This window comes from Triticum urartu, chromosome 7A (assembly GCF_056163025.1).
Source record: "Triticum urartu cultivar PI428250 chromosome 7A, HENAU_Tu73, whole genome shotgun sequence".
NCBI lineage: Eukaryota > Viridiplantae > Streptophyta > Magnoliopsida > Poales > Poaceae > Triticum > Triticum urartu.
The window spans coordinates 295433354-295505442 of record NC_141879.1 but is presented as its reverse complement, the minus strand read 5'-3'; positions in this window follow the sequence as shown (position 1 = coordinate 295505442).

The window sequence follows — 72089 nt, the reverse complement described above, 5'->3', positions numbered from 1 at the left end:
CGATCCAAGCCATGGCGCCCTTGGCACTGAACATGGCGATCCGATAGGCAACTTCTCGTCAACGACAAGAAGGTGTACAAAGAGGAATCAATCAAGAAAGTATCATGTCTTCTTCTAATCAATCATCAATCTGATTATTATTTTTCCTCTGTGCCTATGCATACAAGCAAATTGCTCTCATCCGCTCGCTACTAGAATGGACGCACAAGGTAGCGGGGATGCTCGTTGCGGCCGACGGTGCCAGCGGTGATGTGCCGCACGGCTTCGTCGCCGGTAGCGGAGGCCCAACACCCCATCCCGGAGCGGCCAGAGGCGTGGTTCCCAGCCTTCATCGAGGAGCCCCTCGAGGAGTGTGGTGGCACCCGTGACTGCTGACCCGCAGTGCGGAGCAACCATGGCAAGCATCCTCGTGATGCGACGGCGTAGCGACCCCTGGGGCGTCCTGTGCGACGGCATCACGCTACTGCGTCTGCCATCTCCGACCCCGCGGTCGTCCAGGTCGCCGCCAGCCACTGACATTTGCCCCGGCACCGACCGACGCATCCACCTTCGTATTTGGTTCGGGCGCGGGCGGCTCCTCCAACCACACAGTCGTCGACGTCAATGTCGTCGCGCTGCGTCGACCACTCATCCGCTTCTTGGACCTCGGTGTCCCGTTGGCGAGTTCGCCATCGAGCAGTTGCTCTGGCCGCGCTGGCACATGGAGCCCAGCGAGCCTCGAGCTCGCGCATGGCGCCTCCAACGGCGTCTCACCTGGCACCCTCCTTCCTGGAGGCTCTTCCAACAAGGATGAGCACGACCGGAGCTCATCTCGCTCTGGTGAAGCGGCTGTCGGCCGTGGGCGTTTCCGCCTGTGTCAGTCACGGGATTCAGGATTGAGACGTGGCTGGATTTGCGTCTGGTCCCTCTTTCCCTTATGCGACAATTGACCATGCTGGTCCTTGCGATGGCTGCCAATCTGGCCCATTTGCATGCGTACCATGCTTAATTGCTAGAAAATTCCAGCATATTAGCAGTTCTAGCAGTGATTTCATTCCTATTTTAGACATATTAAATTCAGTACATCAGTATTGTTCTATTGAGCACCGAATTTTCATCCGGGAAGAATGACATGTTCTATGTGTTTACCACATATCAAGTTCTCTTGAACATGTTTTTGTGATTGATAAAAGCTTCTCTCGCATATCAAACTTGCAAATTTTTGAATATTTCTCCCTCATCTTTTTTTTGGAATCACAAGGTAATGAGTTGGGATCTGTTGCTCATTTGCAGACTATCCCCTCTTACTATGAGGTCTACGCTTTGTCAAACTCAACAAGCGATTACCTTCAACGTGTATTCCTTATATCTATATTGTAGCATACACAAGGTAATGGCCATGGAGCCTATTACTGTGAGATCTAAGTGATCTTCAATGTGTTATGTTTACACAATTGAGGTTGAGATTTTCCAAGTTTACACTTGAGTATCAGATTTTTGCACTCTTATTACATAACCATTATGGTTTTTAATTTACCGCCCGTAAATTAATTATCTCTGGTAATCGGTGGCTAGAGAATTTGAGGCATTCACCCTCAATGGCCACCACTGCCCTTCCTGGGCCAAGGACATCATGATCACTCTTGTGTCTCTTGGGATAATGTGTGAAATCCAAGACCGTAAGATTCATCTCTGGTCAGGATCACATCGCTAACAGAAAAAAGGTTGTCTTATACATTATAAGGCATTAGATTTAGATTTCGGCATCTGGTTATTCTGTATTGGCAATTCCTGGGATCCAATGAACCTCAAGGGTGAAAGTTTGGATATTACTTCAACCTTCAATCCGACATCACATGTTGTGACGGGACCCTATGGGCACGGAGAATGTGATGGTTGAATATGCCTCAACCGACATGTTTGGAGACTATGAATAGTCTATCAATCTACTGAGTGATCAATATCATTTATGTCCATTTACGATGTTGCAACATAAGTATTGTTGTCATCATATATTGTATATCACAATATATTGTATCAACACTTTGATACAAATACATTTGTATGCATTCTATATATCCGACTGTGATTTTCATATTGAGAATCTTCATGTCTATATATAGATTTCTATGGGAGTCAATCCGATGAAAAATGATATGTGCCTTGTGGACATATGCACCACAAACTCTATACGCAGGGAAGTCCAATGTTTCTACTCTCATTGAGAGAAAGGAGATACTTTAAAATCGGTAGACGCGATGAGGTATTTGTTGGATCAACTCGAGTCATATTTACTATCCCTGTGGGTACTAGAGTAATGTCAGGATGCTTTATTGCTTCCCAGGTTTAACTCGTGCCCTACTAAACTATGGAGGTATCTGTCAAAATAGTTTCCATAGCGAAACTTATGATGGCAACTAAGAGAAATAACTTCTGTTTACCATATGCAACGGATATGGCAAGCACATTCTCTGTGTATCTTCTGGATTGTACTACACATACAACTCGACCCGTAGCACATGTTGCATATGAGATAGTTTTCCAGAGTGTCTTGTACATGACAAACTTGGCATACTCGCCTTGGTCATCGAGACATCGGGTTGAAACCGAAACTATCAGCAATTCCAATAGTTGATGATTGTTATGATGCTAAATTCTAACAACATTTGGATTTTATGTGCACTACAAGTGACACAGGGAAGCTAATTTTAAGGCTCGTATACCTTAAAGTCTACGCTGAACCACTCAGACTCCTTGAATGCATCAAGTTGAGGTAAGTGGATCTTCCCATCCATTGACTAGCCTTACTCAGGTATTCCATGGATCTAAAAGACATATCTACATGATGGTCTTAAGTGTGTGCTTTATTCACACGAAACCATCGGCTCATTATCCTGACATCGATTTCAAGAAAATCGAATGGATAACATTGCAGAATTCTCCTTGAGTGCCTTCTCTATGGCCCAGGATTGAAGTTTAGCAATTTGTCCTAATGTCTAGACTCAAAATGGTTTGGTAGAATCCCATCCAAAGAATTGAGCTCATTGCATGATCTTTACTTTAAAATTGCAACTTACCAACTTTACGTTGGAGTCATGCAGTTTTACACGCTCATGACCAAACTGCATACTTCTATTCCCCTCTATCTTTGATATGTGGATATCTATCAAGTATTTCCTATCTGCGGTAATTCGGTTGCATACAGATATCACCACCCAGCATACATCATTGGCCCCTCAACATATAGTTGGGATCTATGTGAGGAATAACTGTATTACCGTCAATACCTCAAGCCCCTCGCATGGGGAGTTATTCAAGGCCAGTATGCTAATTCAATGAGGAACATTTCCATGCATTAGGGGGAGATTTCAAGTACCATAAAGAATGCCAGGAAATTAGTGGAATGTTCAAAACATTTCTGCCTCAAATCCACATACTCAAAGATCTGAACCATGCATTCAGAAGATTTGCAACACATTGCAAATAACCTGCCAGATTCATTTACTGACTATAAAGGTGTCATACAATCCTACAATCCTGAAAAATATGTCGGAAAGAGTGGAGGTACCAACTAAAACCACTCAACTCCCCGTTCAAAGCAACAGGGGGAGAAGTATAACAATAGTACATCAGGATTCAGCTTCTTGCAAGCAAGGATATCAAGGCCTCTGAATCAGTAAATGGAAGTCAACTTTACGTTGACAGACACCTAATGGGTAGTATACACCCTGTGGATGGGAAACCTCCACCAACCCAGGTCATAGTGTACACAATGACTGGGACATCGGAATCCCGACTCAATTGCATTGGGAAATCGTGAGCAGTCACCATGGGTAACGATATTTCCATCAACTATATATTGATATATAGATTCTAGAGAATCATATAACCGGAAGTCTACAATTGTCGACATACATTTCTCAACTAGATTGCCAAAACCTTTCAAATGATTCAGATCCAAAGACCATGGCCATGGCAAAGTGTGAACAGCACTCAGACTGAACTCAAGCAAAGGGTATAATCTAGGTAGAAATGATCTTGCTCAATAACGGGAAGGTATTCATAAGCAATACCTACACCAGTTTTCTTATGGAAACAGAATTGAGAACAACGAGGTGGTGAAACAAAGAGCAATTATTGTAGCACAAGGGTTCACGCAGATACCCAACTATTGTCCAGAGGTGGAATCTCTTTCCGATAACTTTTATCGTTGGCAGTACAAAATCATCTATCTTTGCAGTTGATAGATGTAGTGATTACATATCCATGTGGATCACTAGATTCAAACATATATGATTGATTCCCGATGGAATCTCAATTCGGAATCGAAGTACAAATGCAACATACATTGTGTAAAATCAATAAGTCACCATCTGACTTATTATTATTGTCGGTACATTTGGTACAACCGACGTAGTGAGTTCCTTATACACAAGGATTACTCCTATAATGATGATTATCCATGTTTGTGTGTCTGCAATGACGACACATGTAATCATCTAAATGACAGAGTATAAAATGAAGGATTTGAGTAAACCCAAATACCGCTCGTTACTACAACTTGAGCACCTTCATTCATACATTATGGTATACTATGTTGTCTATATCCAAAATATATTGGAGAAATTCATTGTGGACAAATCTTATCCATCAATAACTCTCATGGTAGTTCATTCTCTAGACGTAGAGAATGATCTATTTAGACCGAGAGATGATGGAAATGAGATATTGGGACTCAACGTTCCATAAGCCATTGGATCCACCAAACACAATTGGTTGGTACTTAAGAATATCTTTCGATATCTCTAAGGCATCAAAACGTGTTGTCCTGGTCTTTCAATTTCACATAAATGTGAATACCAATATCATTAGATACATCGATCAGATTCCCACTATGTCAGATTGTAGACAAGCTTAGTGTTCCTACTAGGTGTGGTAGCCCTCTCATGAAGAGTCTTCGAAACAGACCTCATGGCTACATCCACCAACCATTATCTCAACGATAATGTTTCTTGTGTTGCCCGGATGCAAACAGGTTACATAATAAGCAATATCGTTATATTGCATATCTTGCAAGTCAAACCATAAACCGATTGTTCACGAAGTCTCTACCAACTTCTACATTCCAGATATATGTTCTTGGAATTGGTGTGTGACGGCTTTAAAATTTGCAAGAATCATGGGGAGTATCTTCCTGAATTGTTCATGTTCAATGCATCATATTATACTCTTTTTCCCTTCATGAGTTTACTATACAGGTTCTCATAAAGGTTTTTAATGAGGTAATATCAACATGAGATCATATGTCATACTTTCAGTTTTCCCCATCGGGGTTTTTAGGAAAGTATATACGACATATTTATTGTCCTTTTAATTCTATGGGTTTTCCTCATATTGAGTTAAAACAGACAATAACCATTATATGTTGCGGCATTTTCTCCTTATTTTTTCCAATGGGTTTGAAGGAGTTTTGGCAACATATCAAACACTATACTCCTCATATTTTTCCCACAGGGTTTTTGGAGGAGACATTAACAAGATGATGGATATATGCAAGGACAAGCAGTTATTAGGGGGAGTGTTAGGATTTAATCAATTTACATGATTAAAGATTAATCCCTGCTATTAGTCCCCCATGTGCGGTTGCTATTATGGCAAACGACGCGGTGGTTCCTCACATCTCTCCTGAACAGACGCGTCTCTAAGTCGTGTCTTTTGGCCTTGTATAAATATGTGTTCCTCATCAATAAAGAACACTTGAATCACTTGTGTCTCTCTCGATTACACTTCAACACAGACGACCCAAATCTTCGATGGGTGTGTAGCCCGGCTGCGACCCCGATCCAAGCCATGGCGCCCTTGGCGCTGAACATGGCAATCCGATAGGCAACTTCCCGTCAACGGCAAGAAGGCATACGAAGAGGAATCAATCAAGAAAGTATCTTGTCTTCTTCTAATCAATCATCGATCTGATTATTATTTTTCCTCTGTGCCTATGCATACAAGAAAATTGCTCTCATCCGCTCGCTACTGGAATGGACGCACAAGGTAGCGGGGACGCTGGTTGCGGCCGACGGTGCCAGCGGTGATGTGCCGCACGGCTTCGTCGCCGGTAGCGGAGGCCCAACACTCCATCCCGGAGCGGCCAGAGGCGTGGTTCCCAGCATTCATCGAGGAGCCCCTCGAGGAGTGTGGTGGCACCCGTGACTGCTGACCCGCAGTGCGGAGCAACCATGGCAAGCATCCTCGTGATGCGGCAGCGTAGCGACCCCTAGGGCGTCCTGTGCGATAGCATCACGCTACTGCGTCTGCCATCTCCGACCCCGCGATCGTCCAGGTCGCCGCCAGCCACTGGCATTCGCCCCGGCGCCGACCGACGCATTCACCTTCGTATTTGGTTCGGGCGCGGGCGGCTCCTCCAACCACACAGTCGTCGACATCAATGTCGTCGCACCGCGTCGACCACTCATCCGCTTCTTGGACCTCGGTGTCCCGTTGGTGAGTTCGCCGTCGAGCAGTTGCTCCGGCCGCGCTGACACATGGAGCCCAGCGAGCTCGAGCTCGCGCATGGCGCCTCCAACGGCGTCTCACCTGGCACCCTCCTTCCTGGAGGCTCTTCCAATGAGGATGAGCGCCGCCGGAGCTCATCTCGCTGTGGTGAAGCGGCTATCGGCTGTGGGCGTTTCCGCCTATGTCAGTCACGGGATTCAGGATTGAGACGTGGCTGGATTTGCGTCTGGTCACTCTTTCCCTTATGCGACAATTGACCATGCAGGTCCTTGCGATGGCTACCAATCCGGCCCATTTGCATGCGTACCATGCTTAATTGCTAGAAAATTCCAGCATATTAGCAGTTCTAGCAGTGATTTCATTCCTATTTTAGACATATTAAATTCAGTACATCAGTATTGTTCTATTGAGCACCGAATTTTCATTCGGGAAGAATGACATGTTCTATGTGTTTACCACATATCAAGTTCTCTTGAACATGTTTTTGCGATTGATAAAAGCTTCTCTCGCATATCAAACTTGCAAATTTTTGAATATTTCTCCCTCAACTTTTTTTTGGAATCACAAGGTAATGAGTTGGGATCTGCTGCTCATTTGCAGACTATCCCGTCTTACTGTGAGGTCTATGCTTTGTCAAACTCAACAAGCGATTACCTTCAACGTGTATTCCTTATATCTATATTGTAGCATACACAAGGTAATGGCCATGGAGCCTATTACTGTGAGATCTAAGTGATCTTCAATGTGTTATGTTTACACAATTGAGGTTGAGATTTTTCAAGTTTACACTTGAGTATCAGATTTTTGCACTCTTATTACATAACCATGATGGTTTTTAATTTACCGCCCATAAATTAATTATTTCTGGTAATCGGTGGCTAGAGAATTTGAGGCATTCACCCTCAATGGCCACCACTTCCCTTCCTGGGCCAAGGACATCATGATCACTCTTGTGTATCTTGGGATAATGTGTGAAATCCAAGACCGTAAGATTCATCTCTGGTCAGGATCACATCGCTAACATAAAAATGTTGTCTTATACATTATAAGGCATTAGATTCAGATTTCGGCATCTGGTTATTCTGTATTGGCAATTCCTGGGATCCAATGAACCTCAAGGGTGAAAGTTTGAATCTTACTTCAACCTTCAATCCGACATCACATGTTGTGACGGGACCCTATGGGCACGGAGAATGTGATGGTTGAATATGCCTCAACCGACATGTTTGGAGACTATGAATAGTCTATCAATCTCATGAGTGATCAATATCATTTATGTCCATTTATGATGTTGCAACATAAGTATTGTTGTCATCATATATTGTATATCACAATATATTGTATCAACACTTTGATACAAATACATTTGTATGCATTCTATATATCCGACTGTGATTTTCATATTGAGAATATTCATGTCTATATATAGATTTCTATGGGAGTCAATCCAATGAAAAATGATATGTGCCTTGTGGACATATCCACCACAAACTCTATACGCAGGGAAGTCCAATGTTTCCACTCTCATTGAGAGAAAGGAGATATTTTAAAATCGGTAGACGCGATGAGGTATTTGTTGGCTCAACTCGAGTCATATTTACTATCCCTGTGGGTACTCAAGTAATGTTAGGATGCTTTATTGCTTCCCAGGTTTAACTCGTGCCCTACTAAACTATGGTTTAACTCGTGCCCTACTAAACTATGGAGGTATCTGTCAAAATAGTTTCCATAGCGAAACTTATGATGACAACTAAGAGAAATAACTTCTCTTTACCATATGCAATGGATATGGCAAGCACATTCTCTGTGTATCATCTGGATTGTACTACACATACAACTCGACCTGTAGCACATGTTGCATATGAGATAGTTTTCCAGAGTGTCTTGTACATGACAAACTTGGAATACTCGCCTTGGTCATCGAGACATTGGGTTGAAACCGAAACTATCAGCAATTCCAATAGTTGATGATTGTTATGATGCTAAATTCTAACAACATTTGGATTTTATGTGCACTACAAGTGACACAGGGATGCTAATTTTAAGGCTCGTATACCTTAAAGTCTACGCTGAACCACTCAGACTCCTTGAATGCATCAAGTTGAGGTAAGTGGCTCTTCCCATCCATTGACTAGCCTTACTCAGGTATTCCATGGATCTAAAAGACATATCTACATGATGGTCTTAAGTGTGTGCTTTATTCACACGAAACCATTGGCTCATTATCCTGACATTGATTTCAAGCAAATCAAATGGATAACATTGCATGATTCTCCTTGAGTGCCTTCTCTATGGCCCTTGGATTGAAGTTTAGCAATTTGTCCTAATGTCTAGACTCCAAATGGTTTGGTAGAATCCTATCCAAAGAGTTAAGCTCATTACATTATCTTTACTTTGGAATTGCAATTTACCAACTTTACGTTGGAGTCATGTAGTTTTACACGCTCATGACAGAACTGCATAATATTATTCCCCTCTATCTTTGATATGTGGATATCTATCAAGTATTTTCTATTTGTGATAATTCGGTTGCATACCGATATCACCACCCGACATACATCATTGGCCCCTCAACATATAGTTGGGATCTATGTGAGGAATAACGGTATTTCGGTCAATACCTCAAGCCCCTCACATGGGGAGGTATTCAAGGCCAGTATGCTGATTCAATGAGGAATATTTCCAGGCATTAGGGGGAGATTTCAAGTACCATAAAGAATGCCAGGAAATTAGTCGAATGTTCAACACATTTCTGCCTCAAATCCACGGACTCAAAGATCTGAACCATGCGTTCAGAAGATTTGCATCATATTGCAAATAACCTGCCAGATTCATTTACTGACTATAAAGGTGTCATACGAACCTACAATCCTGCAAAAGTACGCCTGAAAGAGTGGAGGTACCAACAAAAACCACTCCACTCCCTATTCAAAGCAACATGGGGAGATGTATGGCAGAAGTACATCAGGATTCAGCTTCTCGCAACCATGGATATCAAGGCCTGTGAATCGGTAAATGTAAGTCAACTTCACATTGACATACACCTAATGGGTAGTACACAACCAGTGGATGGGAAACCTCGACCAACCTAGGTCATAGTGCACACAATGACCGGGACATTGGAATACCTGAATCAATCGCATTGGGAAATCGCGAGCAGTCACCATGGGTAACGATATTTCCATCAACTATATATTGATATATGATTCTAGGGAATCATATAACTGGAAGTCTACAATTGTCGACATACATTTCTCAACTAGATTGCAAAAACCTTTCAAATGATTCAGATCCAAAGACCATGGCCATGGCAAAGTGTGAACAACACTCGGATTGAACTGAAGCAAAGGGTATAATCTAGGTAGAAATGATCTTGCTCAATAATGGGAAGGTATTCATAAGCAATACCTACACGAGTTTTCTTCTGAAAACAGAATTGAGAACAACGAGGTGGTGAAACAAATAGCAAGTATTGTAGCATAAGGGTTCACACAGATACCCAACTATTCTCCAGAGGTGGAATCTCTTTCTGATAACTTATACCATTGGCAGTATAAATCATCTATCTCTGCAGTTGATAGATGTAGTGATCACATATCCATGTGGATCACTAGATTCAGACATATATGATTGATTTCCGATGGAATCTCAATTCTGAATCGAAATACAAAATGCAACATACATTGTGTAAAATCGGTAAGCCACCATACAACTTATTGTTGTTGGTACACATGGTATAACCGACGTAGTGAGATCCTTATACACAAGGATTACTCCTACAATGATGACTATCCATGTGTTGTGTGTCTGCAATGACGACACATGTAATCATCTAAGTGACGGACTTTAAAAATGAAGGATTTGGGTAAACCAAAATACCGCTCGTTACTACAACTTGAGCACCTTCATTCATACATTATGGTGTACTATGTTGTCTATATCCAAAATATATTGGAGAAATTCATTGTGGACATATCTTATGTATCCATAACTCTCATGGTAGTTCATTCTCTAGACGTACAGAAAGATCTATTAGACCAAGAGATGATGGAAATGAGATATTGGGACTCAACGTTCCATAATGCCATTGGATCCACCAAACACAATTGGTTGGTACTCAAGAATATCTTTCGATATCTCCAAGGCATGAAACATCTTGTCCTGGTTTTTCTGTTTCGGAGAAATCTGAACACCAATATCATTGGATACATCGACCAGATCCCCACTATATGTCAGATCGTAGACAAGTTTAGTGTTCCTACTAGGTGTGGTAGCCCTCTCATGAAGAGTCTTCAAATCATACCTCATGGCTACATTCACCAACCATTATCTCAACGATAATGTTTCTTGTGTTGCCTGGATGCAAACATGTTACATAATAAGCAATATCACTATATTGCATATCTTGTAAGTCAAATCATGTGAATGATTTGTTCAGCGCATCTCTACCAACTTCTATTTTTTGTTATATGACAGCTTCGAATTTTGCAAGAATCAGCGGGAGTATCTTCCTGAATTGTTCCTGTTCAATGCATCATATTATACTATTTTTTCCTTCATGAGTTTACTTTACAGGTTCTCATGAAGGTTTTTAATGAGGTAATATCAACATGAGATCATATGTCATACTTTCTGTTTTCCCCACCAGGGTTTTTAGGAAAGTATATACGATATATTTGTTGTCCTCTAAACTCTATGGGTTTTCTCATATTGAGTTAAAAGAGACAATAAACATTATATGTTACATCATTTTCTCCTTATTTTTCCCACTGGGTTTGAAGGAGTTTTAGAAACATATGGAACACCTATCTCCACATATTTTTCCCACAGGGTTTTTGGAGGAGCTTCTCAAGATGATGATACTTACACTAACAAGCATGGATTAGGGGGAGTGTTAGGATTTAATTAATCCTATCAATCCCTACTTTTCCTAAAGGAGGCGGTTGCCTCGTGTCCCTTCGGAGACAGCCCTTCGGGGGCTATATATATGTGTAACCCATCATCAATGAGAACAAGGATTCACTTTTACATCTCTTTCTCTTGTCTTTCATTTTACTCTCTAACACCATGAACACATTCTGTAACATAGAAGTTGGTAGAGACCTGGTGAACAAATCAGTCGAATGATTTGACTTGCAAGATATGCAATATAATGAACGTAATTATGGCATGTAGAAGTTGGTAGAGACTTGGTAAACAAATCGGTCACATGATTTGACTTGCAAGATATGCAATATAGTGATATTGCTTATTACGTAACTTGTTTGCATCGGGGCAACACAAGCAACATTATCTTTGAGATAATAGTTGGTGGATGTAGCCACGAGGTCTATTTCGAAGACTCATGAGATGGCCATCACACATAGCAGGAACACAAACGTTGTCTATGATCTGACATAGTAGGGATCTGATCGATGTATCCAATGATGTTGGTGTCTCTCTGAAACTAAAAGATTAGGACAAAATGTTTGATGAGATATCAGAAGATATTCTTGAGCCCCAACCAATTATGTGCGGTGGGTCCAATGGCACTAGGATATGGAACTCTATGTCCTAATATCACATTTCCATCAACTCATGGTTTTAATGGATCTTTCTCTATGTCTAGAGAACGAAGCCATGCGAGTAATGGATGCATAAGATTTGTCCACAATCAATTTCTCCAATATAATCAGGATATAGACAACATGTGTACCATAATGTATGAGTGAAGGTGCTCGAGGTTTTACCCAAATCCTTCGTCTCAAATTCCGTCATTTTGATGATCACACACTTAACATCTATGGATAATCATCTGTGTAGGAGTAATTCTTGTGAATAAGGAACTCACTACGTAGGTCGTACCAAAATATACCGACAACAATAAGCCATATAATGACTTACTGATTTTACACAATGTATGTTGCATTTTGCATTTCGATTTAGAAGTGAGATTCCGACGGGAATCATCTATGTATGAATCTAGTGATCCACATGAATATGTAATCACTACATCTATCAACTGCATAGATAGATGATTTTGTACTGCCAATGATATAAGTTATCGGAAAGAATTCCACCTCTGGAGAATAGTTGGGTATCTGCGTGAACCCTTGTGCTACAATACTTTCTCTATGTTTCACCACCTCGTTGTTCTCAATTCTGTTTCCAGAAGAAAACCGGTGTAGTTATTGCTTATTAATACCTTCCCTTTATTGAGCAAGATCATTTCTACCTAGATCGTACCCTTTGCTTGAGTTCAGTCTGAGTGTTGTTCACACTTTGTCATGGCCATGGTCTTTGGATCTGAATCACTTGAAAGGTTTTTTCAATCTAGTTGAGAAATGTATGTCGACAATTGTAGACTTCCGCTTATATGTTTCTTTAGAATCTATCAATATATAGTTGATGGAAATATCGTTACCCATGGTGGCTGCTTGCGATTTCCCAATGCGATTGAGTTGGGTATTCCAGTGTCCCAGTCATTGTGTGCATTATTTTAAGTGCATCTAGTGCCCCTTAGTGATTTTGGTGTATTGAAGACTCACAGGTTAAGGGACTAATGCGTTTGTGAGTGTACACAGGTCTATAAGTTTATGAGGAGTTTGATATTTACAGAGAAAGTCGACCCCTACAAATGAGTTCTTCGACTGAAGACTTTGGATTTCTGAAGACTTTCTGAAGACTTTGAAAGTGAAGAAATTGGTGTGACCTTGAAGACTTGGTATTCATTTGAGGAACATGAAGCGTGAAGACTTTTATTTTCGTAGTTTCATGTTTCTCTTTCTTGAGTCATAGGAAACACCATACTGTTAAAGGGGGTCGAAGAAATACTAAGGAAAAATTTCCATGTGATGCTCAACTCAAAATCCTACACCTATCAATCCCTTCGATTGAAGCCATTGGAAATCTCATACAGTTCAGTCATATTCTTCAGTGACAGAGACAAAGTTCTTCTGGTCTCTGAGGAATTTGTTCTGACTGAGGAGTAAGGAATTCGCCAGTGCAGATTGCCTACATAGTGAGGAACATGATAGCCCTGAGGAATTTGATACACAAAATTCCGACTGTTGCTGTGCTATGCGCCAGCTGTCCCAAAATATCAACCCACCTAACGGTCATATCATTGAAGGGCATTTATGTCTTATCATGTCGAGCTGCTCCCTAGGCTATAAATAGCCGCCCCCTACAACCACTAGCTGGTTGGCTGCTCCGAGAGAAACTGACACTTGTCATTTGAGAGCATCCCATCCTCCGAGGACTATAACGACCCGACCCAAAATCGGTCAAGTCTCTGTGTAGCTGTACCATCCCAAGATCATGCTGGCACACACAGTGCATTGATGAAAAGATTAAAAGTTCAATCACACCTGAATTTATTACACGATTCTCATATCGAGTCTTTATTACATCATAATAAATTCGGCCGAAGGCCAACTCATGAGAAATAAACTAAATAAAGTTGCGGAAGCGTAGACGAATAGCGAGTCCATCCGACTCCATAGGGCAATCGCCAAGCGTAGATCGTAGCCTCACTCCTTGTCGGAAAACTCCTCTGCAACATAAGACGCTGCAGCCGTGTAGGTCAGCATTTTGAATATGCCGGCAAGTCATAGAGAAACAACAAATAATAATACTAATACTATATGTAATTTGGTTGTGGGGCTCTAAGTTTTATATTTTTGCAAAAGGCCAGTTTTTCCCTACAACAAAGGTCTTGCTTGCAATTACTACAAAATGTTGGTAGTTATTGAGATGGTTCTGCCAACCAATATCTCATTCCCAATTATTAATTAACCCCTCAAATTAATTTATTTGTTCGGTGTTGAGATTTCCGAAATACTCCAAATCCAGAGGCTCAAATGTCCGTAACCGGGGACACGGCTAATCGATTAGGTTGTTACTCTGTAGAGTCTTGTGCACTTTACCCGCAAGATTCGTTTCCTTCTTCATGTCCACGCACTGCATGGTGTTTGAAGACGGGACAAACGAAACAGGGTCTTCTGTAGAGTTTCTCTAGGCACTGCCGGTGCCCATCCATGTCCTACCGTTCTTCTACATCTGCTGGCACCGTCCGTCCAGAGTCACGCCTAAGGTCAACCCAGCCAGAGCCCTGTCACATCCCTAGTTCTGGTATGACCTAGGCTAGCTAGTCATGTGTGCATCCCGTTTAAATTTCATTTAAATTTGAAATGGGGATTTGTAAAACCCTCAGAAATCATTTTTGGAAATGACCCAGATAAAAATTGCTCCAAAGGGGTCCAAGAAAATGTTCATGTCTCTCTCTGAAAATATTGGGCAGAGGTAAAATTCAAACCAATATTTTTAGGAGCTCATAAATATTTATTTTGGCCATTTGGAATTAATCCAGTAATTATTTGCGTTGGATAAATATTTATATATATATATAATATTGTCCAATAATTCTGAATTTTGGTGAGGGGCTTTGGAATAATCCCTTAGGCCCTGCAAAAATTGTTAGAATTAAATAAAATGATTTGGTATCTTTATTAAATCAAACAAAGGTTAGAAAATAGAAAAGAAAATAGGAAATAAGAAAACTTTTACCTGACTTACCTGGCACCCCACCCCGGCCCAGCAATGGCCCGGCCCAACTGGCCGTTGCCAGTCGTCTCCCTCGCCAGGAGGCAGCGGCAAAAGGGAGCACGGCGAGCGTGCATGCCCGCCAGGCAGCTGCTTGCTTCCTCCTCTCCCTCCTCGGCGTTGTCCACCCCCGAGAGCTCCATCGAGCCCCCTGGCCTCTCTCACTTCCCCAGTTCTCTCCTCTCTTCCCCCTCACCCTCTCTCTCGCGGCCGAAATCGTCGTCGCCGCCGTCCACAGCCACCGTGGCCTCGGCCACTGCCGCACCTCCCCGACACGCTTCCCAGCTCCGCCGTGACCCCTTCTCCCTCCTCACCGAGCAAAGCAACCGGGCGAGCTCCGCTTCATCCTCGGCGCCGTCGTCTTCATCTCCGGCCGCCGGAGATCGTCCTCACCGCCCCGCCGACTCCAGCCTTCCCCGAGCTCCCCGACGACGCCCGCCGGTCCCCTGTGAGCCCCGCCGTTGTTCCCCCTACTCCCCTGCCCTTCTGCGCCCTCTAGCCCCTCTGCCGCTCGCCACCGAACTCCGGCCGCTGCCGCGAGCCTCGCTCCGGCGAGCTCCGCCGCCCCCGCAACCTCCCGTCGCCTCCGCCGGATGCGCATGAGCGCCAGGAACCCACAGAACCCCTCCGTGCGGCGTTTGGTCGCCGGAGGGCGAAACCCGAGCCGTTCTGCCGTCATTGACCTCGTCGGCGGCTGAACTCCGGCCGTATCGACGTGGCAGCGTCATTAGCGGCTAATGGCGCCGCTAATTAACCCTTTCAGTGACACCGACAGCTGGGCCCCGCGCCTAATTAACTTCGGTTTATTTTTGTTTAAATTAGCTTATAATCCAGCGGGACCCACGCATCAGGGTTGACTTGCTGATGTGTCCGTTGACCTGACCCCACCTGTCGGTGACCCAGACAGCACCGTGTGACTGACCAGTGGACCCCACTGGTCAGGTTTGACTTGGTCAGCGCTGTTGACTTGCTGACGCAAGCATGACGCTGTGCTGACGCAATATATCATTTTCTGGTATTAAAATTAATCAGGAAATTCCAGAAAATGTTCAAAACTTCTAAAAATCATAGAAAATAATCTATAACTCAGAATGAAATAATTTATATATGAAAAATTATCAGAAAAATTCAATCCATCCATCTGTACCATTTTCATGCATGACAAACCATCTATACATGCTGTATATATGAAAACACACTTATGGCATATTTAAGAGCTTATGTTAAAGGTGCATTTGAATCTTTAGTTCAACTGGACTTTAACCAAATGAATGCTAGTTGCATTAGCTCAAACAACATCACATACTCATGCCATGTTCATGCATCATAATGTTGCATATGCTTGTGTTTGATTTCCGACACCGTTCCTTCTCGATAGGTCCTGCTCCAGAAAGTGTTCGAGAGTACCTATCAGTGGAGCAGTGCCCCCTTGTTGATCTACCAGGCAAGCAAACCCCCTTGTTCATTCCGATACAATCCTACTCTCTCGCTCCTGCTCTCATTATTGCATTAGGACAACAACGATTCAACTGCTACTTTATGCTGCGGTAGTTGAACCCATTCCTCTGCATGACCTGTCATTGCCACAGTAAATAGTTGAAACCCACTAGCATGTGTAGGATCTGATTGAGCCATGTTGTGTTCTTTCCATGCCATGCCTGCTATTGCTTAGAGTTGTGTCAGGTCTGATTCATCGAGAATGAATTGGAGTGGTACGATATGTTCTGGTGCTGAGAGTTAAGCGTGTGAACATGATTTGGTAAAGGTAGAGGTGAGAGGCCATGTAGGAGTACATGGTGGGTTGTCTCACTGGAACCGTCCTTAAGAACTGAGTTCTGTGTAAGTTGTCCAATGACTAATTACTACCACACATTGGGCTCCGGGCGCTCCAAGCTCTCTCGATTTATTAGCCAACTTGATCTCTGTCCAGGAGTTGCAAATAGTTTCTGGTGTTTGTAGGTAGTGTTAGTAGTCTACCAAGTGGCACCCGGCCAGGTGGGCTTGGGACAGACTAGGCACAAGTGGCACGGTGTACCAAGCGTAGATCCATCCGGCGAGGTGGGCTTGGGAACCCTACACACATCGTTTGGGGCCGTGAGCGACACCCCGGCCGGATCTCCTTGCGGATGGAACCTGAATAGGCGATAAACCTGGACTAGAGTCTTGTGTGGTTAGTCAGGTCGTGGCCGACACCCTCGCCAGGCTTTCGCTTGAAGGTTGCCGAGATACATGACGTGTACATGGTGATAAGTAGTGAGAGCGTGTGTGAAGAAGTACACCCCTGCAGGGTTATCATGATCTATTCGAATAGCCGTGTCCTCGGTTATGGACTTCTTGGATGCTTACGTGGTACATAGACAACTTGAAGTGGATACTCTAAAATGCTCAAGACAAGTGTGAGTGCTATGGATGGCCTTCTCGTAGGAAGACGGGAATGAATCCATAGTAGTGTATTGACGTGGTGATTAGTGGACTCGTGTGCGCCACCTCAAAAGAGTTACCAGCAGTCGTAGTACAGGATAGCCACTGAGTCAAAGCTGGCTTGCTGCAACTAAACTCCACATTACCTTCTTGATACAAGTGCATGTATGATAGGATCTGATGTAAGTCTTGCTGAGTACCTTTGTACTCATGTTGCTTTATTTATGTTTTGCAGCAGAGGCTTTGGTCTTACTAGTTTATGTGGACTTCGACAAGTAGCTTGTACCTCAGCTACGGTCTTGATCGGATGTTGTAGATAGTCAGGCTCTTCAGCCTTTTTCATTTGTAGTTGTCTGTACTCAGACATGTAATGCTTCTGCTTGTTGCTTGTATGCTCTGAATGATGGGTCATGAGACCCCTGTTTGTATTTAATGCTATGTGGCTCTTTTGGGCCTTTATCTATATGAGTTTGCGTTATGTTGTGATGCCATGTTGTACAGCACATACTTGCATGTTATGCGTACGTGTAACGTGTATTGCTATGTGTGGGATCCGACAATCTAGTTGTTTATCCTTGACAGCCTATCATATGGGGAAATGTAGTCTAGTGCTTTCTGAGCGATAGTAGTCCGCTACAGCCCGGTTCACCGGAGTCCTGCTAGCCCAGCACTACTGTTCAGGACACTTGACTAGCCGGCATGTGTTTCACTTCGTTCCTGTGTCTGTCCCTTCGGGGAAATGTCATGCAGTGACATCCGGAGTCCTGCCTAGCCTGCTACAGCCCGGGTTATCGGAGTCCTGTTAGCCCAGTGCTACAGCCCGGATTCACACGCTGCTGACCGACATGCTCGAAGTTGATTCATGTATGCTTGTCCCCATGGGTTAGTGCCGCTTAGGGTTCACGACTAGCCATGTCGGCCCGGGTTCTCTGTCATATGGATGCTAGCGATACTATCATATACGTGAGCCAAAAGGCACAAACGGTCCTGGGCCATGGTAAGGCGACACCCGTGGGAATACCGTGCGTGAGGCCGCAAAGTGATATGAGGTGTTACAGGCTAGATCAGTGTGACTTAGAATCGGGGTCCCGACAGCTTTGGTATCAGAGCCTGACTGCTTGTAGGATTTCCAAGCCAACCTGGTCGAAGTTGAGTCTAGAAATTCTTTAGTTATGTAAGGGAATTGATTGTGGAAGGGAACGTAAGGCTCTTTTTACTCCTTATATCTCATGCCCTTCTGATCTGAGTCATCCTATCTTTCCTACGGGGTTAAGGAACTAGGCTTTCTTTTTTGTCTATCAGGATCACGTGTTACTACTCCATAGTCTCTTAGGATTGGTTGATCAGAGTCATATCCCAGTTCGAGTACCTCCGGTGTAGCCTGTTTAGTAATATCTCAGAACCTTGAGTGATGATGTTGAGTATGGTGCTACCCCGTCTTTCGCAGAATGTCTCATTCTGAGCATTTTACTGCCGTTATGCTGCCGGAATTGTCCTAGGAGTTTGAGAGATACTAAATTCTTGTGCTACCCTCTGCAACCTATAGTTGATGCTGAATCCATCCTTGTCTTCCTTGGTTTCGTTCTTCAGGATGTTGCCGGTTAACCGAAGTTCTATTGCTCGTAGCCGGAACCATGGAGATGGCAGGGATGAGGATCCTCCTGATCAGTCCTCATTGGCAGAGTTCATGATAGAGATGGAGAGGAACAAGCGTGAGTCTAACCACTTGTTGGCACGTATCGAGGAGAACACCGCACATCGGTGCAAAGAGTCAGCGACCATCCAGGATTTCATTGATCTGAAACCACCCACCTTCCATCATTCCATTGAGCCACTCGATGCAGATGACTGGCTCCATAGTATCACACACAAGCTGCGTTCTGCGAACGTAGCTGAAAGTGACAAGGTCACTTATGCTGCATATCACCTGGAAGGTCCTGCTAGTCTCTGGTGGCAGAACTATGAGGCTATGCTTCCAGCTGGTCAAATTCCTACCTGGAGATATTTCACTGAGGCTTTTCACGAGCATCACATTCCTGAAGCCCTCATCGATCGCAAGAGAGAAGAGTTCTGTAGTTTCACCCAGGGTAAGATGGCTGTTGATGCTTACAGTAGAGAGTTTGAGAACCTCGCCCGCTATGCTACAGAAGAAGTGTCCACAGATGCCAAGAATCAGGCTAGGTTCCGGAAGGGTCTCAACCCCAAGTTGCGTCGTGATCTCCACTTGCATCGTTGCAATACATTCCACGCTCTTGTGAACAAGGACATTAATGCAGAGACAGCTCAACTCACCTACGAGGAATCTCGTAAGCACAACCGTGATTTGGGTTCTTCCTCCGGTTCTAGTTCTCAGAAGCGCCGGATTTGGGTTCCGAACTCCGCTCTTCCACCCGGTTATACACCAAGGCCTTCTTGTGTGGCACCTCACCCAGTTCAACCATATGCTACACCCATGCCTATTGGTAGACCACTTGTCAATGCGGGTCCTTGTCCTACCTCCAAGATTTGTTACAAGTGCGGAGAGCCAGGCCACATTGCTCGTATTTGCACTCAGACCCGTGTTGCTCCACCCCAGCTCGAGAAGTCTGTTGACCGTGGTAGTAAGCCTTCACACCAGATGATCAGTGCCAAGTCAGCTCCCACTGAACTTGGACGTGTGCATCACGTCTCAGTTAAAGACGCTCATGATGATCCAGATGTTGTTCTTGGTATACTCCTTGTCAACTATCACCCAGCTTCGGTTCTATTCGATACCGGGGCATCTCACTCCTTCATTTCCGAAAGTTATGCCCGTTTGCACGACATGTCATTTTGTGATATGCCCTCCCCACTACTCATTCAAACTCCTGGATCCAAGTGGCAAACTTCTAGGATAAGTTATGGAAATGAAATACATGTTGACAGCCTTGTATTTCTAGCTTCCTTGATATCCCTCAAGTCTTCAGATATTAACATCATCTTGGGTATGGACTGGATGAAAGCTCATTATGCCAAGATTGACTGTTACACCAGGTCTGTTCAGCTCACACACCCCTCTGGCAAGATAGTCACTGTCTCCACCAAAATTGCAAGGTGTCAACTATATTCTCTAAATGCCAGCCCTCTTCCTGACCTTGAAGATATCCCGGTAGTCCGCGACTTTCCGGATGTCTTTCCAGAGGAACTGCCAGGTATTCCACCTGACAGAGATGTAGAGTTTGTTATAGATCTTATCCCCGGAACCGCCCCAATTTCTAGGAGACCTTACAAGATGGCACCCTTAGAACTAGCTGAGCTTAAGAAACAACTCGATGAATCCTTGCAAAAGGGTTTCATCCGTCCTAGTTCTTCTCCCTGGGCTTGCCCCATCCTCTTCGTCAAGAAGAAGGATGGTACGGACCGAATGGTTGTAGATTATCGTCCCGTTAATTTGGTCACGATAAAGAACAAGTATCCGCTCCCTAGGATCAACGATCTGTATGATCAGCTCGCTGGATCCTCAGTCTTCTCCAAGATGGATTTGAGGTTAGGCTACCACCAAATCAAGATCAGAAATGGGGATATTCCTAAGACGGCTTTTGTCACTCGTTATGGTCAGTACAAGTACACCGTCATGTCCTTTGGTCTAACCAATGCTCCAGCTACGTTCTCCCGCTTGATGAACTCGATCTTCATGGAATACTTAGATAAGTTCTCGTGGTTTATCTCGATGATATCCTTAGTTACTCGAAGAACGAGGAAGAGCATGCCGAACATCTTAGACTTGTGTTAGAAAAACTCAGAGAGCACCGCCTTTATGCCAAGTTCTCCAAGTGCGAATTTTGGTTGCCAGAAGTGACCTATCTCAGCCACGTAATCTCTGGTAAGGGCATTGCTGTCAATCCCGAAAGAGTTCAGGCCATTCTTGATTGGACTCCGCCTGAAACAGTTAAGCAAGTTAGGAGTTTCCTTGGTCTAGCCAGTTATTGTCGCTGATTCGTTGAGAAATTCTCCAAAGTGGCCAAACCTCTCACGGAACTTCTCAAGAAAGGTAAAAAGTTTGAGTGGTCCCCACAGTGTGAGCACAGTTTTCAGGAACTGAAAAGACGCCTTACTTCTGCTCCCATACTTGTGCCACCGGACTTCACTAAGGACTTTGTTATCTATTGTGATGCCTCACGACAGGGACTAGGTTGCATTCTTATGCAAGATCGCCATGTGATTGCCTATGCATCTCGACAGTTGCATCCACATGAGGAGAATTATCCTACACATGATCTAGAGCTTGCAGCCGTAGTCTATGCACATAAGACATGGCGACATTACCTTCTTGGTAAACGTTGCGAGATTTACACCGATCACCAGAGTCTCAAGTATATCTTCACCCAACCAGATTTGAACCTTAGGCAAAGACGTTGGTTGGAGTTGATCTCAGATTACGACTTAGGGATTACCTACACCCCGGGCAAGGGAAATGTCATGGCTGATGCGCTAAGTCGTAAGTCCTATTGCAACAATCTCATGTTGCAGCAGGGCCAACCACTTCTCCATGAGGAATTATGTAAGCTTAACCTCCACCTTGCTCCTCACGGATTCCTTTCTACCTTGGTGGCGAAACCTACTCTTCTGGATCAAATCATCTCTGCTCAGCAGCAGGATACGGGAATTTCCCGGATCAAGAGAAACATTAACAAAGGAGTTGGTGGTAGTTTCTCTATAGATGATCGTGGTGTTGTTTTCTTTGAGAGTCGCTTGGTGGTTCCCAAGAATCAACATCTTCGACAATTAATCCTTAAGGAGGCGCATGAATCTCCTCTCACGATTCATCCCGGTAGTACTAAGATGTATCAGGACCTACGCCAGAGGTTCTGGTGGACTAGGATGAAGAGAGAAATTGCTCAGTTCATTGCTAACTGTGACGTTTGTCGCCGCGTTAAGGCAGAGCATCAAAGACCTGCTGGCACTCTTCAACCTTTAGCTATTCCTGAGTGGAAATGGGATAAAGTTGGTATGGACTTCATCACCGGCTTTCCCAGGACCAAGAGAGGGAATAATGCTATCTTCGTAGTCATTGATCGTCTTTCCAAAGTGACTCACTTCCTACCCGTTCGAGAGAGTATCACTGCTAGTCAGCTCGCTGACTTATATATTTCTCAAATAGTATCACTTCATGGCGTTCCACTAGAGATCAATTCAGACCATGGTAGTCTTTTCACTTCTCATTTCTGGGAGAATTTCCAAACTACCATGGGCACCCATCTTTCCTTCAGTACCGCTTTCCACCCTCAATCAAGTGGTCAGGTGGAAAGGGTCAACCAGATTCTTGAAGACATGCTTAGAGCTTGTGTTATCTCATTCGGTTTGGATTGGGAGAAGTGTCTTCCCTTCGCCGAGTTTGCTTATAACAATAGCTACCAATCCAGCCTCAAGAAAGCTCCTTTTGGGATTCTGTATGGACGAAGATGTCGAACACCTTTGAACTGGTTAGAAACCGGTGAAAGACAATTCTTTGGACCGGATATGATCTAGGAGGCAGAAGAGCAAGTTCGCGTCATTCGTGAGAATTTGAAAATAGCCCAATCTCGTCAAAAGAGCCAGTATGACCGTCGTCATAAGGAAGTGGCTTATGAAGTTGGCGACAAGGTTTATCTTCGGGTTACTCCCTTGAAGTGTACCCATCGTTTCGGTATCAAAGGCAAGTTGGCTCCTCGTTACATTGGTCCTTTTCGCATTCTTGCTAAACGAGGAGAGGTTGCCTACCAGTTGGAACTACCCCCACATCTTTCTCGAGTACATGATGTCTTCCACGTCTCTCAACTCAGGCATTGCTTCTCGGATCCCATCCGCGGAGTGGACGACGAAACGCTTGATCTCCAAGATAACCTCACTTATCGAGAGTACCCTGTTTGCATCCTTGATCAAGCAGAGCGTGTCACCCGACGTCATAACATCAAGTTTCTCAAGGTTCAGTGGTCTCATCATTCCGAGAGAGAAGCTACTTGGGAGCGTGAAGATCGTCTTCGACTTGAGTACCCCGCTTTCTTCCCGCCGACTCCTGAATCTCGGGACGAGATTCTTCCGAGTGGGGGCGAGTTGTCACATCCCTAGTTCTGGTATGACCTAGGCTAGCTAGTCACGTGTGCATCACGTTTAAATTTCATTTAAATTTGAAATGGGGATTTGTAAAACCCTCAGAAATCATTTTTGGAAATGACCCAGATAAAAATTGCTCCAAAAGGGTCCAAGAAAATGTTCATGTCTCTCTCTGAAAATATTGGGCAGAGGTAAAATTCAAGCCAATATTTTTGGAGCTCATAAATATTTATTTTGGCCATTTGGAATTAATCCAGTAATTATTTGCGTTGGATAAATATTTTTATATATATAAAATATTGTCCAATAATTCTGAATTTTGGTGAGGGGCTTTGGAATAATCCCTTAGGCCCTGCAAAAATTGTCAGAATTAAATAAAATGATTTGGTATCTTTATTAAATCAAAACAAAGGTCAGAAAATAGAAAAGAAAACAGGAAATAAGAAAACTTTTACCTGACTTACCTGGCGCCCCACCCCGGCCCAGCAATGGCCCGGCCCAACTGGCCGTTGCCAGTCGTCTCCCTCGCCAGGAGGCAGCGGCGAAAGTGATCACGGCGAGCATGCATGCCCGCCAGGCAGCTGCTTGCTGCCTCATCTCCCTCCTCGGTGTTGTCCACCCCCGAGAGCTCCACCGAGCCCCCTGGCCTCTCTCACTTCCCTAGTTCTCTCCTCTCTTCCCCCTCGCCCTCTCTCTCGCGGCCGAAATCGCCGTCGCCGCCGTCCACACCACCGTGGCCTCGGCCACTGCCGCACCTCCCCGACACGCTTCCCAGCTCCGCCGCGACCCCTTCTCCCTCCTCACCGAGCAAAGCAACCGGGCGAGCTCCGCTTCATCCTCGGCGCCGTCGTCTTCATCTCCGGCCGCCGGAGATCGTCCTCACCGCCCCGCCGACTCCAGCCTTCCCCGAGCTCCCCGACGAGCCCGCCGGTCCCCTGTGAGCCCCGCCGTCGTTCCCCCTACTCCCCTGCCCTTCCGCGCCCTCTAGCCCCTCTGCCGCATGCCACCGAACTCCGGCCGCCGCCGCGAGCCTCGCTCCGGCGAGCTCCGCCGCCCCCGCAACCTCCCGTCGCCTCCGCCGGATGCGCATGAGCGCCAGGAACCCACAGAGCCCCTCCGTGCGGCGTTTGGTCGCCGGAGGGTGAAACCCGAGCCGTTCTGCCGTCATTGACCTCGCCGGCGGCTGAATTCCGGCCGTATCGACGTGGCAGCGTCATTAGCGGCTAATGGCGCCGCTAATTAACCCTTTCAGTGACACCGACAGCTGGGCCCCGCACCTAATTAACTTCGGTTTATTTTTGTTTAAATTAGCTTATAATCCAGCAGGACCCACGCGTCATGGTTGACTTGTTGATGTGTCCGTTGACCTGACCCCACCTATAAGCTTCCGGTCAAGGGGTATCCATCCGTCTCTTCGTGGCTGGGTGAAGCTTTCCGCAAGATGACATGGCACTTCTCCATGCATCCCGGCCATCCGCTTGTTCCTCCAGGGTGCCCGTCAACCGTCCTCCACCCAGTAGTGAATTTGAAGTCCATCTTGAGCTTGAAGTCATGGGGTTGTCATCATCTTGACTCTCACATCTCCCTTATGAATCTCTCAACCAACCCCGTCTACAAGCATAGCAAAATAAACTACATCGTCACGGGCAATAGTAACAAGGGGAATTGGGTTCGTCCTACCTCAGGATACTACTCAAGACATAACTTAAAATTCTCCTACTGCATGCATGATGGGCAGGAATAATTCTAATGCAACAAAATCATAGGTATTGTAAAACATGATCAAATGACTTGCCTGGCTGACGGTCTTCAAAGGCTAGTGACTCAAGATAGCAAGCTTCGCACTCCGGAAATTCTATCGAGTCAAACAATAGCACAAATAAATATTCCACTAAATATCATAACAGCAAGCTAAAGGAAATTACACAAGCACTCAAACCAAAACCCAAGAAAACTCGAAGAACTCCAAAAAAACAACTAGCAAGAAAAAAAAATTAAACATGGCCGAGTCTATTTTCTACAGAAACTATAGGAAATTTGTAAACTAACAAAAAAAGAATCAACTAAAAATATTAAACAACCTAAAAGATATAGACTTTTCAAGATTGGAACTATTCTGTTAAAAACAGAAACGAAAAAAATAAAACTAAAACAACTAGGGCGCTAACGGGCCGAAACAGTGAGCATATTGAAACTAAAAAAGCACGCATGCGTTGAATAGGCTAATACACGTACGGGTTAATAATAAAAAAACCGATCGGGCCGGTCTAACTAAACCAGGAACTAAATCAGAATAAAACCAAACTAAAACCAATCTAATCAAAAAAAACTAACCCTTCACTAATTCTAATCTACGCCGTAGACTGCAGATCGAACGATGGAGGGGAGTTCCGGCGGCTTACAACGAACTCGACGGCGACGACGGACGATGGCGGCTCGGGCCGTGACGATGCAGGGGCTCCGGTGGTCCGGGGCGACGGCGGAGATGTCGGGGCGAGGCAGAGGAGTGTTGTGGAGGCGGTGGTGATCTCAGCGGTGACCGAGGGTGACGGTAGCGAGCGGCACGAGCTCGACAGAGCTCCTGGTGAGCTCCAACTCCAGCGACGGGCGGTGATGCTCAAGGCGGCGGCTCCGACGATCCCTGGGCGAAGAGAGTATGTCAAAGAGGTGCGGGAGGAGGTGGCGGTTCGGGTGAAGATGCTGGGAGGGCAGGGGGGGTACTCACGATGTTGGGAGTGGCGGCGAACCAAGGCGGCAGCGGCGAGATGCGTTCGGCGAGGACGCGAGCTACGGGTGGTTTTGAGCTTCGGGTTTTAGGGGGATCGAGAGAGGAGGCCGAGGGGTTTATATAGGGCAAAGTCTCGGAGGAGGGGGCGACGCGGGATCGCGATCCCGAGAAGATCGCGGTGTCGGGCGCGCTCTACGCGTGCTCCGGTGTGGCGTGTCGTGTGCGAGGGGAAAGAGACGGTTGGGGTCGGCGCGTCAGTGAGAGAGAGAGGGAAGAGGGATCGGACAATCGGTCGGGAGAGGATTCGAGTGCGGGCGCTATGCTGGGCTGGCGGCTTGGCGCTGGCTGGGCCGTAGGCCTGGCCAGCTCGGGGGGGCTTTTCCTTTTTTTTGAATAACCACATAGAGAGAAAACTAAATATAGAGAAAACTATAGTATTTTTATATATGACATATGTATACCGAAATTCTCAGGGGAAATAATCCTACAACGTGGACACACAAACTAAAAAAAACATTTCCTGGAAATCCCAAATAAAATTCAAATTCAAATTCAAACCTTTTGGCCATATTTTTCTTCTGTCATTTTTGGAGTGTCATGTTAGCTCCTCTCATACTTTTGATCAAGTATTTGTCAGGGATATTTGAAGTAAATTTTCAAATGCCAAGTTGAATCCAATTCAAACAAAACTCAAATGCCTCTGAAAATTCCAAATGCCACACAATTTCAAACAATATGCATAGATGCTTAACTAATAATTGTAAAACATTCCAAATTGAAAATTTGGGATGTTACAAACCTACCCACCTTAAGATGAATCTCTCCCTCGAGATTCGGGTTGGCTAGCAAATAGGTGCGGGTGGTCTCGGCGGAGATCTTCTTCTCGCTCCCAGGTGGCTTCCTCCTCGGAGTGGTGGCTCCACAGAACCTTGCAAAACTTGATGATCTTGCTGCGGGTAACTCTGTTCGTAGTCTCGAGAATTCTGACGGGTTTCTCCTCATAAGTCAGATCACTGTCAAGCTGTATGGCCTCTAGGGGCACTGTGTCTCTCAAAGGAATATCGGCCATCTCGGCATGGCATTTCTTCAGCTGGGATACGTGAAAGACATCGTGAACTCCTGACAATCCTTCTGGCAATTCCAGCTTATATGCCACTTCTCCTCTGCGTTCGAGGATTTTGTAGGGGCCAATGAACCTGGGTGCTAATTTTACTTTAACACCAAACCTCTTAATTCCTCGAAGTGGGGACACACGGAGATATGCTCGGTCTCCAACTTCATACGTTATCTCCTTGCGTTTACTGTCAGCATAACTCTTCTATCTCGACTGGGCTATCTTAAGTCAGTCTTGAATCAGCTTGACCTTCTCTTCAGAATCTCTGATAAGGTTGGGACCAAAAAGTTTTCGGTCTCCAACACCATCCCACAGCAATGGTGTTCTGCACCTCCTTCCGTATAGAGCTTCAAAAGGGGCATCTTCAGACTGGTCTGATAGCTGTTGTTGTACGAGAACTCTGCGTATGGCAAATTGTCATCCCAGCTAGACCCGTAGTCTAGCGCACAGGCTCTCAACATGTCCTCCAGAATCTGGTTGACTCTCTTGGTCTGTCCATCTGTCTACAGATGAAAAGCTATACTGAACTCCAGCCTCGTACCCAAAGTTTCATGCAACTGATTCCAAAACTTTGAGGTAAATTATGTTCCTCTATCTGACACGATACTCCTCGAAACTCCATGCAGACATACGATCCTGGTCATGTATATCTTGGCTAACTTAGCGCTGGTATATGTAGTCTTCACGGGAATGAAATGAGCTACCTTGGTCAAGCGATCAACTACTACCCAGATAGAATCATAACCTGAACGGGTCCTGGGTAATCCTATGATAAATTCCATTCGAAGTTTTTCCCATTTCCACTCGGGAATCGGCAGTGGTTGAAGTAACCCTGCCGGCTTCTAATGTTCCGCCTTTACTCGCTGACAAACATCGCATACTACTACGTACTCGGCAATATCCTTCTTGATACCTGTCCACCAGAAACTTTCTTTCAAATCCAGATACATCTTGGTGTTGCCTGGGTGAATTGAGTATGGTGAATCATGGGCTTCCTGAAGAATTAACTTCCTGACCTCTGGTTCATTGGGCACATAGATACTATCCTCAAACCATAAAGTTACGTGTTCATCCTCACGAAAACCTTTAGCCTTTCCGTTACTCATCTTTTTCCTTTATCTTTGCAATTTCTATGTCCGTCTTCTGTGCTTCACGGATTCTTTCGGTCAGAGTGGACTGTATATCCAAGGTGGCGACAAATCCTCTTGGTACTATCTCCAGTCAGAGATCTCTGAGATCTTCGGCTAATTCCTGAGGTAATCCTCCAACTATGAGGGTGTTCACATAGCTTTTACGGCTCAAGGCATCTGCTACAACATTTGCCTTCCCTGGGTGATAATGCAATCTCATGTCATAGTCCTTGATCAATTCAAGCCATCTCCTCTGTCTGAGGTTCAACTCCTTCTGCGTGAAAATGTACTTCAAGCTCTTATGATCCGTGTAAACATCACAACTATTTCCGATAAGGAAATGTCTCCATGTCTTGAGCGCGTGCGATACGACTGCTAACTCCAAATCGTGTGTGGCATAATTCATCTCGTGAGGTCGTAGCTGTCTGGAGGTATAAGCTACAACTTTTCCTTCCTGCATGAGCACTCCTCCGAGTCCTTGACGAGAAGCATCACAATATACCTGGTAATCCTTGTGTATGTCCAACAAAATGAGCACTGGGGCTGTAACCAGACGTTTCTTCAGCTCCTAAAAACTGGCTTCACAATCCTCGGTCCAAACATACTTACTTTCCTTCTTCAACAGCTCCGTCATGGGCTTAGCAATCTCGGAGAAATTATCAATAAATCTCTGATAATATCCTGCAAGTCCGAGAAAACTGCGGATCTCCTTGACTGAGGTGGGGGATTGCCAGTTGGTGACCGATTCAACCTTGGTGGGGTCAACTGCTATTCCTTCTCCTGAAATAACATGTCCGAGGAATCCGACTTCCTTTAACCAAAATTCACATTTGTTGAATTTGGCATATAACTAATGTTCTCGGAGTTTCTCCAGAACTAGACGCAGATGTTCCTTGTGCTCTTCCTCGCTCTTGGAGAAAACCAATATTTCATCGATGAACACCACGACAAGCTTGTCCAGATATTCCATAAATACCTTGTTCATCATGCTCATGAAATATGCAGGGGCATTAGTCAATCCGAATGACATGATGGTATACTCATATAAACCATACTTGTTTGTGAAAGCTGTTTTGGGTATATCATGTTCACGAATCTTCAGCTGATGATACCCTGATCGAAGATCGATCTTGGAAAATACTTCGGCTCCGACTAGCTGATCAAATAAATCATTAATCATCGGCAGAGGGTACTTATTCTTGATGGTCATGTCGTTCAATGAATGATAATCTACAACCATTCTCAGGGTTCCATCCTTCTTCTCTACCAAAAGAACTGGGGCTCCCCAAGGTGACAAACTTGGGAGAATATATCCTTTCTCCAATAATTCCTTGATCTGCTGCTTGATCTCTTCCAAATCATTCGGGGGCATCCGATAAGGTCTCTTGGATATTGGGGCTGTGCCAGGTAATAACTCGATCAAAAATTCTATTTCTCTGTCCGGTGGCATTCCTGGTAATTCCTCCGGAAATACATCCGAAAAATCTTGTACTACAGGCACTTCCTCCTGAACCACTCCCGTGAGGTAATTCACCTGCTTCTTCATCGGTGTGCGTCTGTATACATACTTGATCCTCTTCTGCTTCGGGGTGGTGAGCAAAATCGTCTTGCGGGCACAGTCGATGTTCCCTTCAAACTTCGTCAACCAGTCCATGCCTAGGATCACGTCCAATCCCTGGGATTCTAATACTATGAGGTCTACGAGAAAATCATGATTTCCGATGCTGAGGGTTGAATGAGAGCCTAAGCCTGCCATCATCTCTCCTCCTGGGGAAGTGACCTAGAGTGGGGTTCTAAGGGTCCTAGTGGGCAACCCATACTTTTCCACAACTACCCTTGATATGAATGAGTGCGCTGCACCGGAATCAAAGAGTACCAATACTGGACGTGAATTTAATAAAAACTTACCAACCATAGTGTCTGGCTGATCATAGACATCCTGCACGTCAATGTGATTCACCTGAGCACGAGGAAAAGGGTTGGGCTTCTTTGCTGAGCTTCCATTGCCGTTGCGGTTTCCATTCCTCTGCTTGGCCTCCAGACAATCGGTGGCATAGTGTCCTGTCTTCTGGCACTTGAAACAGGTGATATGACTCAGATCCTTCTGAGCCGGAGCAGGACGGTGCTGGTTTCCATTGCCTCCATTGCCTGACTTGGAGTTATTGTCGTGGTTGCGATTGTTCCCATTCCCTCCATGGTCATGTCTCCATGATTATGTCCTCCATGGGTGTGATGGGTATGTCCTCCCGAGTATGGGGCATAGCGGGGCTTCTGCTGAGCTCCGGAGTTGTACTTTCCCTAGCCATATTTCCGCTTGCGGCTTTCAATCTGCTGCTGCTTGCCTTCAAGTATAGTGGCCTTGTCTACCAGCTCCTGGTAGTTGTTGAAGGTAGCCACCATTAGCTGCATTCCCAGCTCATCATTGAGTCCCTCAAGAAACTTCTCCTATTTTGCGGCATCTGTGGCCACATCATCTGGGGCATAGCGAGATAATTTGCTGAACTCATCCACATACTGCCCCACAGTACGGTTCCCCTGGCGTAAGTTGCGGAACTCATGCTTCTTCAGACTCATGGCTCCAGCTGAGACATGAGCGGTGCGGAAAGCCTGCTGGAACTGATCCCATGTCATGGTGGCGACCGGATAAGTGGCGGTGTAGTTCTCCCACCAAGAGGCTGCAGGTCCATTCAGTTGATGTGTGGCAAAACACACCTTCTCAGCATCTATGCATCCAGCAGTTGCTAGATCCCTTCCGATCTTGCGGAGCCAATCATCATCTACAATCGGCTCGGTGCTACTTGAGAACACCAGCGGATTCAGCCTTAGGAACCGGGTCAGGTTAACGACAGGGGGTGGTGGCGGTGGATCGTTGTTGTTGTTGCCTTGGTTTTGGATGAGAATTTGCATTAAGGCATTCTGCTGTTGAATCAGCTGGGTGAGCTCCGGCGGGAAAGTGAAACCGGGGTCACGTCTCGGAGGCATCCGGTGTTATGGAGTGGATGAGAAATTATAATAGAACAAGGGTCTAATGAGAAAATAGCACTACCCAAATGAATGCACAAACATAATCACACCAATCATCTATTCATTCATCTCAAACAGGGTTCAATATCGGATTACAAAATCTCACGACTAATCGAAAATAACGGCCTAACTAATCAACGAAAAATAAAATAACATGGCGGTCGACTAAATGTCTTCATCAATTATCCTTGCGTCCTCTGGTGCGTCGTCCTCTGGTGCGGCGCCTCCTCTTGCGGTTTCCTTCGGTGGAGCTCTCTTCATAATCCTCGTCATTGCTCACGAGGGGTCCATCATCTCCACTCAGAAAAAGGTCTTCTCCCAGATCCATCTTCTCCTCCAGTGTGGCAATATATTTCTCCCGGTCCTCGAGTCTATCCATAAAATCCTTGACTTCTTCTTCATGCTCATAGTGGGCTTCACGTGCTGCATCTTCCAATTCCATTTCATGAAGATGCAACTTTTGGACCGTCTTCAAGCTCCTGCGCATCTGAATCTCTAGAGCCCTGATGTGAGCCTCCAAGTCTTGGGCATATGAGCGAACGGAGTCGTCATCAATAGTGCGGATGAGCTCTCCATCTACAGTCCTGCAAGAAATCATGGTGTGGTCTGATCCAACGAGCTCGACCCTGTATTCCTCCTGGATGCGTCCAAGTGCAGTATGAACTGCCATGTCTCTCCCGAGGATCCAAGTGGGAGCAGTGAACCTAAAGTCAACGGGCGCCGAGATACTTCCGAAAGTCCTCCCTGGTATGTGTACCTTAATCCTATAGCGAGGGTCTTCTAGAAATGCCATGATAGGGGTCCCAGTGATAGACGACAGAGCAATCTTCAATTCCTTGATGATCTGGACTAGCCTCCTGCCGAAAAGCATTGTCTCATCTGGCTGGCAAAACTCCGGGAGCTGAACTGGGATGAACTTGACGGCCATCTAGAATGTTGAAATCGGAGGGAAGTCAGAAATGAACAGGGGAGAATTACGGAATGATAAGGACATAAAATAAAATAGTTTCTTCCTATGGCTTTCCGATCCTAGGGGTTATGTCCTACGGTCAGCGTGTGCTCTGAACACCATCTCTGTAATGACCCGACCCAAAATCGGTCAAGTCTCTCTGTAGCTGTACCATCCCAATATCATGCTGGCACACACAGTACATTGATGAAAAGATTCAAAGTTCAATCACACCTGAGTTTATTACATGATTCTCATATCGAGTCTTTATTACATCATAATAAATTCGGCCGAAGGCCAACTCATGAGAAATAAACTAAATAAAGTTGCGGAAGCGTAGACGAATAGCAAGTCCATCCGACTCCATAGGGCAATCGCCAAGCATAGATCGTAGCCTCACTCCTGGTCGGAAAACTCCTCTGCAACATAAGACGTTGCAACCATGTAGGTCAGCATTTTGAATATTCCGGCAAGTCATAGAGAAACAACAAATAATAATACTAACACTATATGCAATTTGGCTGTGGGGCTCTAAGTTTTATATTTTTGTGAAAAAGCCAGTTTTTCCCTACAACAAAGGTCTTGCTTGCAATTACTACAAAATGTTGGTAGTTATTGAGATGGTTCCGCCAAGCAATGTCTCATTCCCAATTATTAATTAACCCCTCAAATTAATTTATTTGTTCGGTGTTGAGATTTCCGAAATACTCCAAATCCAGAGGCTCAAATGTCCGTAACCGAGGACACGGCTAATCGATTAGGTTGTTACTCTGCAGAGTCTTGTGCACTTTAACCGCAAGATTTGTTTCCTCCTTTATGTCCTCGCACTGCATGGTGTTTGAAGACGGGACAAACGAAACAGGGTCTTTCATAGAGTTTCTCTGGGCACTTCCGGTGCCCATCCATGTCCTACCGTTCTTCTACATCTGCTGGCACCGTCCGTCCAGAGTCACGCCTAAAGTCAACCCAGCCAGAGCCCATAATGGCTTGCGGCTGCATAGGTAAGCTTCCGGTTAAGGGGTATCCATCTGTCTCTTCGTGGCTGGGTGAAGCTTTCCGCAAGATGTCATGGCGCTTCTCCATGCATCCCGGCCATTCGCTGGTTCCTCCAGGGTGCCCGTCAACCGTCCTCCACCCAGTAGTGAATTTGAAGTCCATCTTGAGCTTGAAGTCATGGCGTTGTCATCATCTTGACTCTCACATCTCCCTTATGAATCTCTCAACCAACCCCGTCTACAAGCATAGCAAAATAAACTACATCGTCCCGGGCAATAGTAACAAGGGGAATTGGGTTCATCCTACCTCATGATACTACTCAAGACATAACTTAAAATTCTCGTACTGCATGCATGGTGGGGAGGAATAATTCTAATGCTACAAAATCATAGGTATTGTAAAACATGATCAAATGACTTGCCTGGCTGACGGTCTTCAAACGCTAGTGACTCTAGATAGCAAGCTTCGCTCTCTGGAAATTCTATCGAGTCAAACAATAGCACAAATAAATATTCCACTAAATATCATAACAGCAAGCTAAAGGTAATTACACAAGCACTCAAACCAAAACCCAAGAAAACTCGAAGAACTCCAAACCAACAACTAGCAAGAAAAAAATTTAAAATGGCCGAATCTATTTTCTACAGAAACTATAGGAAATTTGTAAACTAACAAAAAAAGAATCAACTAAAAATATTAAACAACCTAAAAGATATAGACTTTTCAAGATTGGAACTATTCTGTTAAAAACATAAATGAAAAAAATAAAACTAAAACAACTAGGGTACTAACGGGCCGAAACAGTGAGCGTTCTAAAACTAAAAAAGTGTGCATGCGTTGAATAGGCTAATACGCGTACGGGTTAATAATAAAAAAACGATCGGGCCAGTCTAACTAAACCAGGAACTAAACTGGAATAAAACCAAACTAAAACTGATCTAATAAAAAAAAACTAACCCTTCACTACTTCTAATCTACACCGTAGACTGCAGATCGAACGGTGGAGGGGAGTTCCGGCGGCTTACAGCAAACTCGACGGCGACGAGGGACGATTGCGGCTCAGGCAGCGACGACGCAGCGACTCTGGTGGTCCGGGGCGACGGCGGAGACGTCGGGGCGAGGCGGAGGAGTGTTGCGGAGGCGGTGGTGATCTCAGCGGCGACCGAGGGTGATGGTAGCGAGCGGCACGAGCTCGATAGAGCTCCTGGTGAGCTCCAACTCCAGCGACGGGCGGTGATGCTCAAGGTGGCGGCTCTGGCGAACCCTGGTCGAAGAGAGAATGTCAAAGAGGTGCGGGAGGAGGTGGCGGTTCGGGTGAAGATGCTGGGAGGGCAAGGGAGGTACTCACGACGTCGGGAGTAGCGGTGAACCGAGGCGGCGGTGACGAGATGTGTTCGACGAGGGCACGAGCTACGGGTGATTTTGAGCTTAGGGTTTTAGGGGGATCGAGAGAGGAGGCCGAGGGGTTTATATAGGGCGAAGTCTTGGAGGAGGGGGCGACGCGGGATCGCGATCCCGAGAAGATCGCGGTGTCGGGCGCGCTCTACGCGTGCTCCGGTGTGGCGTGTCGTGTGCGAGGGGAAAGAGACGGGTGGGGTCGGCGCGTCAGTGAGAGAGAGAGGGAAGAGGGATCGGGCGACCGGTCGGGAGAGGATTCGGGTGCGGGCGCTATGCCGGGCTGGCGGCTCAGCGCTGGCTGGGCTGCGGCCTCGTTGGCTGGGCCATCGTCCTGGCCAGCTCGGGGGGGGGCTTTTCCTTTTTATTAATAACCACAGAGAGAGAAAACTAAATATAGAGAAAACTATAGTATTTTTATATATGACATATATATACCAAAATTCTCAGGGGAAATAATCCTACAACATGGACATTTTTCCAGATGCAAAACACAAACTAAAAAAACATTTCCTGGAAATCCCAAATAAAATTCAAATTTGAATTCAAACCTTTTGGCCATATTTTTCTTCCGACATTTTTGGAGTGTCATGTTAGCTCCTCTCATACTTTTGATCAAGTATTTGTCAAGGATATTTGAAGTAAATTTTCAAATGCCAAGTTGAACCCAATTCAAACAAAACTCAAATGCCTCTAAAAATTCCAAATGCCACACAATTTCAAATAATATGCATAGATGCTTAACTAATAATTGTAAAACATTCCAAATTGAAAATTTGGGATGTTACAAGGACTTTGAGTGAAAATCATCAAGTGAGGAAAACCCAAACCCAAACACCTACAAACCCCAAGTGATTGAGCATCATTGAAGAGATTGATCCTGCGTGGATCTGACGCTTGTTACCTTTGAAGACTGTGCATCTTCCAGACGGTTAGGCGTCATGGTCTAGAGAATCCAAGAGGAATTGTGGATCGCCGAGTGACCGAGTCTGTGAAGGTTCGGAAGTCACCTGAAGACTTACCACGAGTGATTGGGTGAGGTCTGTGTGACTTAGCTCAAGGGGAATATGGTGAGGACTGAGTGTTCTGAACTGCGTGTTCAGGACTGGGTGTCCGGGACTGGGTGTCCTCAGGTTTAAATATCTAGCCGCCCTAACCAGATGTACAACTGTCACAACAGTTGGAACTGGTCTACCAAATCATTGTCTTCACCAAGCTACCTGGTTCCATTTCCTCAACCCTTCATTTTCCTCATTTATGTGTTGAGTGCTTGTTCATATCTGTTTGAAGACTTTGACTGAAGACTTTCTCACTTTCTCAGTTCAATTTCTTCAGTCTTTTTGTCTTCATCCCGTGTCATCCCATGTTTACGCTTTCCGTACTCTGTGCTTGTCTTCATTTCATCATGATGACCATGCTTGTGTTCCGTTATGTGTACTTCTGAGTACTTATTCCGCTGCAACTAGTTCTCCGCTAAGGAATTTCCTCACCCTGAAATTCCTCAGTGAAGAATTCATAAAAATCGCCTATTCACCCCCTCTACTTTATATAACGCACTTTCAATTGGTATCAGAGCCAGGTTCTCCCTTGTTCTGTGTGATTTTTGTTTAACCACCTAGAGCTCTAGTTATGTCGACCGTAGGTATGATCAAGGTTTTTGTTGGGTGTCCTACCTTCGATGGGACGGACTACCCCTACTGGAAGAATAAGATGCACATGCATCTTGAGGCAATTGATAACGATCTCTGGTACGTTGTGGAGAATGGTGTTCCCTCTGTCACTCCCACCATCAATGCTGCTGATGTGAAGAGATTCAAGCAACTCGATTCTCAAGCGAAGAATATCATATGTGTCCATCTGAGCAAAGGACAGTATGGCAGAGTAAGTGCTTTGGAGACAACCAAGCTTATCTAGGACAGGCTCTCTAAGGTCAATGAGGGAGTCTCAACACAGCATGACTCTCGAGTTGACGTTCTTCGAAATCTCTTCAACCACTTCGAAAGACTCGACAATGAAAATGTTCAGCAAACCTCCGATCGCCTCACTGACATCTCAAATGAGCTTCAAGCACTTGGTGCCGCCGATATCACCGACCATGAGATGGTGAAGAAATTGCTGAGATCATTTGATTCCTCATTCGATACCTTGGCATTGATGATACAAGAACATGGAGACTATAAGTCACTTGATCCCGCTGATATCCTCAAGAGACTAAACACTCATGAATTTCAGCTTGTTGACAAGAGAGATCTCTATGGACCAAGCTATGGTAGATCACGGGCTCTGAAGGCCAAGGCGGTATCCGAATCTGATGGTGAAGATTCTGACAGCAACCTTGGTGACCCTGAAGAACTGAGCCAGGAGCTAGCAATGCTCGTGAGGAAGTTCCAAAAGTTCTCAAAACGTGGCCGTTTTGGTAAATCCTCAAGAGCTGATGACTTGAGATCAGATTCCTCATCCCATGATTACAAGAAGAGACTCTGCCATAAGTGCAAAAAACCTGGACACTACATTCAAGATTGTCCTCAGTGGGAAAAGGAATCAAAGAAGAAGAAGAAGTACAAGGATTACAGTTCTGATGATTCAAAGAAGAAGAAGAAATCTTCAAAGTCTTCATCATCAAGACCCTCAAAGTCCTCATCTCACAAGAAGAGAAGCTCCAAGAAGGCTCGAGCATTCATCGGCAAGGAAATGGACTCTGAGGCTGAATCCGAAGAAAATGAGGAAGAGGAGGAATCTGAGGAGTCAGACTATGGTGTGGCGAGCCTAGCCCTCGCAACTGCTTGCGTCAGCAAGTCTATCTTCAACTCTGAAGAAATGGACCTCCCCAACACTACTGATGACGACGGCGAGGACTACACTCCCACCTATTGCTTCATGGCAAAAGGCTCAAAGGTACTCAAATATCCCTCCTCTGAATCTAGTGAGGATGAATCTGATGAAAACCTCAAGCCCAACTACTCTAAACTTGCTAAGATTGCTGTGAAACTACAAAAGGCTCTTGAAAGGGTTCAAAATATGCTAGATAAAAGCGATGATATGTTGGGTGAGGAAATGGATCGCACTAAAATCTTGACTGAAAATCTTCAAAGACTCCAATCCAAGTTTGACAATCTTCAAGGTCATCATAACACTCTCCTATCTGATCATGAGAAGCTTTCTTATGAATTTCTTCAAAGAAAGCAAGACCTTGAGCAGTTAAGAGTGAGTTATAAAGATCTTCAGAAGGAGCATGATTCATTACTCGCTCAACAGATCAGCGCTACTCAGGATGAATTTGTTCCTCCATGTTTGAAGTGCATTGAACGTGAAACTGCTAATTCTTCACCTGAATGCTCAAATACTTCCATTGCTGCAAATTCTTCAACTGCCTCTGCTATCACTAATTCCTCATCTGAGGACATTGCTAGTATCACTGATGATGCAGGGATGAAGGAATTGTATATGACATGCATGTACAAAAGCCTCAAAGGGCATCAGGCTCTTTGTGACGTGCTTAAAAAGTAGATCCTCAACAGGAACCCTAGGAAAGAGGGTATTGCCTTTGAAAGGAAAATCAATGCTGATGGGACCTACTGGAAACCTGAGCAGTATCCCAAAACCTCATGGGTTGCTGCAAAGGGACCTTCAGTGGATCCATCTACCTTATCTGGTTTTACGTGTGAATCTTCATATTCTTCTGATGAGTCATTTGACTCCAATTATAAACTATTCAAAAATCAGAATGGTGAAGTATTTGCTAGATATGTTGGCACTAACTGCAGGAACGGTCCTCCTATGAAGAAAATCTGGGTTCCCAAAAGATGCCTTGAAAATCTTCAGGTGAATGTCATCATGACGTCACCTGTGAAGAATAGGAACCCCAGATCAAATTCTTCATATGGACCAAATTCTTCATATGGATCCAAGTCCTCATACGGACCAAACTCCTCACGTGGATCAAATTCCTCAAAAGGATCAAAGTCCTCATATGAACATCATCGTGCTACCCGTCTGTTTCGCAGGGAAGATGTAAGGATTATGGATATGTGCATTATTCTTCAAATCATTATGTTCATAAGTCCTCAAAGAATTTCTCTGCTTACTCTTATGCTTACCCTAACTTCTCTTATGTGAAACGAAGTGGATTGGCATCTATGCCACCTTTCTCTTATGGAGCTCGCACAATGATGAACTCTTTGCCACCCCTTCAGATGTGGGTGGTGAAGAAAAAGAACTAACCTCTTATGCAGGGTCAGGTCTCCAGACGAACTTAAACGTCTGATGAATTTGCTGGAGACTTGAATATGCTTGAAAGGACGCAAGCTAATCATGAAGAAATGAACTTTCATTTCTCATGTCCTCATACTATTTTATCTGTGCTATTGTCTGATGAAATTGATGTCATATTCTTCATTGTTGAAGTATATGAGTTCGTAAGTTGCACTAATTCATCTGCAGGATGATCAACCCAAAGCCACTGAGTGGGTCCTAGATAGTGGATGTACAAATCACATGACTGGTGGCACGAGCTTATTGATGGACACTATTTTATCTCCATCACATCTGAAGCACATCACCTATGCTGACAAAGGAAAAAGCAAGGTATTGGGTCTAGGTAAGGTTGCAATCTCAAAGGATCAACACATGGACAAAGTCATGCTTGTTGAGTCCTTAGGGTTCAACCTCATGTCTGTCTTAATGCTTTGTGATCTTGATATGGTGGTTGTCTTTGGCAAGTATCGTTGTGTTGTGATCATGGAAACTGACAATTCCAAAGTCTTCGAAGGCTTTAGGAGAGGAGATTTGTATATTGTTGATTTCTCTATAGGACCACAACCTGCTACATGTCTACTTGCAAAAGCTTCAGAAGGCTGGCTATGGCATCGACGACTTGGTCATGCTGGCATGAGGAATCTGCACACGCTCGCGAAGAAGAAGCATGCCATTGGCATTGAAAATGTCAAATTCCTCAAGGATCACTTATGCGGAGCCTGTGAGCTGGAAAGATGACCAAGGCCAAGCATCCAGCGATGACTATCATGACTACTACTCGACCATTTGAATTGCTTCACATGGATCTCTTTGGCCCTACCCACTATGCCACATTTACTAATGCTGCATCCTTATATGGCTTTGTCATTGTTGATGATTATTCTCGATATACATGGGTCCGTATTATCACTTACAAAACTGAAGTGCAGGAAGTCTCAAATGATTTTCCTCGAGGGCTTCAACCAACTTTGGTGTGAAGATCAAGCACATCAGAAGTGATAATGGAACCGAGTTCAAGAACACTGGACTTGATGACTATCTTGATGAACTTGGTATCACTCATGAGTTATTTCTCCTTATACTCCTCAGCAAAATGGCGTCGTGGAGCGCAAGAACATGACTCTTGTTGTACCGCCTCGGATACAACTTTCCATATTTGTACTCCGACTCTTGCCTTTTCTGGAGTTGTGTTGTGAGTTTCCCTTCGTGGTTGGGTTTTGTCTTCGTTTTGCATTTTGTCCATGTCATGCATTTCATATCATGTCATCATGTGCATCGCATGTGCATACGTGTTCGTCTCATGCATCGAGCATTTTACCCGTTTTCCGTTTTGCAATCTGGCAATCCTATGTCCTCTGGCATCCCCTTTTGCCTCTTTTTGTGTGTGGGTGTTAAACTTTCTCGGAATGGACTGAGATTTTCCAAGCGGCCTTGGTACACCACCGGTAGGCCGCCTGTCAAGTTTTGTGTCATTTGGAGTTCGTTTGATACTCCAACGGTTCGGGGAACCATAGAGGCCTCGTGTGTGTTGCAGCCCAACACCCCTCTAAAGTGGCCCAATAACCCATCCAAACCCCCTCCATCCTCTCGATCATTCGATCACGATCGCGTGGCCGAAAACCGCACCTCATTTGGACTCTCCTAGCTCCCTCTACCTATATATTTGTGTCTCCCTCCGAATTTCGCGGTGCAAACCCTAGCACCACTCTCTCTCCGCGCCGGACGCGTCCGCCGCCGCGCCCCGACCACTCGCGTAGCGCCACGTGGCAGCACCACCGCCCTCGCACCGCCGACCCGCTAGGCCCGCGGCCGCCCCCCAGAGCCCGCGTGCCCCGCCGCCCTTCCTCTGCCCGGCTCGCACCTGCCCGCGGCATCGCCGGCCTCCACCGCCGCCCCTGCCTCGCCGGACCACCGCGGCGCTCGCCGGCGCGCCGTCCCCGCCGCCAACGCCGGTTCCCTCGCCCGCCGTCGCGGACCTCGCCGCCCTCCGTGGCCGGATCCGGCCTCCGCCGCCCCAGATCCGCCTCTCCACCTCGCCGGCACACCTCTCCGGCGAACCTCGGAATCCGCGCCCAGATCCAGATCCACTAGGGTTGACCCTGCTTTTTCTCTAAGTCATTTTCTGCATTATTTTAAAGCACTTTTCATCATGCCGTAACTCTGTCACCGTAGCTCCGTTTCGTGCGTGTGGGCATATCAAATTGTTCATCTGGATGTCCTCTTCATTTTGTTCCATTGCACCATGTTTGTTTGAGTCCATCTTGATGCCCTAATGACTGTTGCAAGAGTGCTATAAAATGTTAGTTCCTGATTCTTATCAATTATTGAGCATTTTTCATTTTTGCCATGATTATTGTGTGCTGCATTTGGGCATGAGATCTACAGGTGTTTTGGGCTATGTCATGCCATCTTTACAGGGGTGTATGCCATGCATTTTTTGTGATCAATGTGGTGACTAGAACAAGCATGCAGAGTATCTCTCGTGATGTTGCTGATTTCAGGGACTTAGAATTTCACTGTCATTTTCCCTGATGTTATTTTTATGCCATGTATTCATGTTGCTACAGTGAGATTCATGCTTCTTTTGAGTATGTTCAATAAGGATGATTTGTGCATATGGTTGTGCTCTATCCATCCATGTCCCTGTTTGCATTTATGGAGTGCCCTAGCATGACTCAATCTTGCTCTACTTTTGCTATAAAATGTTCCTGGCAGATTGCTTACGTGTTAATCAATTTTGCCAAGGTTGTTGTAGTTGATCCATGCATGCTGTGAACTTGTTCTTGCTTTGGTTAGCTTCATGAACATGTCTTCTTGCTATTGCTATGCTTATCTTGTCATGCAATGCCTTGTGTTGAGTGAATCGAGCTTGCAAAGATGCCTTCGTAATTCTGTTGATGTCATGTCCAGTTTTCTGCTAAGTCTGAATCTGTTAACGAAACTTGCTATGTTTACATGGGCGCCATCATATCTTCTGATCCTTTTTGGCTTATGGTCAGTAAGGGACTTTTGTTATATGCTTTGAGTAGATTCATGCCATGACTTTGTTTGCTATGTTCTGTTCCAATAGCATGTTGATATCTTGCTCTAAACATCGCTTCCTGATGTTAATTCCTGAGATGTTAGTATTTTCACTAAGTCTGTGAAGCTGATATCTTTTGCACTTTTGCCATGCTTGTTTGAACATGCTCCTGTGTGATTTAGCCGTAGCTCAGTGTTCATCTTTCGTCAAGCATCTTGAGTAGATCACTGCCATGTGCTTTGTTGCTATGATAGAGTGCAGTAGCTTAGTTTCTTGTTGCATTTTAGATGGCATCGTGCTGTTAATCGCAAAATCGTGCCATTATTGTTTTGCTTGCCATTTGCAAACCGTGCATCCGATTCCGGTGATCTTTATATCGATTTCGACCGAAATCAACTCATCCCTCCAGCGGCGCACTTGGTTTGCCAAGTTGAGGCCTGGTTCAATCTTTTCCTTCTGGAGCACGCATATGCATTGCATAGCACATCCCGCATATCATGTCATGTTTTGCATCATGTTGCTTGTGCATTGCACCATGGTTGATTGTGTTTCCATTGCTTGTGTTCTTGCCTTGGGTAGAGCCGGGAGACGAGTACGTGATTGAGGAACCCGTTGAGTACGCTTACGAGGATCAAGCTTATGTCAACTCGGAAAACTTTGCAGGCAAGATGACCATACCCTCGAAATCACTTCTATCTTTGCTTGCTAGTTGCTCTCTCTTTTGGTATGCCGCGATACCTACCACTTGCTATATCATGCCTCCCATATAGCCATGTCAAGCCTCTAACCACCTTGTCCTAGCAAACCATTGTTTGGCTATGTTACCGCTTTGCTCAGCCCCCCTTATAGCGTTGCTAGTTGCAGGTGGAGATGGAGTTTGTTCCTTGTTGGAACATGTTTATTGTTGGGATATCATTATTATATCTTGTTTACTTTAATGCACCTATATACTTGGTAAAGGGTGGAAGGCTCGGCCCCATGCCTGGTGTTTTGTTCCACTCTTGCCGCCCTAGTTTCCTTCATACCGGTGTTATGTTCCTTGATTTTGTGTTCCTTACGCGGTTGGGTTATAATGGGAACCCCTTGACAGTTCGCCTTGAATAAAACTCCTCCAGCAAGGCCCAACCTTGGTTTTACCATTTGCCACCTAGCCTTTTTCCCTTGGGTTTCACGGACTCAAGGGTCATCTTTATTTTAACCCCCCCGGGCCAGTGCTTCTCTAAGTGTTGGTCCAAACTGGGCGATGTCTGGCGCCCCCTGGGCAACCAGGGTCTATGCCAACCCGACGTCTTGCCCATTCGGTGTGCCCTGAGAATGAGATATGTGCAGCTCCTATCGGGATTTATCGGCACATTCAGGTGGCTTTGCTGGTCTTGTTTTACCATTGTCGAAATGTCTTGTAACCGGGATTCCGAGTCTGATCAGGTCGTCCTGGGAGAAGGAATATCCTTCGTTGACCGTGAGAGCTTGTGATGGGCTAAGTTGGGACACCCCTGCAGGGTTTTGAACTTTCGAAAGCCATGCCCGTGGTTATGGGCAGACGGGAATTTGTTAATATCCGGTTGTAGAGAACTTGAAACTTAACTTAATTAAAATGAATCAACAACGTGTGTAGCCGTTATGGTCTCTTTTCGGCGGAGTTCGGGAAGAGAACACGGTCTTGTGTTATGCTTGAACGTAAGTAGTTTCAGGATCACTTCTTGATCTTATAGCTTCTTGTCCGTGCTTTGCTTCTCTTCTCGCTCTCATTTGCGTAAGTTAGCCACCATATATGCTAGTGCTTGCTGCATCTCCACCTCACTACCTTTTCCTACCCATAAGCTTAAATAGACTTGATCGCGAGGGTGTGAGATTGCTGAGTCCCCGTGACTCACAGATTACTTCCAAAACCAGTTGCAGGTGCCGATGATGCCAGTACAAGGGATGCGACCGAACTCAAGTGGGAGTTCAACGAGGATTCAGGACATTACTATGTTTCCTTTCCAGATGATCAGTAGTGGAGCCCAGTTGGGGCGATCGGGGATCTTATGCATTTGGGGTTGTCTTTATTTTGGTTATGTAGTCGGACCTTGATTGTATTCTGGATGATGTAATGCTATATTTATGTATTGTGTGAAGTGGCGATTGTAAGCCAACTCTTTATCCCTTTCATATTCAGTACATGGGATGTGTAAAGATTACCCCTCTTGCGACATGCCTACTATGCGGTTATGCCTCTAAGTCGTGCTCCGACACGTGGGAGATATAGCCGCATCGTGGGTGTTACACTTGTTGAGATGGCCCACACCATGCTTGATGAGTACAAGATGCCTCCTCGCTTCTGGCCTGAGGCAATTGATACCGCATGCCATATCATCAATAGAGTATATCTTCACAAATTCTTCAAGAAGACTGCCTATGAACTCCTCACTGACAAGAAACCCAATGTGAGTTATTTCAAAGTCTTCGGTGCTAAATGTTGGATTAGAGATCCTCATCACAGTTCTAAATTTGCACCGAAAGCACATGAAGGTTTTATGCTCGGTTATGGTAAGGACTCGCACACCTACAAAGTCTTCAACACCTGTCATCACAAGGTTGTTGAAACTATAGATGTGCGGTTCGATGAGACTAATGGCTCGCAAAGAGAGCACCTACCTCCTATGATAGATGAAATACCTCCTGAGGAATCTATTAAGCTCAAGGCTACAGAGGATGTCATTCCTACTAAAGAATCTGCTGAAGAAGTTATTCCAGAACATGAAGAATGTCATGCTGGTGCACCTGAGGAAAATGGTGCTGAAGAAAATGCTGATCAAATTCCTCAACGTCAACTCGCTCATCCTCGCGTCGCAAATGAAGTGCAAATTGAGAAAATCATCAGCAGCATCAACATTCTAGGTCCTCTCACACGCTCAAGAGCTTCACATTTATCTAACTTTTGTGGGCACTTTGCTTTCGTCTCTATCACAGAGCCCACTAAGGTAGATGAAGCATTTCTGGAGCTTGAGTGGATTCAGGCCATGCAAGAAGAATTACATTAGTTCGAGCTCAACAACGTCTGGGAACTGGTTAAACGTCCAGATCCTCACAAGCACAATATCATTGGCACAAAGTGGATCTACCAGAACAAGCAAGATGAAAATGGCCTTGTGGTGAGGAATAAAGCACGGCTTGTAGCTCAAGGCTACACACAGGTTGAAGGAATTGACTTCGAAGAAACTTTTGGACCTATTGCTAGACTTGAGGCTATTCACATATTACTTGCTTATGCTAACCATCATGATATCACTTTATATCAAATGGATGTGAAAAGTGCATTCCTCAATGGTAATCTTGAGGAAGAAGTATATGTTGCTCAACCCCCAGGTTTTGAAGATCCAAAGCATCCTGACAAAGTCTTCTAACTCAATAAGGCCCTCTATGGCCTCAAGCAGGCCCCTCTGGCGTGGTACGATACTTTGAAGGAGTTCCTCATGAAGAAAGGCTTCAAACCCAGTTCACTCGACCCTACTCTTCTCACTAAATCTTATGATGATGAACTATTTGTGTGCCAAATATATGTTGATGATATTATCTTTGGCTATACTGACCAACATTATAGTGATGAATTTGCCTATATGATGAGTGAAGAATATCAAATGTCTATGGTGGGAGAATTGAAATTCTTCTTAGATCTTCAAATTCGTCAACAACGCAATGGCATATTCATATCTCAGGAGAAATACCTCAAGGATGTACTGAGGAAATTCGGCATGCAAGATTGCAAAAGCGTCAAAATTCCTATGCCCACAAATGGCCATCTGTGCACTGATGAAAATGGTATTGACTTCGATCATAAGGTATACCGCTCCATGATTGGTTCTTTGTTGTACTTATGTGCATCTAGGCCAGATATAATGCTTAGTGTTTGCATGTGTGCCCGATTTCAAGCTGCACCGAAGGAATCACACCATAAGGCTGTGAAACATATTCTTCGATATCTAGCTCACACACCAACACTTGGATTATGGTACCCCAAGGGCTCGACTTTTGATCTCATTGGATATTCTGACTCTGACTATGCTGGTGACCATGTGGATCGCAAGTCAACATCTGGTACATGTCATTTCCTCGGACGATCCTTGGTCTGTTGGTCCTCGAAGAAACAGAATTGCGTATCACTGTCTACTGCTGAAGCTGAGTACATTGCTGCTGATTCTTGCTGTGCTCAATTGCTGTGGATGAAACAAACTCTCAAGGACTACGGTGTCAACATGAAGAATGTGCCTCTCTTCTATGACAATGAGAGTGCCATCAAGATTGCTCACAACCCAGTTCAGCACTCGAAGACAAAGCACATTCAGATTCGTCATCATTTTCTTCGTGCTCATGTGTTGAAGGGCGACATTTCTATTGAGCATGTAAAGACTGAAGAACAGCTAGCCGATATCTTCACAAAGACCTTGGATGAGAAGAGGTTTAGCAAGTTGCGGTGTGAGCTAAATATCTTAGAATCTTCGAATGTTCTTTGAAAAGGACACTCATCCTAACACTTATGCAAAATCGATGACTTAGATGTGCAACACATGAAGAAACGTTTTTCTTCAATCAATGAAGACTAACACTCTAAGTGTGAAGAAATTAACGAAGAATTTGATTCTCAGAACCCTACGACAATTGTACGCGGTGTCTGAAATCATCATTCTTATACGGTGGGTCACGCCACCACCAAAAGTTGAAAATCTTCAATTGAGTTTTTCCTCGGTTCTTTGAAATTCCTCTTTTGTTTTTCAACTTTGCATTGTCTTCACTGTTTCTGACGTTTTTCTTCATTGGCTATATATATATATGAGTTTATGTCCTCTACAACATTCACTTATGGCTAATTCTTCAAGTTGCTTTTTCTGCTAAGTGAATGTGATCGGACCCTACCCCCTCTATGCTAAACTCAACCCATTCTATTCACAAATTCTTCATGTGCGTTCTATTTGAAACTCGTTCAAAATCTTCACTGTCCTTGTCAGCTGAAGAAATTGTGAACGGAACTTTAAAACCTATCTTATCTAAATTTTCGGCTTCGCCGCTCAAACCGTTCCACATCCCACGACAACACTTATCCATTCAGCCACGATCTCACACGATCTCCACTTCTCTGTACGTGGGTGACACATGTCAAGCGAATGAGAAGGGTCAGGGGCACGTTCGTCCAAATTCTTCGGGCGAACGGTTTTTCACCGTGGCTATAAATACCCCCTCCCCTTCATCACTTCTCTTTTACTCCGCTCGACCTCACTCCAGCTCGAGCTTCTCAAACCCTAGCGCCACCGTTACCTCATCGTCGCCGGTGAGGAAGAGCTTCACTGCCTCGACCTCGTCGCCGTCGTACTCGCGTCGGCCGCGGATTTCTTCACTCCGCCGCCGCCGTAGCTGTCTTGCTCTACCGAGTTAGGGCGTGGAAGATCTGCACTGACGAACTTCACATCTCCACTTTCTAGTTCGTCGTGTTCTTCTTACAGGGTAATTAAAAGTTACTTTTGTTGCCCTCTTTGATTCAAATGATTTCTACAAAATCCTCAAAGGTGTTTTCTTCATATATTCACACACTAAAACACCTCACATGTCATCTATTCTTGATTCCTTTCTCTAAGCTATGTTTTTCTTCAAGATTCCTCAAATGTGTGGATTTTCGATCTATACATCTCTGGAACCTAAGACAAAGAACGCTTAGTGAAATTCTTCAAGACTCATCTGGTCAAATTCCTCAAACTTGTCCTTTTTGAAAAACCTCTGAGAACACATATGTAACACCCCGGATGTAACTTTCCCAATTTGTACTCCAACTCTTGCCGTTTCCGGCGTTAAGTTAATTTTATTTCTCGGGTTCGAGTATTTGTCTGTGTGTGTTGTTATCGTTGTCATGCATCTCATATCATGTCATCATGTGCATTGCATTTGCATACGTGTTCATCTCATGCATTCGAGCATTTTCCCCGTTGTCCGTTTTGCATTCCGGCGCTTCGTTCTCCTCCGGTGGTCATTTCTAGCTTTCTTTCGTGTGTGGGGATTAAACATTTCCGGATTGGACCGAGACTTGCCAAGCGGCCTTGGTTTAATACCGGTAGACCGCCTGTCAAGTTTCGTATCATTTAGACTTCGTTTGATACTCCAACGGTTAACAGAGGGACCGAAAAGGCCTCGTGTGTGTTGCAGCCCAACACCCCTCCAATTTGGCCCAAAACCCACCTAAGCCTTCTCCATCATCTAGATCGTTCGATCACGATCGCGTGGTCGAAAACTGCACCTCATTTGGACTCTCCTAGCTCCCTCTACCTCTATTTAAAGGCCTCTCCCCGAAAATCCCGTGTCTCCCCTCGTCCCTAACCCTAAATCCCAGATCCGCCGCCGCCGGACACGTCCGGACGGCGCCGGACACGTCCGACCTGCCCCTGCCGCCGCCACGTGTCACCGTCCTACTCGCCCGCGCCCCGCGCCCACTTCCCCGCCGGCCCACCGGGCCCGCCTCCGGCCCCCGCGGCCCGAAGCCGCGCTCCGCCGCCCGCCGCCCTTCTCCTCCCGAGCCGGCGCCGCGCTCCGCCGCCCCGCCGCCCGGACGGACCGTGCCGCCAGCGCCGTTCATCGCCGCCCCGCCGCCCGAGCTGCTCCCGCCGCCGCCGCCTTGCCGTCCTCTCCCTCCTCCGGCGAGCTCCGGCTTCTCCAAGTCCGGCCGCCGCCTCGGGTGAACAGTGCACGCGCCGCCGCCTCGTTTTGCGTGCCCGGGTCAAACCCTAGATCCGGAGGTAAAAATTCGTCTAAGTCCCCGAAATCCCAGATCCAAGTGCCCCTGTTCATAGCCTCGTAACTTTGCATCCGTAGATCCGTTTTTGGCATATAGCATATCAAAATGTTCATCTCAGAGAGTACATCATTTCATTCCATTGCATCATTTTCATTTGAGTTCATCTTGATGCCCTAAATGCTGTTAGAAGAGGGCTACTTGAGTTAATTGTCAGATCTGCTGCTCCATTTAGCTTTTTGTCATTTTTGCCATGATTATTGTGTGCATGATATGCCCTGATGCTCTACATATGTTTTGTTAAGGGTTTTGTCATCTTTCCAGAGGTGCAACCCATGTATTTTTGTGATGTATGTGGTGACTAGCACAAGCTTGCCAAGTGGTGCACTTGTTAATTCTGTTTTCAGGGACTTAGCATTTCCACGAAGTCCTTGATCTGTTTATCTCATGTTGCCATATGTTCTTGTTGTTTCCTAGTGATCCGTGCCTCTTTTGAGGATGATCAGTAAGGATGTTTTGTTAATATTGTAGTTCTCTATCCATCCATGTCTTTGTTTGCAATTATGGAGCACCCTAGCTTGAGTCAATCAAGCTCTACTTTTGCTACTTTGTGAATCTGGGCAGATTGTCAACTTGTTTGCAATTTTGCCGATGATGTTGTAGTTGATCCGTGCATGCTATGCTTTTGTTCTTGCCATGTCTAGCTTGCATTTTGTGTATTATTGATGGATGTGTGCTTAGTTTGTCATGACTTGCACCGTAGTGAGTGCATCGAGCTCGTAAACATGCCTACTTGAGTTATGTTTCAGCATGTGCCAGTTTTCACTAAGTCTGAAAACTGATTATGTTTTTGCTATGTTCACATGCTTGCAATTGTATTTTCTGATCCCTTTTGGCTCAAGGTCACTAAGGGACTTTTGTTAAGCTCTTTGAGTAGCTCCATGCCATGCTTTACTTTGCCATGTTCAGGTCCTGTAGCATGTAGTTTTGTTGCTCCAAAGAGTGTTGCCTGATCTGAAATTCCAGACAAGTGTTAATTTCACTAAGTCTGAAATCTGTTTGCGATATGCATTTTTGCCATGCTTGTTTGAACCTGTTAATGGATGAATTGGCTGTAGCTCAGTGCTAGACTTTTGTTAAGCATCTTGAATGCATCCCTGCCATGTATTTTGTTGTCTTGTTTGGGTGCTGTAGCATGTTCATCTCTTTGCATTTAGTTGACTACTTGCTGTAAATCGCAGACCGGTGCCATATTTGAATCGCTTGCCATTTCCAAACCGTAACTCCGATTCCGGCGTTCTTTATATCGTTTTCAAGCGATTTCATCTCTTATTTCCAGTGGCACACTTGGATTTCCAAGTTGAGGCCAGGTTCTTTCTTTTCCTGTCACATCTTGCATATGCATCCCGCATCGCATCCCGCATAGCATATCATCTTTGTATCATCTTGTTTGATTCTTGCACGTGGTTGATTGTGTCCTTGTTGCTTGTTTGTCTTGTTTGGGTAGAGCCGGGAGACGAGTTCGCTAACGAGGAGCCCGTTGAGTTTGCTTTCGAGGATCCAGTCAACTCTGACAACTGTGCAGGCAAGATGATCATACCCTCGAAATCATTACTATCTTTGCTATGCTAGATTGCTCGCTCTTTTGCTATGCCAATGCTACGATGCCTACCACTTGCTTTCAAGCCTCCCAAATTGCCATGTCAAACCTCTAACCCACCTTGTCCTAGCAAACCGTTGATTGGCTATGTTACCGCTTTGCTCAACCCCTCTTATAGCGTTGCTAGTTGCAGGTGAAGATTGGAGGTCGTTCCTTGTTGGAACATTTATTTACTTGTTGGGATATCATTATATTGCCTTGTTATCTTAATTCATCTATATACTTAGTAAAGGGTGGAAGGCTCGGCCTCTCGCCTAGTGTTTTGTTCCACTCTTGCCGCCCTAGTTTCCGTCATATCGGTGTTATGTTCCCGGATTTTGCGTTCCTTACGCGGTTGGGTTATAATGGGAACCCCTTGATAGTTCGCCTTGATTAAAGCTTTTCCAGCAATGCCCAACCTTGGTTTTACCATTTGCCACCTAGCCTCTTTTCCCTTGGGTTTCCGGAGCCCGAGGGTCATCTTATTTTAAACCCCCCTGGGCCAGTGCTCCTCTGAGTGTTGGTCCACCTGTCAGCTGCCGGTGGCCACCAGGGGCAACTTTGGGCTGGCCTACCCGTACCTAAGACAATCTGAGTGTGCCCTGAGAAAGAGATATGTGCAGCTCCTATCGGGATTTGTCGGCACATTCGGGCGGTGTTGCTGGTCTTGTTTTAACCTGTCAAAGTGTCTTGAAGAACCGAGATACCGAGTCTGATCGGAACGTCTTGGGAGGAGGTCTATTCCTCCATTGACTGTGAGAGCTTGTCATGGGCTAAGTTGGGACTCCCCTGCAGGGATTTGAACTTTTGAAAGCCGTGCCCGCGGTTATGGGCAGATGGGAATTTGTTAATGTCCGGTTGTAGATAACTTGAACCTTAACTTATTTAAAATGAATCAACTGAGTGTGTTACCATGATGGGCTCTTCTCGGCGGAGTCCGGGAAGTGGACACGGTGTTGTAGTAATGTTTGCGCAGGTTGTTCTCTAGTTTCGCGCTCGCGCTTTGCCTCCTCTTCTCGCTCTCTTTTGCGAATAAGTTAGCCACCATATATGCTAGTCGCTTGCTGCAGCTCCACATATTTACCTTGCCTTACCTATAAGCTTAAATAGTCTTGATCGCGAGGGTGCGAGATTGCTGAGTCCCTATGGCTCACAGATTACTATTACACCAGATGCAGGGCCTGATGATTCCGCTCCAGGAGTCGCGCTTGAGCTCAAGTGGGAGTTCGACGAGGACTCTCAACGTTACTATGTTTCCTTTCCTGATGATCAGTAGTGGTGCCTAGTTGGGGGTGATCGGGACCGTGTCGCATGTTGGGTTATCTTTTATTTTGGCGCCGTAGTTGGGCCATGAGTGTTTGGATGATGTAATGTTATTTATGTACTTGATTGACGCGGTGAGTGTAAGCCAACTATGTTATCTCCCCTTTATGATTTATATTACATGGGATGTTGTGAAGATTGCCTGACTTGCGACATATGCCTTCAATGCGATTATGCCTCTAAGTCGTGCCTCGACACGTGGGAGATATAGTCGCATCGAGGGTGTTACAAGTTGGTAATCAGAGCCTTCCCCGACCTTAGGAGCCCCATTGCTTGATCGTTTTTAGCGGCCGAGTTGTGTCTAGAAAAATGTTTTGAGTCATTTAGGAATTATATATCGGAGAGTTTAGGAATTCTTTTTACTTCCGAGTCTCCTCATCGCTCTGGTAAGGCATCCTGACATAGAGTTTTGACTCTTCTCTTCTCAAATTTCACTAAAAAAAATTTTAGGATCACGCGGGTATCTTGGAGTCGTTCCGATGGTTTTATGATGAGAACATTGTCTTGGTGCCTCCTGTCAGGGGTTTAGTGGAAGTGTCCCAGGGAGTTTAGCTCTGAGGTGTTGTCATCATAATTTTATCGTTGCAGTTGTGAAATACCTGAGTTTAGTACGCCGACATCGAAAATCTCTTTTATGCAGTTCGTTGGTGAGATAACCTCGACGCCACCCAGTACTGGGGTGGGAGTTCGGGAGTATCGCCATAACTTGTATAACGGATGCTTTTCGAAGGTTGAGGTAGATGGTTTCCGAAGTTTTTCTTGGTTATGTGTTGAAGGATGGATACAGCTGGATGTAGGATTTGCTAGTTTGGGTGAGATATTATGCTTCCCCTGTATCCCCAACACCTGATTGCATAACCGGAAAGGTTCGGGGGTTTCATAGGTGGGAATTCTAGTAGCTCTAGTTCTTCTTCCATGGATATTGGTTTGAGATTGGGATTTCTTACTGATTATTTGTTCTTGATCCGTACCTTGTTGATTTATTTCTCTACCTTAATTCCACGTGGCTTCTCAATTTATGGATATGTGACCATTTCAAGAGGAATACATTCGTTCATTTGGTTCGGATGTGAAGACTATATGTTGCAAATTTCATTCCGTTGGTTTCAGCTTCAATATTTGTCTATCAATGTGCTAATGGATGTCAACCTCTTCAGGATGGCTCCTCCAACGCGCACGACTCCGAATCCTGATCCGCCACCACCTCCACCTCCTCTGGAGGCATGGCAAGCTGTGATGGCCGCAACCAATGCAAACACATAGTTGATCATGCAAATTCTCCAAGAGCGCAATTAAGGCAACCAAGGGAACCAAGGCAACAATCAGAATCACTTTGCTACACTCAACCAGTTCCTTGCTAATGGGCCAAAGACTTTCAGCAATTGTGTTGAGGCAACCGATGCTGACGATTGGCTAGTGGATCTGTGAAGCATTTTGAGTGCAGTAACGTCAGGCCTGAGGATTTCGTCAAGTTCGCTTCCTTCCAACTCAAAGATCAAGCTGCAAAATGGTTCCAGCAGTACAAGGATTCCAGAGGTGGACGTGTTATCACTTGGGATGAATTCCGTCAAGATTTCCGAGCTCATCATATCCCTCAGAGCGTGGTTGAAATCAAGCGTGAGGAATTGCGCAACCTAAAGCAAGGCTCTTTGTCTGTCTATGACTACAACAAGTTGTTCCAGAAGCTCGCCCGCTTTGCCAAGCAGGACGTACCTGATGAGAAGAGCATGATATACCAGTTCAGGGGTGGTCTCAGAGAAGAAATTCAGCTCGCTCTTGTTCTCTTTGAGCCCTTGAGATACGATGAGTTCTACAACATGGCACTGAAGCAAGAGGCTGCTCAATTGAGGTGTGGTGCTTCCAAGAAGCGAGTCAGAGATGTTACTCCTTCTTGCTCTACTCAAGTGGCCAAGCAGCAGAAGTATTGGCTTCCTCCTCCTCCGTTCCGTCAGCCGTATCAGCAGAAGATCAAAGGTGGTAGTGGTTCTTCCCACCCACCCAACCCTGGCTTTCAGAACAAGACGTCATCTCAAGCTCCAAGATCGAGTGCTTCGTATCACCGTCCGCTTTCAGAGGTCACGTGCAACAAGTGCCAACAGAAGGGTCACTATGCCAACAAGTGTTTCAACCAGAGGCGTCTTCCTCCTCCTCCTCCTCCTGTCAGATCGGCAAGTACAGCTATGGTCAAGCATAACCCCAAGAACGCCAAGGTCAACTTGATGAATGCAGCCCAGGTAGAGAACTCGTCAGATGTGATCATGGGTAACCTTCCTGTTAATGATATTCTAGCTAAAGTTCTTTTTGACACGGGTGCATCGCATTGTTTCATCTCGAGACCGTTTTCATCTAGGCATGGTTTGGCTTTGCAAATTTTGCCTAGTCCATTAGCAGTTGTCTCTCCCGGTAAGCGCATGCATGCTAACTCCATTGCTCCGGATGTTACTATCACTTTGGGTGACTACAAGTTTCTGGCTTCTCCAACGGTTCTTGGTGACTCAGATATTGATCTTATTCTCGGAATGGATTGGCTTTCTAAGCACAAGGCTCAGCTTGATTGTGCAGCCAGGTAGATTCAATTGACTCATTCATCTGAGGATGTAATTGTCTTTGCCGCTCGTGATGATACTATCCGTCTATTTTCTCTCAATGAGAAGGGTGAACTCGATGCCATCTCGCAAATTCCAGTCGTTTGCGAATATCAAGACGTCTTTCCAGAAGAGCTTCCAGGAATGCCTCCGCACCGGCCAGTTGAATTCGTTATTGATCTTGAGCCCGGCACGGAACCTGTGTGCAAGCGTCCTTACAAGCTCGGACCTGAAGAGTTCAAGGAGCTGAAGAAGCAACTCGATATTCAAGAGAAAATGGGTCTCGTCCGGCCTAGTTCTTCTTCGTGGGGTTGTGGTGTTCTTTTTGTGAAGAAGAAGGATGGAACGGACCGACTTTGTGTTGATTACCGTCCATTGAACAAGAAGACCATCAAGAACAAATACCCACTTCCCAACATCAACGAGCTGTTCGAACAACTCAAAGGTGCCCAAGTATTCTCCAAGCTTGATCTCCGTATGGGTTATCATCAGATTCGAATCCGTGAGCAAGATATTCCCAAGACGGCTTTCAGGACAAGCTATGGTTCATATGAATACACTGTCATGTCTTTTGGCCTCGTTAACGCTCCTCCGACTTTCTCTCGCATGATGAACTTCATCTTCAACGCCTACACCAATGACTTCGTTTTGGTCTATCTCGACGACATTCTGGTTTTCTCGAAGAACAAGGAAGATCATGCCAAGCATTTGCGTTTGGTACTCGATAAGCTGAGGGAACTTCAGTTCTACGCCAAGTTCTCCAAGTGCGAATTTTGGCTCGATGAGGTTCTTTATCTTGGTCATATCATCTCTGCCAAGGGCATTGCGGTGAATCCCGAGAAGGTGTCTGCAATTGTGAATTGGGAACCTCCTCAGAACGTGAAGCAACTCCGTAGCTTCCTCGGTCTCGCAAGCTATTGCCGAAGATTCGTTGAAAACTTTTCTAAGATCGTGAAGCCTCTTTCTAATCTTCTCCAGAAGCACGTCAAGTACGTTTGGTCTCCGGAGTGTGACATTGCTTTCAACACTTTGAAATAGAAATTGATCACTGCTCCAGTTCTGACTCCGCCTGATGAATCCAAGCCGTACGAGGTCTTTTGTGATGCCTCTCTCCAAGGTCTTGGCGTAGTATTGATGCAAGAGAAGAAAGTTGTTGCTTATACCTCTCGCCAGTTGAAGCCCAATGAGAAGAACTACCCCACTCATGATCTCGAGTTGGCGGCAGTTGTGCATGCTCTTTTGACTTGGAGACATCTTCTATTGGGAAGAAAAGTGGACATTTTCACTGATCACAAGAGTCTCAAGTACATCTTCACTCAGCCTAATCTCAACCTGAGGCAAACTCGATGGGTCGAAATGATTCAAGAGTATAATCCGAGTATCGAGTATACTCCAGGCAAGGCCAATGTGATCGCTGACGCATTGAGCAGAAAAGCTTACTGCAACAGTCTGATTCTCAAGCCTTATCAACCCGAGCTTTGTGAAGCTTTCCGCAAACTTAATCTGCAAGTTGTTCCTCAAGGTTTCCTCGCCAACCTTCAAGTCTCTCCTACCTTGGAAGACCAGATTCGCCAAGTCCAGCTTCTTGATGCTATGGTGAAAAAGGTGAAGATTGGGATTGCCAAGAGTCAACCCAAGTACAAGTGCTACCGCCTTGATGACAAGGATACTCTCTTCTTCAAGGATCGTATTGTTGTACCCAAAGGTGACCTCCGTAAAGTGATCATGAACGAGGCTCACAATTCTCTCCTCTCCATTCACCCTGGGAGCACGAAGATGTATCAGGACCTCAAGCAAGCTTATTGGTGGACTCGAATGAAGCGCGAGATTGCTCAATTCATGAATGAGTGTGATGTCTGCAGAAGAGTGAAGGAAGAACACCAAAGGCCAGCTGGTCTCCTCCAACCTCTTGCCATTCCAGAATGGAAGTTTGACCACATTGAAATGGACTTCGTGACTGGATTTCCATAGTCCAAGCGTGGCAATGATGCTATATTCGTTGTCATCGACAAACTCACTAAAGTGGCTCACTTTCTGCCTATCAAAGAGTCGATCACTGCAGCTCAATTGGCGGAACTCTATACCTCTCGTATTGTCTCACTACACGGTATTCCTCAGGTGATCTCTTCAGACCGTGGCAGCATCTTTACCTCAAAGTTTTGGGATTCTTTCCAGAAGGCCATGGGAACTAACATCCGCTTCAGCACAGCTTTCCATCCTCAAACTAGCGGTCAAGTCGAGCGTGTCGACCAGATTCTTGAAGATATGCTCAGGGCTTGTGTGATCTCCTTCAGCATGAAGTGGGAGGATTGTCTTCCTTATGCTGAATTCTCCTACAACAACAATTTTCAAGCAAGTTCGGGCAAGGCCCCATTTGAAATTCTGTATGGCAGGAAGTGCCGTACCCCTCTCAACTGGTCTGAAACCGGTGAACGTCAGCTTTTGGGTAATGACTTAATCACAGAGGCAGAGGAGATGTGCAAAGTCATTCATGATAACCTCAAAGCAGCCCAATCCCGCCAGAAGAGCTACTATGATAGTAAGCACCGTGATTTGGCATTCGAGATCGGAGATCATGTTTACCTCCGCGTCTCTCCTATGAAAGGTACTCATCGCTTCGGTATCAAAGGGAAGCTTGCCCCCAGATACATGGGACCTTTTAAGATTGTCAGCAAGAGAGGTGACCTCTTATCAACTCGAGCTTCCTTTAAACTTTGCAAATGTTCATGACGTGTTCCATGTCTCTCAGCTTCGAAAGTGCTTCAAGACTCCTGACCGCACCATCAACTTCGAGGACATTGAGCTCCAAGAAGATCTCTCCTATCGTGAGCACCCAGTTGCTATTCTTGAAGAGACTGAACGCAAGACTCGCAATAAGTCAATCAAATTTCTCAAAGTCAAGTGGTCACACCATTCCGACCGTGAAGCTACCTGGGAACGCGAGGATCACCTCTGTTCTGAGTACCCGGCGTTCTTTCAGTCCTAGATCTCGAGACGAGATCCTTTCGTAGTGGTGTAGTGTTGTAACACGCCGGATGTAACTTTCCCAATTTGTACTCCAACTCTTGCCGTTTCCGGCGTTAAGTTAATTTTATTTCTCGGGTTCGAGTCTTTGTCTCCGTGTGTTTTTATCGTTGTCATGCATCTCATATCATGTCATCATGTGCATTGCATTTGCATACGTGTTCACCTCATGCATTCGAGCATTTTCCCCGTTGTCCGTTTTGCATTCCGGCGCTTCGTTCTCCTCCGGTGGTCATTTCTAACTTTCTTTCGTGTGTGGGGATTAAACATTTCCGGATTGGACCAAGACTTGCCAAGCAGCCTTGGTTTACTACCGTAGACCGCCTGTCAAGTTTCGTATCATTTGGACTTTGTTTGATACTCCAACGGTTAACCGAGGGACCGAAAAGGCCTCGTGTGTGTTGCAGCCCAACACCCCTCCAATTTGGCCCAAAACCCACCTAAGCCTTCTCCATCATCTAGATCATTCGATCACAATCGCGTGGCCGAAAACCGCACCTCATTTGGACTCTCCTAGCTCCCTCTACCTCTATTTAAAGGCCTCTCCCCGAAAATCCCGGGTCTCGCCTCGTCCCAAACCCTAAATCCCAGATCCGCCGCCGCCGGACACGTCCGGACGGCGCCGGCCACGTCCGACCTGCCCCCGCCGCCGCCACGTGTCGCCGTCCTACTCGCCCGCGCCCACTTCCCCGCCGGCCCGCCAGGCCCGCCTCCGGCCCCCGCGGCCCGAAGCCGCGCTCCGCCGCCCGCCGCCCTTCTCCTCCCGAGTCGGCGCCGCGCTATGCCGCCTCCGCCGCCCGGCCGGACCGCGCCGCCAGCACCGGTCATCGCCGCCCCGCCGCCCGAGCTGCTCTCACCGCCACCGTGCTCCGCCGCCGCGGCTCCGCCGCCTCGCCTCCGCCGCCCTCCTCCGCCGCCTCGCCGTCCTCTCCCTCCTCTGGCGAGCTCCGGCTTCTCCAACTCCGGCCGCCGCATCGGGTGAACAGTGCACGCGCCGCCGCCTCGTTTTGCGTGCCCGGGTCAAACCCTAGATCCGGAGGTAAAAATTCGTCTGTCCCCGAAATCCCAGATCCAAGTGCCCCTGTTCATAGCCTCATAACTTTGCATCCGTAGTTCCGTTTTTGGCATATAGCATATCAAAATGTTCATCTCAGAGAGTACATCATTACATTCCATTGCATGATTTTCATTTGAGTTCATATTGATGCCCGAAATTCTGTTAGAAGAGGGCTACTTGAGTTAATTGTCAGATCTGCTTCTCCATTTAGCTTTTTGTCATTTTTGTCATGATTATTGTGTGCATGATATGCCCTGATGCTCTACATATGTTTTGTTAAGGGTTTTGTCATCTTTCCAGAGGTGCAACCCATGTATTTTTGTGATGTGTGTGGTGACTAGCACAAGCTTGCCAAGTGGTGCACTTCGTAATTCTGTTTTCAGGGACTTAGCATTTCCACTAAGTCCTTGATCTGTTTATCTCATGTTGCCATATGTTCTTGTTATTTCCTAGTGATCCGTGCCTCTTTTGAGGATGATCAGTAAGGATGTTTTGTTAATATTGTAGTGCTCTATCCATCCATGTCTTTGTTTGCAATTATGGAGCACCCTAGCTTAAGTCAATCAAGCTCTACTTTTGCTACTTTGTGAATCTGGGCAGATTGTCAACTTGTTTGCAATTTTGCCGATGATGTTGTAGTTGATCCGTGCATGCTATGCTTTTGTTCTTGCCATGTCTAGCTTGCATTTTGTGCATTATTGATGGATGTATGCTTAGTTTGTCATGACTTGCACCATAGTGAGTGCATCGAGCTCGTAAATATGCCTACTTGAGTTATGTTTCAGCACGTGCCAGTTTTCACTAAGTCTGAAAACTGATTATGTTTTTGCTATGTTCACATGCTTGCAATTGTCTTTGAGTAGCTCCATGCCATGCTTTACTTTGCCATGTTCAGGTCCTGTAGCATGTAGTTTTGTTGCTCCAAAGAGTGCTACCTGATCTGAAATTCCAGACAAGTGTTAATTTCACTAAGTCTGAAATCTGTTTGCGATATGCATTTTTGCCATGCTTGTTTGAACCTGTTAATGGATGAATTGGCCGTAGCTCAGTGCTAGACTTTTGTTAAGCATCTTGAATTCATCCCTGCCATGTATTTTGTTGTCTTGTTTGGGTGCTGTAGCATGTTCATCTGTTTGCATTTAGTTGACTACTTGCTGTAAATCGCAGACCGGTGCCATATTTGAATCGCTTGCCATTTCCAAACCGTAACTCCAATTCCGGTGTTCTTTATATCATTTTCAAGCGATTTCATCTCTTCTTTCCAGTGGCACACTTGGATTTCCAAGTTCAGGCCAGGTTCTTGCTTTTCCTGTCACATCTTGCATATGCATCCCGCATCGCATCCCGCATAGCATATCATCTTTGCATCATCTTGTTTGATTCTTGCACATGGTTGATTGTGTCCTTGTTGCTTGTTTTCTTGTTTGAGTAGAGCCGGGAGACGAGTTCGCTAACGAGGAGCCCGTTGAGTTTTCTTTCGAGGATCCAGTCAACTCTGACAACTGTGCAGGCAAGATGATCATACCCTCGAAATCATTACTATCTTTGCTATGCTAGATTGCTCGCTCTTTTGCTATGCCAATGCTACGATGCCTACCACTTGCTTTCAAGCCTCCCAAATTGCCATGTCAAACCTCTAACCCACCTTGTCCTAGCAAACCGTTGATTGGCTATGTTACCGCTTTGCTCAGCCCCTCTTATAGCGTTGCTAGTTGCAGGTGAAGATTGGAGGCCGTTCCTTGTTGGAACATTTATTTACTTGTTGGGATATCATTATATTGCCTTGTTATCTTAATGCATCTATATACTTGGTAAAGGGTGGAAGGCTCAGCCTCTCGCCTAGTGTTTTGTTCCACTCTTGCCGCCCTAGTTTCCGTCATATCGGTGTTATGTTCCCGGATTTTGCGTTCCTTACGCAGTTGGGTTATAATGGGAACCCCTTGATAGTTCGCCTTGATTAAAGCTTTTCCAGCAATGCCCAACCTTGGTTTTACCATTTGCCACCTAGCCTCTTTTCCCTTGGGTTTCCGGAGCCCGAGGGTCATCTTATTTTAAACCCCCCCGGGCCAGTGCTCCTCTGAGTGTTGGTCCACCTGTCAGCTGCCGGTGGCCACCAGGGGCAACTTTGGGCTGGCCTACCCGTACCTAAGACAATCTGAGTGTGCCCTGAGAAAGAGATATGTGCAGCTCCTATCGGGATTTGTCGGCACATTCGGGCGGTGTTGGTGGTCTTGTTTTAACCTGTCGAAGTGTCTTGAAGAACCGAGATACCGAGTCTGATCAGAACGTCTTGGGAGGAGGTCTATTCCTCCGTTGACCGTGAGAGCTTGTCATGGGCTAAGTTGGGACTCCCCTGCAGGGATTTGAACTTTCAAAAGCCGTGCCCGCGGTTATGGGCAGATGGGAATTTGTTAATGTCCGGTTGTAGATAACTTGAACCTTAACTTATTTAAAATGAATCAACTGAGTGTGTTACCGTGATGGCCTCTTCTCGACGGAGTCCGGGAAGTGGACACAGTGTTGGAGTAATGTTTGCGCAGGTTGTTCTCTAGTTCACGCTCGCGCTTTGCCTCCTCTTCTTGCTCTCTTTTGCGAATAAGTTAGCCACCATATATGCTAGTCGCTTGCTGCAGCTCCACATATTTACCTTGCCTTACCTATAAGCTTAAATAGTCTTGATCGCGAGGGTGCGAGATTGCTGAGTCCCTGTGGCTCACAGATTACTGTTACACCAGATGGAGGGCCTGATGATTCCGCTCCAGGAGTCGCGCTTGAGCTCAAGTGGAAGTTTGACGAGGACTCTCAACGCTACTATGTTTCCTTTCCTGATGATCAGTAGTGGTGCCCAGTTGGGGGTGATCGGGACCGTGTCGCATGTTGGGTTATCTTTTATTTTGGCACCGTAGTCGGGCCATGAGTGTTTGGATGATGTAATGTTATTTATGTACTTGATTGACGTGGCGAGTGTAAGCCAACTATGTTATCTCCCCTTTATGATTTATATTACGTGGGATGTTGTGAAGATTGCCTGACTTGCGACATATGCCTTCAATGCGATTATGCCTCTAAGTCGTGCCTCGACACGTGGGAGATATAGTCGCATCGAGGGTGTTACAACATATGACCTCTCCAAATTCCTCGCAACTATACTCTATTCACAGGTACTCATGTCAGCTGCTCAATCACTAGGTTCTCATCAACTTAACTCATTTGCAGCGTTCCTCGAAGAAAAGTTGCATACATCTTCAGAGAATTCCATTGTTCAAATTCCTCAACTGAAGAAAATGGCAGACGGTAAGAAGCCACAAAAAGGAGGAAAGAGGCCTGAGGTCAATACTGCTTTTGAGATCCCTGATGACATATATAAGGACTATTGCACTCTTGATGAGGCCACTTATGGCATGGAAACCAAGAATGAGCGCAAAGTGCGCATCCAAAGAATAGAGAGGAGATGGCAAGAGAGTGGAGGGAGTACATATATGTTACTCCAAAATACATGAAGAAATTCGCTCTAAATCCTCCATGCCCAAGACCTCCATTGGCACCTGGCCAAGAAGCAGATCCCACCAGCCTCAAGCGCGGTGAGGATTATCCTGATGAATGGGCCAAGTGCCAGGCCAAGTTGGCCAGACAAGCAAGAGAAGCAGTGAGGAAATTCAATGAAGACTCTGATGTTGCTGCTGCCACTGCCGAGGCCTCTGCAAGCAAGCCAAAGAAGGCCATGCCAAAGAAGCCTACTCACAAGCCAAGTGCTTCTCCATCAATGCCCTCATGGCCAAGTTCCTCAGCAATGCCCTCTCAGCCAGACTCTTCAAAGCCCTCACGGTCGACTCCTCATGTTGCTCCTCAGTCCTCAGCTCCTCCGCCAAAGTCCTCAGCTGCTCCGACAAAATCCTCAGCACCTGCGCATCTCGCCACGTGCCAAAGGATGAAGGGCATTTCTATTGCCCCAGGAGCATCTGCTAGTTCCTCAGCACTACTGCATTCTTCAACTGGTCCCACTCTGTTGAAGACCAAGGCAACTGCTGGACGAGGCTCTCGACCAAGTCCTCAGAAGAAGCAAGTTGCCTTCCAAGTGCCGTCGGATGAAGACGAAGCTGATGATGAGGAACTTGCCGAAATCATCAGAGACAGGCAAGTCAGGGCCGCTAGAGCCAAGGGCACAAGTGTGCCTCTGCTTTTGGATCCAAAGTTGATCCTTGAGTACATTGACCTATGGCCCAAGGACCCAAATACTCCTATGCCTGATTTCAAGCTGACTCCTGGGCAAAGTCATATGTTGACTCACTTCATACAAGAAGAGAAATGGAAGTATGAGAAGGCCAGGCAGATCAAGAAGGCGCAATACAAAAAGGAGCGCTTCCTGAAGAAGAACATTCTCTCTATGAAAACTGAAGAACTTGTCACAATTCAATCTGAGATCAAGAAACTCAATGATGAATTTGACACATACCATGCTGATTGGCTGGGAGCCAAGGTTCGTTTTTTGAGACTCGCTGACAACTTCACTTCAAATGTTGCAGTCCCAACACAACCGGAAATTCCTCTGGCTGAAGCATCTGCTCAGCCGACTGAAGAAAATGCCAGCACCACTGATGACAATCAGGCTGCTGAAGAAAATGTGAGTTCCAGGGCTGATGACTGCATTCCAACCGCTGATGAAATTGCCAGGGCATCCACTAGTGGTCCGCCTGAAGAAAGTGAAGACGTTAGGGCAACTGCATCAGTTGTGCCTGAAGAAACTCATCCAAATTCCTCTACTCCTCCTGCGCCTACTCCAACTCCGATCCTTCCATCTGCATCATATGTGAAGAAGACTAAGGCTGCAGAGCGTGCAGCAGTGAAGAAAAGGAAGGCATCAACTACATCAGATTCTTCAGCTCAGAAGAAAATGAAGCCACTGACAAGCTCGTTTGCAAACCCAATTAATGTTGTTCCTATCTCAACCATGCCATCAAAGGACCTTGTTCCTTTTGATGAAGAATATGTGATTCCAAGTGAATCCGATGAAGAGAATCCCTCTGCTGCTTCGTCAGAGTAGATGGATGAAGAAATTGAAGTTGATACAATCCCTTTACCACCAGTTGTCTCCTCGCCTATGCCTCAGTTTACTGCTGAAGAGGCCGGCGTTGAAGAAATGGAAGATGAAGATGTGGACATTGGCTATACCACACCCGTGCTAAGTGATGAATTTTGGGAAAGTCAGCACCCCAACTCTCCACTCTTCACACCATTGCAACAAATTCCTCGGTCCCCAGTAACTACTGTACACATGGGATCTGATGAACCACATGCCACACCGTCTGTCCATGAAGAAATTCTAGCCACCAGTGCTGAAGATCATGTAAATGAAGAATTGAAGTCCCAGGCTACCACTGAAGAAGCACCTGAAATTCCTCAGCATGTGGAACCTGAGATCGAGATCCCGGAGGTTGTGATGCAATTGACTGACACTCCTCACCCTAAGCCAAAGGATCCATTCTCAAAGAAGCAGAAATTCAAGGCTGATGATTTCTTCGGCGAGCACGCGTTCTTCACTGACTACAATCCCTATGATTCTGCTCGTCTTAGAAGGAAGCGCTTCTGGACTGCCAGCCAAGCCAACTTCTATTCTTCACTGCTTTTCAACAAGGACAAAATCTTCTATCATGAGCATATTCCTCATGTGGACATGGAATCATTGCCTTGTTTCACTCCTGTGCTTAGTGTGCTTCATGATGCAGGCCTCCTCAACTTTTGCACTGACATCGTTGATTGGAATGAAGAGCTCATTCTTCAGTTCTATGCTACACTGCATATCACAGGTGACCCTGAAGATATCAACAGCTGGGTCTTGGACTGGATGACCGATAATACTCACTATAAGGCACCGGCCTTTGAATTGCTTCACGCCCTGCCCATCAGTCCACCCTGTAAAGGAACTCGCTGCCTGTACCATGAATCTGAACTCACTGCTCATTACATGCAAGTTATAATGAAGCCTCTGAAGCCCGGTCAAGCCCCAAGGACCAAATTCCTCGTAAAGGATTTACTCTATGTGCCCAGAACCCTCTATCGCATTCTGACGAGGAAAATGAGTCTCATCAAAGGCCATGACTCATCTGATGAGGAAATAGTTGGCATCATGAAGAATCTGCTATTCAACATCATTCATAGCATTCCTATCAACTATCACAATTTCTTCATGAGGACTCTGGCAAATTCTGCACTTTCTCCGTTTGAGCTGAAGCCTTATGCACCTTGGATCATGAGATTCCTTAGGACAAGGTCTTCACTCAACTTCAAGGCTGATTGTCAGAATCACCTTAGCTACTTGCCCCCGATTGAAGTCCTCAAGCAGACTTTTACTTCAACTGATGAAAAAGGCAAGGCTCCTGCTGTCATTGATGAAGGTATTCGTCCATTGGATGGTCAGTTTCGCAAAGCTGCATCTTATTCCACCAATGATGACTCTGCCACTCATGATTCTATTGCCCATGCCTCCAAGCCAAATCCTGAAGCCACTGCTCCTCGTGTGATGACTGACCGTGAGCTTTTGCTTAGTCTTCACCAGAAGGTGGATCGAAACCATAAATGGGTTAAGCGTCAGTTTGGTTCATTTCTTCACAACATGATCACTACACACAATGCAGTGAAGAAAAACCACTACTACCTCCATGCGGTTTTCGGTCGCACCTGGGCTATTCTGTCACATGTCTATAGTGAAGAAGATCTGAAGAAAATGGGTCTCAAGGAAGATTTTGACCGGTCTGCACCTCCACCGAAGACATTCAAGAAGTTCAAGGTCCCTTCCTTGGTGGCCAGCTCTTATTCTTCATCGCGCGACACCGATGAGCATGAAGACTTGGACGACACTGTGGCAGGCCCTACATCAACACACGACCCCAACAACGCTGGCGCTCCTTCATCAACTTGATATTCTTCAGGGGCGTGAGTCCTCATTTTCGATCCTTTTGGTCATTTGATGACAAAGGGGGAGAAATTTGAGTTAGTCTTCAAGCGAGTCTATCTTATATGGGCGTTCTTTTGCTAAGTTACAACTCTCGTTCTTCTGACACTTTATTGGATCGAGTTGTAAACTTAAACCTGATGGTGCTCTGATACTTTTGATGCGTTTTTCTGCATGCTTATTCCTCATATATGTTAATGCACGCATGCTGAATTACTCAGTCACCATATTTCATCATGCATTTCAAATTCTTCATATTATGTCAAATGCGTGTATGAATTACAAGATATAGGGGGAGATCTCCATGATTCTATTCTTCAAAGTGTGTAATGCTTCAAAAGCAAATTCCTCACTATACACTTCTTCAGGGGGAGTTCTTTTATATCTTGCAATCATATTCCTCAATATTAGTATTTACACTTCATATGTTTATCCCCGTTGAAAACTTAACCTATATTGTCATCAATCACCAAAAAGGGGGAGATTGTAAGTGCATCTAGTGCCCCTTAGTGATTTTGGTGTATTGAAGACTTATAGGTTAAGGGACTAATGCGTTTGTGAATGTACACAGGTCTATAAGTCTATGAGGAGTTTGATATTTACAGAGAAAGTCGACCCCTAAAAATGAAGTTCTTCGACTGAAGACTTTGGATTTCTGAAGACTTTCTGAAGACTTTGAAAGTGAAGAAATTGGTGTGACCTTGAAGACTTGGTATTCATTTGAGGAACATGAAGCGTGAAGACTTTTGTTTTCGTCGTTTCATTTTTCTCTTTCTTGAGTCATAGGAAACACCGTACTGTTAAAGGGGGTCGAGGAAATACTAAGGAAAACTTTGCATGTGATGCTCAACTCAAAATCCTACACCTACCAATCCCTTCGATTTAAACCATTGGAAATCTCATATAGTTCAGTCATATTCTTCAGCGACAGAGACAAAGTTCTTCTGGTCTCTGAGGAATTTGTTCTGACTGAGGAGTTAGGAATTCGCTAGTGCGGATTGCCTACACAATGAGGAACATGATAGCCCTGAGGAATTTGATACTCAAAATTCCGACCGTTGCTGTGCTATGCGCCAGCTGTCCCAAAATATCTACCCACCTAACGGTCATATCATTGAAGGGCATTTATGTCTTATCATGTCGGGCTGCTCCCTAGGCTATAAATAGCCGCCTCCTACAACCACTAGCTGGTTGGCTGCTCCGAGAGAAACTGACACTTGTCATTTGAGAGCATCCCATCCTCCGATGACTTTGAGTGAAAATCATCAAGTGAGGAAAACCCAAACCCAAACACCTACAAACCCCAAGTGATTGAGCATCACTGAAGAGATTGATCCTGCGTGGATCCGACACTTGTTACCTTTGAAGACTGTGCATCATCCAGACGGTTAGGCGTCGTGGTCTAGAGCATCCAAGAGGAATTGGGGATCACCGGCTGACCGAGTCTGTGAAGGTTCGGAAGTCACCTGAAGACTTACCACGAGTGATTAGGTGAGGTCTATGTGACCTTAGCTCAAGGGGAATACAGTGAGGACTGAGTTTTCTGAACTGCGTGTTTAGGACTGGGTGTCTGGGACTGTGTGTCCTCAGGTTTAAATACCTAGCCGCCCTAACCAGACGTACAACTGTCACAACAGTTGGAACTGGTCTACCAAATCATTGTCTTCACCAAGCTACGTGGTTCCATTTCCTCAACCCTTCCTTTTCCTCATTCATGTGTTGAGTGCTTGTTCATATCTGTTTGAAGACTTTGACTGAAGACTTTCTCAATTTCCTCAGTTCAATTTCTTCTGTCTGTTTGTCTTCATCCTGTGTCATCCTGTGTTTACGCTTTCCGTACTTTGTGCTTGTCTTCATTTCATCATGATGACCATGCTTGTGTTCTGTTATGTTTACTTCTAAGTACTTATTCCGCTGCAAGTAGTTCTCCGCTAAGGAATTTCCTCACCCTGAAATTCCTCAGTGAAGAATTCATAAAAATCGCCTATTCACCCCCCTCTAGTCGATATAACGCACTTTCAATTATGACCTGAGTTTGTGGAGGTTTTCCATCTACTGGGTGTATACTACCCATTAGGTGTCTGCCAACGTAAAGTTGACAAGCATTTACTGATTCAGAGGCCTTGATATCCTTGCTTGCAAGAAGTTGAATCCTGATGTACTATTGTCGTACTTTTTCCCCTGTTGCTTTGAACGGGGAGTCGAGTGGTTTTAGTTCGTACCTCCACTCTTTCCGACATATTTTTACAAGATTGTAGGATTGCGTTGTTACAAATAGGTTATTTTGTCCAAAGCGCCATACCGACGCCTGTGTCCATAGGGTCGCATCCCTTCCCCTGTATGGACGCCTGTGTCCGATACAGGCGCCTCTTCCTTCGTCGGTGCTCTTTTGAGTCACTTCTCTACTTGTATATATACCCAATTGATCAATGGAAAGAATAGAATGATTCATTCAATCAATCACTTCTCGTTTCCACACTAACACATTATCAATACTTCGCTCTCCGAAGAGCGAGAAGGCCAAGCAACTCGCAACGCTCCGCCCGTGGCCGCACCGCGGCCTCCGCGCCGCCGGCCGCACCTCTCGTTCGGTAGCGCCCGCGCCACGCCTTCGCTGTCCGGTTGTGCCGTCCGTTCGCCCGTCCGCCTCCCGGCCACCCCCGCCCTAGGACATGGCTTCCGAGCCGCGCCCGTCCGCCCGGCCTGGCCCGACCGTAGTCTGGCTGCTCGGCCGCTGCCCTGCACTCGGCCGCGCCGCGCCAGTGGCATCTTTCGGAGCCCCGTCCTCCCAGTTGGCAAACTCGTCGCCGGTATGGGTTCTCACGATGTCTGGCGCCACGAGTGCAGAGGAGAGGTCGGCCCCGACGCTGCTCCTCTCGAGACGGCACCGCGCCCATTCGGCCGGCCACCCGCGGCCGCGCCTTGGCCCCTGCGCCGTCGGCCGTGCCCCTCGCCCGGCCTCAGCGCCGCGGCCCCATCCTCAACCTCAACACCTCCATGGGCGTGCAGATCAACGACGAGGCGTCGTCCTCCGAGTCACTGCCCCCGGACCCAACGCTACCGTGCCTCCCGGCCCCGCTTCGCTGCCGCCTCTGCCAACAGTAAGCCCGCTGCCTCCACCGCCCTTCACTCAGGCGCTTGGGGCCCGGCCGGCCTCAACCTCCCCGACTATGTTGCAGAGGAGGGCGGCCCCTCCTAGAGCTCGCCGACGCCGGGCTCGGGCGGCCACCGTCGTCGGGATCAGGTGGGGAGTGGAGAGGCGGAGAGGCAGGGATGCGGTCAAAGACGACCGCTCCCCCTCCACTCGCTCTCTTATCCATCCGTTGGATTAAGCGCCGACCGTCTTGGGCCTGGGCCAAAAGACCAAGTGGGCAGCATCCCACTTTAGAAAAAAACACAAGCATAGGCTAATTTGCAGAAAAAATTGCATTAGCCCAACTATCTATACTATTTAGTATTTATCAAGTTTTAGCCCTGTATATTTGTAATTTTATAATATAGATCCAACTACTAGTGCTGTAATAAGTACTTGTCATCTTTAGATTCTATATTTATGTATTTAAAGTTGTACCCGATTGTATTGTATATTGATCTTTTAGACAATATGATATATATATATGAATTATATGTTCAACGTGTTTGCACTTTGCAATCCCTACAACATATACACATGGTACAACATATTATTTTGCAATGGAGATCCTTATTAATTCATCTTAATTAAGTCTGAAATGCCTTTAAAAGGCACTAAATCGACTTGATTCGAGCAGAATTATCATGCAAAATAAAATATCAATTCACCATCAATTAAGTCCAAAAAAGCTTGAAAGCACAAAAAATGACTTAATTCGAATTGAATTGATGTGCAAAAAGAAAATTGTGAAGTTACCATCTCAAATTTATATATGGATCACAAGGTAATGTAGCATCTACTGCGCAATATGCAGATTATCCACAATTACTATAAGGTCTACATTTTGTCAAAATTGACATTATGACTACCTTCATAGTGCTCTTCCATATATTTTAATCATATAATAACATAAGGTACTAAGACCAAGACATCCACTGACTATAGTCAGATTATGTTTCTTAGTACTGCGAGATATACCTCATAATAGATGTAATTATCTCCAAAGTGTTATCATAGATGATTTGAGATCTACATTCAAGTCTTCACTTGAACTCACAACTTTGCAAAATTTTATTACAACATGTAAGCCAAGATGACCATAATTCGATGAGCGAACTCTCGACGGTCACAACTAAATCTACATGGCATATGTATGTTGAGGTCAACAATGTGTCTCATGGAATTATAGCGGCACGTCAACCACCCCATGGTGCATGCCCCGCTAGCAAATCAAAATTATGAGTCAACATGTGGCAAGTTATCAATAAGGTATGAACATCATGAGGCAATCATCTTGCCTAAATCAAATCATGACTGAACACATCTCCGACTCCAAGGTTTAAATCCGTAGGAGAATACCATCATGAGGTTCATAAAATTTGCTTCAACTTGCAATTTGCAAAAACAACCCACATTATGGTGAAAATAGAAGGCATTATCTACTATCTTTCTCGTTAATAGGATCTTAATTATAGCAAAAATATCATGCAAAAGATGCCTAGTTTATCTCCTATCTTCTGCATTTACTACTCTAGGAGGAGAAAAGTAATGAAATCCTTAGGAATCATCATTACAACCATGTCAGTGTTTCTCCTCTACATGTTGTATATGCACAGTTTTGGGATATCAAGTTTGATGGCTCTCCTAGAAGTCAATCAACAAACTGCAAAGGGAAATGCAAATGCAACAAGAAGCACAAGCCACGTGCATCGAATCGTGGGAAAGGCACTACAAAGACGAAGTTTCTTAAGAACTAATCTTTGTCAAAAATGTGTATGCTACCAGCATCTCGCAAAATGCCATACCCTACGACATATGATCAATTTGTTCAAACAATCCATGACACAACCGATCCGTTGAAGGGTAAAGATATGAAGCACACATTAATCTTCAATCTGACTGTATCAAGGAAGCTATTGTTCACATCATGTGACAACAAAGCGCTCCAACAGTCATGAAATCCCATCAACAAGGAGAGCATGTTCATCAAATATGCTTTGCATGACATGTTTTCGAGATTTCGCTAGTCTCCCAACTCCTTATTAACATCCATTTATTGTTGTAATAAATACATTGTCGTCGTTGTCATTATATATTGTTCATCACAATATAATGTATCAACACTTTGATTCATTTGTATGTATTCTATATATCTAATAAAGATTTTCATATTGAGAATCTTCAAAACTATATATAGATTTCTATGGGAGTCAATCTGATGAAAGAGTATAAGTGCCTTGTGGACATATGCACCACGAACTCTATACTTAGGGCGGTAAAAAACATTTACACTCTTTCTAAGAGAGAAAGAGATATTTTAACAATCGGTAGACGCGATGATGTAATTATTGGTTCCATTCGAATCATATTACTGTCCCTATGGATACTCAAGAACCATCAAGGATTTCTTTACCGAGTCCAGGTTCAACTCGTATCCCACTATATTATAGAGATATCTGTCAAAATAGTTTCTATATAGAAACTCATTATGACAACAAAGAAAAATATATACTCTTTACCATATGCAACAGATATAAAAGCACATTCTCTGTGTATCATCAAAATTGCACTATACATACTACAAAACCCGTAGCACATGTTGCATACACGATAGTTTCTAGAATATTATTTACATGACAAACTTGGCACACTCGCCTTGGTCATTCTGACATTGACTTGAAATGAAAACTATCAACAATTCCATTAATCATGCCTAAAATGATGCTAAGTTCTAGCAATATTTGGATTTTATGTGCACTACATGTGACAAGGAAAGCTAATTTTAAGGTCCAGGCACCTTAAAGTGTTTAACCACTCAAATTCCTTGAACGCATCAAGCCAAGGTAAGTGGTACTTCTCAACCATTGATTGGACTATCCAGTTTGTTCCATGGTTCTAAAAGGCACATCTACATGATGGTCTTCTGTGTGCATCTACCCACATGAGCCATTAACTCATTATCCTGAAGATCAATTTCAATGAAATTCAAATGGACAATGTTGCAAATCTCTTTGCGTGCCATGAACATGTCCCTGTGATGTAAATTAAGCACTTTGTCCCATATGTCCAGTTTCAAAATGGTCTGATAACATCATATATCCAAATAATTAAGCTCATTGCATGATCTTTACTTCGGAATTGTAGCTTACCAACTTGACGTTGGAGTCATGCGGTTTTACACACCACTGACTTAATTCAACTATAACATACTATATATCGTAGCACACCCCCTCCAAAACTAGTTCGTGCAAACCAAAAGTATTTCCCATCTGCCATAATTCGGTTCCATACAGATATCACCACCATAGCATACATCAATGGCCCTTCACAAAAGAAAATTGGGATCTATGTGAGGAATAACTGTATTTCCGTCAACTATAAATACCTTAAGCCCCTCTCAGGGGGAGTTATTCATGGCTAGTATGCTCAGTGAGGTACATTTCCAGGCATTAGGGGGAGATTTTAAGTA